Source organism: Ambystoma mexicanum, chromosome 10 (genome assembly GCF_040938575.1).
Source record: "Ambystoma mexicanum isolate Mex_15411 chromosome 10, UKY_AmexF1_1, whole genome shotgun sequence".
In the NCBI taxonomy this organism is placed as follows: domain Eukaryota; kingdom Metazoa; phylum Chordata; class Amphibia; order Caudata; family Ambystomatidae; genus Ambystoma; species Ambystoma mexicanum.
In genome coordinates this window covers 941,370,303-941,442,391 of record NC_090932.1, presented here as the reverse complement: position 1 = coordinate 941,442,391, position 72,089 = coordinate 941,370,303, and positions in this window count along the sequence as shown.

Here is a 72,089-nt window from a genome sequence, read left to right as displayed (position 1 = left end):
GGATTCTCAGACTTAGACGTGTTTTTCTCTGGTATTTAAAATGGCATTGTGAAAGTATTTAAAATTGCATTGTGAAATCTAGGCCTTCTTTGCCCACTTCAGGATTCTCAGACTTAGCTGTGTTTTCTCTGGTATTTAAAATTTGTATTTGAAAGTTGTACCGTTCTGTAGTTCTGCCTCCTAGCATAGCATCCATATAGCAAACTTGTCTACCATTATCTAAGCCCCTGTTGTCTTGTCTAATTAGCTACCTGTCTCCCTATGCCTTGTCTGCTTGCACCCCCCTCCCACAGCATTCCTTTTCTCTCCTCTCCCTATCTACTCTATGATGCTCTCTGTCTCTCCTATCTTTTCAAATTTCTTCTCTATTGACTATCCATGCTTTCCTCTCTAAATCTTGTAGGACAAAGTGTAAAAAGGACATCCTGGTCACCAGCCCAGGCCTCCCTATCACTGATACATATACCAGTGCCTCCTCCAGGCAAACCCTCATCAGCATCCTCTTTGTCGTTCCTTCGCCAGACCTGTGGCCTCTGTGCTCTTTCCTTTCTATTCTTCCCCCATTACTGGTGGCACCTGGTGGGAGGCCCTCCTGTCCTCCTTCCACTGCTCTAAGGTCATCATTAATGTTTACCTGAATGGGAGCATCTTGGTCCAAGGCCCTGAGGCCAACCTTCTCCTCTTTGATAGACGCTTCCCGCACCTCATCAAATTATTGTCTTCTCCTGCTGTCCCTTCTCTTCCTTCCTCAGCTTCCTTACGACCCCCTGCTGTCTCCTCCTTGGCTACCCTGCCCTCTCCTCCTTCCTCTTTTGCCCCCCATCGGGCTCCTTCTACACCACTGCAGGGTGTACCTCTGAATTGTACCCCCCCCAGAAGTCTTTCAAGGATGGCAACCTTCTCCATATTGTGACTCTAAACTCTCGCTCAGCTGTCAAACACTCCTCTGACATCTGCCACCTCCTGGTGGAAATTCACCTCGATGTTGTTGGTCTCACCAACATGGTTCACGGCCATCTCTGTCACGAGCTTTGACCCTCCCTCCCTGATGGCTTCAAGATCCTCTCTGCACCCAGATCCAAACGTTCTAGAGGGGGTCTAGCCCTGATTTTCATCTGAGTGGATTCCTGCCTCTGTCATTCCTACACAGGCCTACTCATCTTTCGAATACCTCATCTGTAGTCTCTCTATTGGCCATTCCCTTAGTATGGCTAGCATCTATCGACCACCTGGTCAGATCTCCCAAATCCTCACGGAGTGGGCGGACCTCTCCTCTTCCCTCTTGGCATCAACCACTGAACTCCTCCTTCTTGGAGACTTTAACATCCACCGGGATGCTTCCTGTCCTTCCTCTGGACTCTTTTGTGACATCTGCGATTCTCTCTCACTCTCTATTCTCCCCTCTGACCCAACTCACTCTGCAGGGCACACTCTGGATATTCTAATCTATTCAGACCTTCCCCTTTCTATCCCTCTCACCACTCCTCTCTCTTGGAGTGATCACTTTCTCCTTTCCTCCAAGCTCAACCTCCCACTCCGCAGGCCAAGCCAACTCCAGCACTGCCACCTATCTCCTCGGTTATCCAACCCATGAAGCGTGTGTCAGTTGAGGCATCCGCTGCCGCTTTCTTCCCCCTTCCTCCTCCCTTGGCTGACTCACACCCTGACATAGCCCTCTCCATGCTCCACTCTGCTATATCGGATACTCTCGATGTTCTTGCCCCTGTCATGAGGATCTACTTGAAGCCCAAAGCCAAGTGCAACTCTTGGTATGACTCTGACCTCGTCACGCTTAAACTCAAGTGCAGGGTGGCTGAGAGGAAATGGCATACTTCCGGTACATCCTCTGACAAACTGGCCTGCTCCAAAGACAATAACAGCTTTCTGTCCACACCAAGAAGAGAGCCCACATCCCAGCCCATGTCTCTGTGGCATCTATCAACTTGGTTGAACTCTTTAAAATATGCAAGGAGCTGGCCAATACTGCTGCCGCCTCTACCTCTACTGTCCCTTTCCCGGGAACTCTGCATGGCTCTGGCTTCTCATTTCATTCTGTCCTCTCTCTCTTCCTCTCCCCCTCTTCCCTGTACCACAGGCCCTTCTTCGGCCACCTCTCCTCCCTCTTTCTCTGCCTATCCCCTGTTCTCCCCAGACAAGGTTTCCAGACAAGTCCGATCTATGAAAGTCTCATCAAAACAGGTTCACACCTGTTCCTCCAAAACCATCAAGGACCACATTGACACACTGGCTCTGCTGACTTCTGCAACCACTACTTTTCCACTCAAGTCTTCCCTTCCTCCCTGAAGCACACCCTTGGGCACCCTCTTCATAAGAAACCCTGACATTTCCTGCCTGGCTAACTATCGCCCAATCTCCATCACTCCTTTCCTGGGAAAATCTGGCCATCTCCCAGCTTAATATTCACACTGAATCTGTTGGTTGTTTCCATGACCAGCAGTCTCGTTTCAGAGCTGCCAGAAGCATGGAAACTGCTCTCCTGAACATCCGTGAAGACCCGCTCTTCAACCTTGATTCCAACACCCACTGTGTCTTCATCTTACTTGATCTCTCTTCTGCCTTTGACATGGTCAACAATGCCATCCTGCTCAACCGTCTCTGTGATAACCTGGGTATCAATGACTTCTTTCTTCTCGGGTTGACCCTCACAGGTCCAACTTGGGTCCTTCCTCTCCTCTATCTCTATCTCTACCTGTGGTGTTCCCCAGGGGTCTAACCTCTCTCCCTGGCTGTTCAACCAATACCTGGCACTTCTTGCCCACTGCATTGCTGCTCTCTGCCCCAACTTTCAATGCTATGGGGATGACTCTCAACTCATTTTCAGGCTCCCTTCTCTGACTGTCTGACTGCTATACAGGAGTGGTGTACCGCCAACAATCTCTGTCTTAATGCCAGCAAGACTGGGATTCCCCTCATTGGCACACCTGCTCCCTCCTTTCCTGTCACTCTCTGGCAGGCCTCTTTTGGCCCTCTTCCTGCTCCCACCTGTGAGGCTAAAAACCTCGGGGTCAGCTTCGACTCCACACTCTCCTTCTCTCTTCACATCTCTGACATCTCTAAGAAGTCACACTACCAGCTGAAACTCATCAAAGGTGTTCTTCCTTTCCTCTCCTTCCCACAGAAGCTCACTGTCTCCAGAGCTCTGGTTCTCTCTAGGCTGGACTACTGTAACGGCCTCTTTCTAAATCTGCCTGCTTCTACTCTCCGCCCTCATCTGCAACTAATCCAAAAAAGGACCGCTAGACTTGTCCTTGGCCTCTCTCCAGGACTGAAATCACTGCACTGGCTCCCTGTGGCGGTGAGGATTATGTTCAAAACCCTCTGCATTGTCCATAAGGCCTTCTGGGGCCTAGGGCCTCAGTACCTTCAACTCTCTTTTCCTAAATATTGTCCCTTTTGAGCTCTTCGCTCATCCGCCTCCATCTCCTTCAGAGTCAGTTGCTTATCTAAGCAACAAGTTGGTGGTAGATCTCTTTCTTCTCCTAGGGCCTCCCTCTGGAACAGCCTCTCTTCCTCTCTCGGACTCTGAAACTTGAGGAGAACCATCTCTGGTTCTGGAAGCACCTCAATACCTTCATCTTTGCGTCTGCATTCTCTCCTCTGCTCCCTTGCTAATCTCCTGGTTAAAACTGAAACTGCACTGGCTTGACTGGTTACCCTCTGATCTCGGGCCCAGGTCCCCTCCCCGCCAGTTGCACACCTGCACTGACCCCCTGGCAGCCCTGCACTCAGGGACTATTTCTGTATCCCCACAGCCGCCTACCAGCACTTGACAACTGATGTCTGCTCGTACCGCCTCATCGTGCCTTGAAACACTTGTGTATAGGCGCGTTATAAATGCTATATCATATCATACCATATCATGCAAAATATTTTCACATTAACATGAATATTGGTTCAATGGTATTGATGTACATGGGGTTAACCTCTAACCTGATATTGAAACTGACAGAAATATTTGGGGACACTTGATTGGTTTTTCAGTTGTTTTTTTACTCTTGGTTCATTTTGAAGAGTTTTTTACTGATGAAGGACCACATGGGTTCGAAATGCATTGGTCAGGGGACATCTCCAAACTGTTCAGACATATTTAAATGATCAAACAATGCTATCTTCGTTGGGTATTTGTAGATGCAATCCAAAAACGAACAGACTACATAATGATGTATCCACTCTGTGGTCCTTAGGGTGTGCAGCCCTCACTGACAGCTATTCAGCCTTGTTCCTGTTCCACATCCTGAAGTCACCACTGCCATGCCACAGCCAGCACCCATCGATCCCCTCCCAGCACCGGCTTGCAGTCATCAGGGTTCTAGCATGCCCTCATCACCATCACGTGCAGTTCAGCCACCGGTCCATTGTGACAGGGCCCATGTTGTTACCACTGATGAGGATGAGGGGGAGGAGGAGGAGCATGACATGGCATATTCCTCACCATGCTCTAGCCCAGAGCTACCACACAGCACACCACCTCTGCCCATGACCAACATGTCGGCATTATGTGCGAGGTTGGATGCCATATATTGGCGGCAAGCATGCTTAGAGGCATTTGCAGGCCAGCAGATACAGGAAATGCAGGCCATATGTGACTGCGTACAGGAGTGTTGGCGTAGGATGTCCGGGTCATTTGGCTATGCCACTTATGCCATGACCTTAATGGGACAGAGAAGGCGGGAGCATACAGAGTCATCCTCATCCTTTGCCGAGTCACTGAACTAAGCCATCCAGCTCACTCTGCTGTTCATCCAGCCCCAGGGGTCAGAACCATCTACCTCTGTAACCCCGCAGTGGGCTCCCCACCCAGCACCCCAAAGCGCCACTCACAGCACCACCTCAATGCCAAGGAGCAGAAAAGGGACCCATGGCCAAGAGGGGCAGAAAGTAACTGTTGGAATATGGTGTGGGTTGTTGGGGAGGGTGTTTTGAGAGGGATGGTGGGGTGTGCAATTGGTGAGATTTGTTGGGGAGGATGTATTGATGGGGATGTTGAGGAGGGGTTTATGGAGTTCGGGGGATGGTGCCATGGGGTAGGTTGATTCACCTGTGTACATAAAACTTGGTTCCACTTGAATAATTACTAGGACATTTCTTATTGTATGGAAGTGTTTAATGATTGAAGTGACAATTTGCAAAGGTGCAATCAAAGTGCAATATTATGGTGTTCAGAAATAATAGTCAATGAGTTCCTGGTGAGCCAGGAATCCCTCCCTGGACTCTAACCAGTCAGTGTGTGCCAGTACAGCACCCACAGGCACTGAGTCTTCCTCATCGCGGAGTGGTGTGTCCTCATCTGGGGGCAGAGGAATGGTCTGCCTGATGCAGATGTTGTGCAACGTTGTCCTCATCTGGGGGCAGAGGAATGGTCTGCCTGATGCAGATGTTGTGCAACGTTGCACAGACAAGGACAATCTGAACTACCTAAATGGGCCTCTACTTGAGGGTCCCTCCAAAGCAGTGTAAGCAGCAGAAACAGACCTTCAACAGGTCAAAGGTGCACTCGATAAAGGCCCTAGTCCAGAAGTGTGCCCGGTTGAATGCGACGTCCTGTGGCGTCTTGGGATTCCTCAGTGGAGTCATAGCCAAAGAAGCTGGGGAAATCCAGAGTCACCTACAATGGAAAGGAACATAGGTATCAATCACAGTGATCTGTGGTTGTGTTGCCTGTAACAACAGCATGTTGATAGGCAGTCTATGTATGCATGCCACATGTTTGGTCACAGAACATGAATCCACATTCCAGTCCCTGCATGTGGAGTTGACTACTCAGGATGTGTGTTTTGTTTGTCATGATACATCTTGCACACAGCTCACAGCTTTCAGGTTGTGTGATTGCTTTCCGGTTTCAGGTTGTGTGATTGACAGAGCAGCATGCCATAGTTGGTGGTTAGGGCCAGTGCATTGCTCCCATGCATGTGCCCTGATAGGTGTATGGGTTACATGTTCAGGTTGTCTGTGACGATTCCAGGGTGCATTGACATCCATGGTTAGCCGAGTACATGCCATGACACCTGCCATTGCCATGTCCCTCAGTTGCAGTTAAGTGGCATGTCATTCAATGCATGTATATTTGAATTGCTCATTTCATGCAGCATCATAACTCATGTCCTAGTCATGTGTATTCTGGTCTGTCAGGTGCAGCCTGTGTGGGCAGATCCTGCATGTACAGGGCCTTGGCAAGGCATGCACTCATCATGTGTGGTGACCCCCTGCTCAAATTGCATGTCAATTGTTCTGCAAGGTTGGTGTGATGGAACTTGGACTCACCCAATATCCATGTCCATTGGCCTCTGTGCATCTCCATGTATACTGATAGTGTGCTGTTCCACAGCACCATGACATCATTGGTGGAACCTGGAAAGCGGGCACATCAGTGTGTGATAGTGAGGTCTGGATCATAAGTGACCTGCACATTGAAGGAGTGGTACTGCTTCCGATTGTGGTAGACCTGCTCTGATGCCTGGGGTGCCTTTAACTCCACATGGGTACAATCCAGGGCTGCTATGACAATGTGCATGTGTGCCAAGACATAAAATCATGCCTTTGTGGCATTCACTTGTGCCGGGTGGAGGGTAGGCTGATATGCCATGACACATGGCACAGGAGTGCTTCTAACACCTGACTGAGCATATTAAATAAATGTGGGCTGGGAGATGCCATGCTGTATGCCCACAGCATGCTGGAATGTGCCCATCACGAAGAAGTGCAGGACTGATACCAGCTTCATAAGCGGTGGTATGGCTGTCGTGATGTTGATCCTGCTTCCGCTGTCCTCCTGGATCAGGGCCAGCAGCTCATAAATTGTCTTCCTGTTGAGCAGGTACAGGGTGAGTATCTGGCTGTTTGTGAGGGTCCATGGCAAAGCTCTGACCCGGGATATGGGCTTGTGCACGGTGTCTCCTCCTCGCTATCCTACTCCTCCTCCTCCTGCTCCTCTCCTCTGATTCATGTTCCCTGTGTTGGTCCTCCAGCCCCTGCAGCTCAATGTTGAGCTGAAGCAGCTGCATATCCTTACGCACAGAGACCAGTGGCAGCATGGTGGTTTTCGGATATGTGTTTGGGGAAGGTGTGGCCCTTTTGTTGCCTTCATGTGTGCATTGGGTACACCTAGGTGTAATTGGTGTACCTGTGGCCTCATTTCCATCACGTGTTTGCATTAACCTCCTGCTTTAAGGTGGAGGTTTCTCTGATGTGGTATTCCCGGAAAAGGTAAGCAGTGTTACTACAATTTTCCCAACTGGTGATTAGCTGTTAATACCATTTTGCCGGTATTATCTGTGCCGCAAATACCATTACCGGGAATACCGTTGCCGGTAATACAGTCAGCGGATTTTCCACCAACTGTATTATCAGCAATTGTATTACCAGTGACTTGTGATTCGGCAGTGTGGTTAAAGTGGCAGTAATTCCAATTACTGCCACTCTTACTGTGTACCGCCTGACGCATAATGCCCGCCAATGAATCAAAATCAGGGTGGGTAAAATAAGAGTGACCTCAAATCACCTCAGTGCCCTTATTAAATCTTATATTTCCATCATACACTAGAAAAATAAACATTTCAAGTCAGGGTGAAGAGGATTTCCATTAAGCAAGTTCAAAGTTCAGACAAAACCACAAAAGAAACATGATCAATTGATTTACAATAAAAGATATGCAACACTAATTCATAGGACCAATCTGCAGCTCACAGAACATCCTTCTGGCTCAGAATACTTGTATGCCATGCCTGACCTAGGCAGAGTGAACAGCAAAAGCACCTAGATCAATGCACCACTGATGCCGTTACCCAACAAACTCATCTGGGTAGTGTTGGTGATTTGATGAGTTTATCCGATCTCCTACATGAAATTAACAGTTGGGATACAACACATCTCTAAGATCTGTGGTACACATTCACAACATTTAAGACACTTGAAAGCTGCATAGGTTACTGACCAGCAACTCTTCCTAGTCCTTTCGCTAATAGAGAAGGACAACCCGTCAGGGAAAAGATACTGACTTTTACAGTCCAAGACACAGACTTCCTCAACCACATTCAAGGAAATCAAACCAAAACGAGTGACAATTGTAGCTGAGAAAGCCAGTAATGGCAAATACTTGTTGAACCTCCAATCTTTCAACATGGACAGCACCACATAACAGCCTACATACCGGGGGTAGTTGACCGAAAGGGGTGACTTGCACAGCATCATGCTGTGTTGAGATAGCTGGCCTGTACACTTTTACAGTCCTTTAGAAATTTGACAAAGCCGATATTCAGCAACTCCACTTCAGGTGCCAAAAGGGAATCAAGATGCCTAGACAGAAACCAGCCCACCCACGATTTCCAAGTGGAAACATGCAACTTACATGTTTCTGGTGCCCATGAATACTCTTGTAGTCACAGCCACTGTCAACATGCCCTGGGTGGATTTGAGGTGCCCATATGTTTCCAATCCATTTGGGTCAATGAGCCGCCCAGCATCATTGTCTCGGAACAGCTGCATGGAATGAGCTCCCAGACCCACTGAGAACTATACTGAACTATACTGTGCCTGAATATTTTTAAAAGAGGAATTAAGACTCATCTTTTCAATAGAGGAGTTGATTTATTGTACTTCTCTATTTTTCTCCCCCATGATCCCTTTCTGAGGCGCCTGGACGTGCAGCGCGTTATCAATAATAAAGTAAAGTAAAGTAAAAGGTGAAGAAGCAGAAAATCTGCAGACAATTCCAACAGACTTGGAAACCAGGACTATGAATGCCAAAATGGTGTTAGAAGCCCTAGATCGGCTAGCAGATATGTCACCTGAAGAAGCAGTATAGAAATGAACTAAAAAGGACTACAAGTATTGTGTCTTGTACCTTTTTGGTAATGTATGCATGTGCAAATCTCTGCAAATCTCTCCCGCAAACCTGAAAAACAGCATCCATTGCCAGTGCATCAGGGTCTGGCTTCCAACTGAAGAAACAGGGAAGTTGGTCATTCAGTCTGAATGCAAAGACAATGATGCCCATTGGTCCAAAAAGTTGCCACAGGCCCTGAAAAAGCATTAAAAACAAATGCCAATGTCAGAGTCTCTGAAGTGCTCTGATGAAATGCAGTGATGTGTTGTAAGTTCCAGATAGGTACCCCTCCCACACCATAATGCACTGAGGTAGGCAAAATGCCCAAAACATTCTTACTTGATCTGTCAAGGATGTGAAACAGGTCTCCCACAACTTGCTGACTAGACCACAATCACATTGTCCAAATTGAGGAAGATGGTGCACTGAAACATGTTTATTTTTTATTTTTATGAAGGATCCGATATTAAAATACCCTTTAAGCATCTTTAAATAACTGATGTGCACCAGAGACTGCTTCCTGGACAATGGCTTTCCACATCTGCTGTCCCACCTTGGTTGGCTCGCAGTGGACTGTAAGAGAAGATAGGGGGAACCCCCAAAAAGCCCCGCTATTCAAGGCTTCCATATGCGTCAACCACCATCTTCTCTCTACTCTGGCTTCTTATGAGAGGTCAGTCCAATCTTTGTGGGAGTTTCCCTAAAGAAGGAGATTGATCTTCAAACTTTGCAACCTCTGCAATATAGGATAACTGTGAAGATTGCATGCATGAAAGAGAACAGAAGTCCTATAATCTGTGCCAGGTGTTAGATCAATAGGACTGACCTTGCCAAGACAAAATGTAACTCTCTTCATATTGACTATATTTTAACCTGTGTGAGATGAAGGGATGCTGAAAACCCAGTGGTCTAGAACAAAAGAACCACTATTTGTTGTGACCAAGTTAGTTTTGATTTTTCCAAATGTACAACACCTTAGTCCCTGAAGGAGACTTAGGACTGCCTGTAGGTGGGGTCTGGCTAGGGACTGCAAAGGAGTTATTATGTGAATATCATCCCGATAGCTCAGCATTCGAATACCGTGATTTTGCAGGGCGCTGCCAATGGAAGCCATGTCAAATGAACATTCTGTCTGCCCCACGCAAATTGGAGGAAATGTCGGTGAGGCAGAAAAAATGGAACTGACTAGTAAGCCGACTTAAGATTCAACAAAACCATTAAATTCTCTGGGCAGAGCCTAGCAAGAGCGGAATAGCTTCCATCTTGAAATTTCTGTAAGGAAAAAAACTTGTGTTCTCTTAAATTAACCAGACAGAAGCTCATGTCCTTTTTTTCTGACAATGATTTCATTGCTTAAGACACCTGAGGGTGACTAATGAGTGCATCATTTGGTGCCCTTCTTGAGTGCCCTTCTAGAGCGATACTTTCATCTCTTGGGAAATGATTATCAACTGTATTGTTGTAAACTGAATTTTTATGAGATACGTAACTTGATAGGGGCAACCCGTAAACTCTGTATGAAACCCCTGTATCATCTGTGATACACATGGATCTTGAGTTATCTTTTTAACCCATTTGGAAGAATGTGACAACAGTGTCCTACGAACTTTGGAATGAAAAACTATGGCATGGTACTTATCATTGCATTAAATGTCTGTGCTGATGATTGCCTTCATGGAACATGTCAGAATCAGAATATAGTGACATTGGAAATGATATCGAGAAAATGTATTAAAAAAAGGGGCAAAACATCGAGATTCCATCATCTGTAAGTCCCATAAGGAAGAACAGATTTTAAATATTGGGTGAAATGTCTTCATATTTTGACAGAAGAAAGAGAAAGCAAAGCCAATGGTACAAGTAACAATTGGAATACTAGTTATTGGGATGTTGTTCTTTTAACCTTTTTCCCATTGTGCTTAGTATTGCCTCCTTGACTATACGAGGAATGTGCATTAGTCTACTATACACCAATACAATTTTTAAAAACAATATTCTTTACATATTACAGCTGTGGGACTGCTTTCCCCTGGACTGATGGTACAATTAAATGAAGATGTTAAGAAAAATATCAAGGCCATTTTAAACTAAAATGAATTAAAGGTTGTCCAACACATATCTCCAGAAGCCTATCCTGTACTGGAAACCTTGTATTTCTTTGTCCTTGCATATCCAAAATACACCTCTACATAAGTGTCAACATTATTAATGCATTATTACCTATTCCAGATTTCTATTGGAGCTCACAGTGATCAAATCTATCTATAGAATCGAATGGTGTCTTGAAATAAATAAAATCCAAATAAAGTTTATATGTTTTGCTGCAACATATTTTGCTCAAATCAGAGATAGGCAACATCCCTGATTGTTTATGCATATTCAAGCTCCGAACCATGCCTGGTTTGGGGAAATAACAGAATGTTCAATTTCTAATATCATTGTTTCAATGAGAAAAATGGTGTGATAATTCCACAGAATTCCTCTTTCCCCTATTCTGAATATTGGAAGAATTACTGAGGAGATTCTGGAGATGTGGAATATGATAGGCCTAATGATTATGCAAAAAACATTCTATAAAACAGAGATCCAGGCATCCAATATCCGTCTGGAACAGAACCACAGATATCCAACAACTTTATTCTTTTTTTACTCAAAACTACAGCAAGGTTTTTGTTTTTTTTCAGAAAAAGGTGCCATTGAGACTTCTCCGTTCACTCTCAATGAGTGATGATTCCACCACAGCAATCACCCTTTGGGCCATGCAAGCGTCTCTGATAATGAAATGTTGGTGTCACGCTATAGAATTTATATTTGAAGTCAGTTTAGGGACAGATACAAAGTTTCACACATGCCCAACATCCGGCTCCACCATTGGCTACCTCACTCTCCATTAGCTCTTACCAGGCCTTACATTGGCGAGCTTTTTTATATACATTATAAGGACAGTGTACGTAACAACCTTGTCTTTCTACATTCTTTATCAAACCATTCCCTAAATTTAGCAATGAAAGTTCACCTTTTTTGTTGGTGGTAGATGTCTGTTAACCTGTTATCCTGTTTCATAAATGGCCAATTATTCTAGCAAACCTTTAAAATAGATTTCCTGAAGGGATAATATCACAGATAATGGCCCTATAACTCTTTGTATTACCCTTGGGAGGTATCATTACTGCCCGAAGGATTGTACTGAAAGCTCAGTCGATGGGACAGGGGCATAGATCTTGTGAGAGTACCATACTCGCCTGAGTCAGCTGCTCCCCCTCCCCCACTGGAGAGTGATATACACTATGATTTGACTGTGGTAATATCCAGGCAAGCAACTAAATGCAAGTGTCCTCCGAGGTCACTAAATCATGTGGGAGCCTCCAGAATATCCAAAGCAAAGTGGTAATGCAGAGGACAGATGAAATGACCTTGCAATAAGTCGAGAACTATTTCCTTAGAGTTTGTTGTCTCCCTCTCCCAGATAATGCAGGCAGAAGTCACCAAGCCAATTGTTGCCCTTTGAACTCAGAAGGTCCCCAAAAGCTCTTCAGAAAAAAATATGTTTTAAATTATATGAATATAATTATCTGGTAAGATTGGGGCTGGCTGGTTTGTGACCTAACTATCCTGACATATTAAGAAAATGACCATTATATTCACTATTAACCTTGACATGCTGAGAGAAATGGGTTTATATAATCAGTCTGAGAATATTGGGTTAAGTAATGATTGGTGGATGGCTGCATGTGTGTCAAAAGAGACTCATTTCCAGATACCTTAGATCTTCCATTTCCTGCTACCGTTCGTGTCAAATTTTCTGACTGTTCAATCAAGTAATTGTCCATCTTTTGAGGATGCATATAAAGCCTAGACCAAAAGTATCACCAGAGAAGACTGTTTTAATTAAAAGTTAAAAAGAGCTGACCACTTGATTTAATGCAGGATGTAGACTTGAAAAAGGACATTTGTTAAGAGCTCTGAAGGAACATACAGGTTTCAATGTGCAAGGCTAGAGCTCAATAAAAAAGATTACCTACGCAAACAAAAAAGGAAGCTGAGAAAATAATCTGGAAGATACTAAAGAAGCCAACTGATAAGACGGATCAGCATCTTATTTCGAAAATAGTTACAAAGGGTGCACATTAAGATAACAAAATATAATACAGTTCTTCCTGAAGGAGCATGGTATCTGCCTGTTTATTTATTTATTGTGCATTTGTAAGGCACTCATACAGCAAGTAAATTGTGTTTCAAAGCGCCCACAAGGCAACAGGGAGGAAACAAGGGAATTAAAATCAATTACTACAATGAAGGATAGAGTATTCAGAACATGCAAGTGCAGAGAGAAGAGAGGGATGTGGGAATGGGGGGAAGTTCTGGGTGTGCCAGGAGGGAAGTTCTAGGGAGCGAGCTGCTGTAAGTGCCAAAAGTAGGAAGTGGTCGGAGTGGTCAGCTGCCAATAAGTGCAGGCCTGAAGTGGCATAGGACAATGGGTGCCAAGGCAAGTACTGGAAGCGGGCATAGGCTGAAGGTGATTGGGTGTGAGAGGTCAGAGCCCAGAAGGACGCATAAGGGCCTTCATCACCAATCTCAGCAACTGTGGGATTAGCAGGGGAGGGAGGAAAGGAAGCAAGAGGTGAAAAGAAAAGTCTAGAAGAGATACTGAAATTTGAGAAGATGCAGCACTGAGAGAAAGGGGGAGGCTGTTCCATAGGAAGGAGCCACCTTAGGAGAGAGGTTATCCACCAGCTCTCTGTTTAGCAAAGCACTTGACACACAGAGTGCCAGTGGAGCGTAAAGATCTGGAGGGAGAAAATGTAGTGAGAGCAAGTTGTAGATAGCATGGTCCCTGGCCCAGAGAGACTTATGGATGATGCAGAGGGATTTCAATTTGGTCCTTGAAGCAACCGGAAGATAGTGGAGAGTTTTTAGGGCTGGAGAGATGCAGTCCCTGGGCTTGAGGCCAAGGATAAGTCTTGCTGCCCTATTATGGATTTCCTGGAGGTGTCATGGTGAAGAAGAGGGTTGATTAAGGAAAAGGCGATTTCAGTAATCTAGCCTGGAGAGAACCACAGCTCTGGAGACATTGAGCGTCTGGGGGAATGTGAGGAAAGGGAGAATTCCTTTGAGGATGTAGAGTTGAAAGTGGGACTTCTTGGCAAGGTCCTGAATGTGAGGGAGGAAGGAAAGAGAGGAGTCAAAGATGACTCCAAGGTTTCTGGCTTCAGATGAAGGAGAAGGGGGAGAGCCAATAAAGGATGACCACAGTGAGCGGAAAGAAAGAGGGAGCAGGGGTCCCAATAGGAAGGATCTCAGTCTTGCTGGCATTGAGGCAGAGATTATTGGATGTGTACCAGGACTGTATGGCAGATAGGCAGTTAGGAATGATGGAGGAAGTAAGGAGAGGGTCAGAGGGAAGTTTGAAAAAGAGTTGTGTGTCATCTGAGTAACACTGGAAGTTAGGGGAGAAGGTGGAATTTAGGTGTGCTAGTGGAGTAAGATAAGGGTTAAAGAGCCAGGGAGAGAGGTTCGAGACCTTGGGGACACTGCAGGTGGAGATAGAGATGGGGAAGGAGAAAGAGCCCAGAATAACCTGGGACGGACGGTCACTGAGGAAGGAGGTCAGCCAGTTCAATGCCCGCTCCAAGATACACAAGGTGTCATGGAGCCATTTTATGAGGATGGATTGGTTGGCCGTATGAAAAGCAGAGGAGAGATCAAGTAGGATGAGAACAGCTGAAGAGCTGGAGTCAAGAAATGTGAGCATTTCCTCAAAGTGGTGCTCAGAAGCACAGTTTCTGCGCCTCTGGGTGCTCGAAATCCTGATTGATGGTCATGGGGCAAGCAACAAATTGAGTGTGCTGGGTAAATTGGGGGAAGGCTGGCTTCTCCAGGAGTTTCCCAATGAAGGGGGCGATAGATATGGGGCAGTAGTTGGCTGGACAAGTCTGGTCTGTTGAAGGTTTTTTCAGGAGGGGACTCACAAGGGAGTGCTTGAGGGAGGAGGGGAAAGATCCAGTGGTTGAAGAAATCTGCAAGTGCAGTGGCCAAAGAGCCAATATTTTCGTTAATGGAGGAGAACTTCATGGAGCTTACAACTCTGGTAACCTCATCAGGTGTGATAGAGGAGAAGGAGGAGAGAAAGGTAGATGGAGGGTGGGAGGCCATAGGAGGCAGGGGGTGGGGGAAGCGGAGGTGGAGCTGGACGCAAGGGTGCCCAGGATGTCCTGAGTTTTTGTAGTGTAGTGTGTGGCCAATACATTTCAGAGGGCCTGGACAGAAGAGGTGAGAAGACTGCAGAAGGGTCGGCTAATTCCCTGCAGATTTTAAAGAGTTCAGCCATGTTATTGGATGCACCACAGACACAGGCCTGAATGTGGGCCCTTTTCTTGGTGGTGAAGGAAAGAACGTATTGCCTTTGGAGCAGGCAGCAGGCTAATTTGTGAGAGGGTGAGTCTGAGGTCTGCCACTTCCATTCTGCAGTTCTACATTTTTGTTTCAGGGCTGCAAGTTCAGAGTTGTACCAGGTGTTACCCTTAGAGGCAGGTTTCAGGCGGATCCTCATGACTAGGGCAAGAATATCCAGAGTGTTAGTAATGGCAAAATGGAGGTTACTGAGAGCAGAGTCTGAGGTAGAGTCAGGGGTGGAGACAGAGGGGGGAAGAAGGTGGATGCAAAGTCAGCAGCTGACACTCGTTTCATAAGTCGTATGTTCGTGAACGAGGTTGGCAGGACTGGGGGAGGTGCAGTTAGAGGGCCAAGAAGACCCAGGTGAGAGAAGAGGAGAGAGTGGTCTGACCAGGAGAGAGGTGTGATCAGTGGGGTGTAGAGTGAGAGATCAGTGTGGATGAAGGAATCAAGATTGCATCCAGCCAAGAGGGTCGGACCAGGATGGAGAATGGAGGAGAGTGAGGTGCACATGTCACGTAAGATAGTTGATGCTGTGATTGAGGAGTCCAAGTGGATGTTGACATTGCCCATGAGAAGGTGGTTGAGAGGAGAGAGGAGGAGAAATCAGCCCATTCACAGAGGAACAGGGTGGTAGAGCCAGGTGGCCTGTAGATGATGGGAATAGTAAGACAGGAGGTGGGAGAGATGACCAGCTTGCAAACCAGGCTCTCGAAGGAAGAGTGATGCTGGGTGAGTATGAGGGAGGAAGGCACCCACTCAGGGAAAATTAGAGCAACCCCACTGCCAGCACGGTTGGGGCGAGGCTTGGAAATTATATTATAGCCATCAGGGAGAAAGGAGTCAAATGCAGTCACTGAGCTGGCATTGTACCAGGTCTCGGTAAAGCATGGATATCAACGTCAATGTGCTCAAGAAGGAGGCAGATGTCGGTAAAGTGTTTGATGGCAGTACGAGCATAAAGCCTGGCTAGATGCAAGAGGTCTCCACCATTAAAGGTTTTCGTAGAAGGGGTACAGGGGCATGGTACACCAGTCAGAGGGGGGACATAGAGAGTGGAAGCTGGAGCAGCAGATGCGGGAAGGAAGTTAATGAGGGGGGGGCAGGTACCGGTCAAAGAGAAGGAGGTTGGTTTGAGGCCTCTCAACTGACATAGTGCCAGTGTGATAGACATTAATCATACACCTGCATGATGCGAAGCCTGTCAAGAGGAGTTCCAATTTGGTGCCACCATTAATGAGAGAGGATGTGAGAGGAGAGAAAGTGGAGATGAGATGAGGAGTCCAAAGATCAGGAGCGGGGACAGAAAAGAGGATGTCAGTGAATACCTGTCTGGAATTTGCTGTGACATCTGTGTCTGCAATGGGTAGGCCAGGGTTAGTGGTCAGGATGTCTTTTTTAAGCGTTTTTCTTCCAGACTGTGTGAGTGGGGGAGGATAGGAGATGGTATAGCAGTTAGAGAAGATAGGGGAGCTGCTGAGTGCCATAAAGGTGACAGAGGACAGTTGAAGGCAAAGGAGGGGTTGCACAGCACAGTCCTAGCACAAACTCGCCAGGCGGTCTAGTAGTTATACAAAGACACAAGGATACAAATTGCAATGCAAATAGGGTGCAAGGATGTTAAAAACACCAGTTATCGATGTTCAAGAAATATACACAAAATGCAATGCAAAGAGGGTGCAAGGATGTTAGAACTCACACCAGTTTTTTATCTTTGACAAATAGCCACACAATGCAATGCAAAGAGGGTGCACGAATGTTAAAATGCACACCAGGTTTCGATTTTGAAGAAATAGCCACAAAATGCAATACAAAGAGAATGCAAGAATGTAACAAACACAAGGTTTTGATGCTCAGGCAATAGACACAAAATGCAAAGCAAAGAGGGTGCAAGGATGTTACAACACACACCAGGTTTCGATTTTCAAGAAATAGCCACAAAATGCAATGCAAATAGGGTGCAAGGATGTTAAAAACACTAGGTTTTTAAGTTCAGGAAATAGACAAAAAATGCAATGCAAAGTGGGTGCAAGGATGTTAAAACACACACCAGGTTTCAATTTTCAAAAAATAGCCACAAAATGCAATGCAAAAGAGGGTGCACACACCAGGTTTTTCAAGAGATAGCCAAAACATATGATGAAAGTAAGGCAAGAAAGCCGCAAAAGATGCAGCAACACCTTGGTTCTCAAATGTTTAGTTATTGGGGAATGACATTGTTTAGCTATCACTCACAGGTGTTCAGAATGGTGTGGAGTTGTAGAGGCACAAGATTTTTGTTTTTTGGGGTACAGTCTTCTTGCCTGGAGAATGAACCATAGTTTGCTGCAGGGTGCAAGGGGGAGAGGGTCCCTCCAGGCCTGGACAGGCACAGACAGGGCCTTACTGAGGGGGCCTTGGTTGTGGGGGCCGGATTCCACCTGCTGGTGCCTGCTATTGGCTGAAGTACAAAAAGACTGCCCAATCAGAAGTAGTCAGCAGGCTCACCATGGATGGTTTCCTGCCCAGAAGGAGGCGGTGGCCATTTCCAGCTAATGAAATCAATGGCCTGTTTCCCAGTGAAAGGCAAAGCTCCTTCAAATGACTTTCCCCACACAAGTACAGAAAGGTGGAAACACCCAAATATCATTCTGGTAAAAAAAGCTGCGCAGAATGGTGCGTCCCCTTCACGTTGACCATACATTGCAAAAACAGCTTCACAAAAGCCCAGATGGGCTTACCTTCTCTGTGGTGATGAAACACTGCTTCTACAGCTTCCAAAGATGGTTCCTGGATGTAGTGTGCACTCAATGTTGTTGCCAGGCCGTCTGGGCTGGATTGAGGGAGACTATCTTGTTTAGAATGTGTATAGTTTAGGAGTACACACAGGGGAATGTCTATCTCCAACAATTTATCATTCTATTTATATGAAGCAAGAGTGTTTAACATTGACTTTTACAGAGGTAAGGCAATCTCCAGAGAAACAAAATAAATGCAAAGCCCCGGGCCCTGATAAGCAACCAATACCGCTGTTCAAGTTCAAAACATTAGTTTGGATTCCTTTTCTTATAATATGTTTTAATCTAATTGGCATTGAATAGGAGGCATGTCATAATGTCATGGAGGGTGGATGAGATTGCCTCCATTAATATAAAGGACAAGAGGGGTTAATTTGGAAACAACCACCCTATCCCCCTTCTTGATAGCACAGTAAAGATGTATGGGAAGATACTCCCAAAGTATCTTGAGATATTGGCAGAAGGGAGTGACATACCCATTTCCAACTTTAGGCAGGGGAAAGAAAATGTAAATCAGATCTTTCATTTGGGTTTATTGATTCAAAAGTTCTAAATGGACACACAGGAACCATTGCATGCAACAGTGTCTGCCACATTCAGTAATGGGAAATCCTGTTACTATTACAAGCCCCCATTCCTTTACTATGAGCTATACTTGATTTATATATATACAACTATGTAGTAGTTGAGGTGTGAACATGCTAGATCATTCACAATAGGGAAGAAAGTTCATCAGGTGTGCATATAGGTTCCCTTTCATTTCTCAGTGTTCATATTTAATTCAGCACACTAGTTACTTTAGATGCACACGCTCCAACATTGGGAGGTTGAGCAATGGAATTCGTATTTTTACTGATGATGCAGTACGTATATAAGCAAGGGACACAAACAATGGTTTTTCATCCTAGGGTAAGGCCAAAGACCAGCATTGAGAGAGAGCCTAAGAAGATAACCCAGGTCGATCATTTTGAATATCACATTATGAAATGCGATTTCAATCTAAAAAGAGAGGTGGGTGTTTCTTCTAACTTTTCTAAAAGGTTGTGAGGGCATGCTATGCTATGCTCCCCACAATGGAAGTATATTGAGCCCAGGTGAAGTGAAGTCATATATAGTATATATGGCAGAGCTGTGCGGGTCATGCACACATAAGCAGCTTAAAACGTGTGAAGTGCATGTTTTGAAAAATTGCTATTTGTGTCTCTGTGACACTTGTACTTAGGGTAGAGGGGTTTGATTACAAGGCCTGTCTCAAGCCAGTGGGCTATTACCTATGGTTATGGGTCAATCAAGAACCAGCTATCTGTAAGGACGTCCTGGTGACTGTTATTGCAAACGAGGTATGCCCCTCGAAGAAAGTGTTTTGCTACATGAGGCAGGTTCTGACTAACCTGGACCTTCAAGTCGTGGTGGACAATCTAGATAAGTTTGATAAGTCAAACTTGAAGACAGTCAAGGAAAGCTACAAAGAATGGGCATTATCACCAAAGAAACTCTTAGCTCATCAGCATTTGAGAGTTTTAGATTAGTGAAGGATAACTGGGGAGGGGGGAGTATCTTGATGAGCTCACACTGTATTACTGTATTACGAAAAGTTGCTGATCATGAAGGTTTGCTAAAGTATTTTACATCTAACCTTTTTAACTTGTTAGTGGATACAGTGCAATATGTGTCCACGGTCTAGCTTTCAAGGTTAAGCAGAATACATTTTATTTTATGTTCATGTTAACCTTATTTTGCAATATAAGAGTAAAATGGCTTAAGTTGATCCTAAGAGGAAGTCAAGCTCATACTTTTGGGGAAGTTGTATTATATGGCCAGCGTACACCCCAAAAGTGATGTTACCGAATAGAAAACAGAGAATGCCTTTTTTACCAAAACCGAAATAACGAAAACATATCAATGTTTTTATTAAAATGTATATGGGGTAGGGTAAATGGATAACAATGGGTTGGAAGGGGTTTGGGGAGCGGTTAGAAGCACAGGGAAAAAGGGGTTGGGAGGGCCAAATATATATTAAAAAAATAGATATTTTTTCGGTAAAAAGGTTCAGTAAAAAAGTATTCTCTGAAGTTTCATTCAGTAACAATACATAGATCCACTGAAAGGATATGGTTTCTGACCAGAGAACATTAAAATATCATACATGTATTAATCATCATTCATTGTGTATCATCATTCCAGATGTTTGAATGGTTTGTATGTTTAACAATGTAGGCGTTTTACAGCCTTGAACATTTGATGTTTCAAGAGACTTTTTTCAAAATACTTGTTGTTTAAGTGTTGAGAGTAGTTAATAGTTGGAATTTTAAAGTTTAGAGAGGTTGATTCTGAGTACCGATTCATTATATGTATTTTAATATCTGCTACTTCTGGTTATCTCTTTGATATGTATTTGCTTTAAAACGTACTTACAGAACAACACAAATTATTTCTTTCTTTGGTGAATATTTTCCATTAGTTCTTGAGCTTTTTGAGATGCTAATTTCATATATCTATATAATGATACATTTTATATCGTCTTTGTTTAAACCAAAATAAACTTGAACTTAGATTAATTAAAGTGGGTAGGAAACAGTAACATAGAAATCCAGACTTCTTCAAAGATAAATGTTAAATCTGTTAGCACCTGTGACTCACTCAATGTATCAAAGCCAGTATTATACAAATTCATAATGCTGATCACATCCCCTCAGTCCCCAAATAACTGGGGATTTATGATGTTGGAGCTGCCTACAGCTAACATGAATAAGGTAGCAGCAAGTTTCACTGATGCAGTATCAAAAACAACCTTTGGTGCATCCACACTTGTTTATGGAAAATAGAATATGATACCTAACATAACCTTTGAACTACGCAGAAGTTAGTGACTATGTCTTCTGGGAGCAGCAGACACAGTGCTGTCAGACGCAATCAATGCCACCTCAGCAAACGTTAAGTATCTTCCTATTCTATTCAAGGACAGGAGAGAACAATGCTCAGCATCCACCCACTGATGGACATTCATTGAGGTTTGATCAATGTCATCAAATGGAGAATCACAGAAGAACACTTGTCTCTCTAAGTGTTCTGGGGGAGACACCAGCTACCTGTAAACGGGTTAATTATAATCCATGCCTCCTCTGATCTACATTAATCACTATGAGATTCGGTTCTTTGAACAATAGCTGAAAATATACATGGTGTTGCACCTGATCGTAAAGATGGAACCCCAGAGGGAATTGGCAAAAACTTCCCAGTGTACATTAATACATTTCCAAAAAAGATGGCACTCCTTATATGCACATTACACTGCCGGGAGGCAATAGGGGATTCCTAATTTAACATACACAGCACTGTTCCATCTTCCCAGAAACACACAACCTTCTCTACCTCTCATAACACGTCCCTAAAGTCTTAACAGATGATTAATTTAGATTCCCAAACAAAATAGATTAAGTTAGCAATTTTATTGATCAACTGCTTCTTAGATTCAGTAGCACAATCTTGGGTGCCCCAACTTTGTAAACAAAGGGCCTCATTACGAGTTTGGAGGTAGCCATGGTGCTATTAGTGCCATGGCTGCCTCCAAAATCGTGTCTGGGTCCGTGGTCTGTGAATGAGGAATTACTGGGTCTTTCCAACCTTGGAGGACCCGGTAATTCCTCATTCAAAAAACGGGCCCATTAATAGCTCATTGGTCCCTCGCGGGACCCGGAAAGGACGTCTGGTTTTACCAGACGTCTGTTCCGGATCCCGCGAGGGAACCTTGTAATAGCGAGGAATGGGTTTACCGGCACCGGCACTATTACCGGTGCTGGTAAACCCATTCCGCAAGGGTCGTAATGAGGCCCAAGGTATAATTAGCTAGGGGGTCAGCCCACCCTGCTAATAACAACAGATGAAAATAATCTGGTTCCACCACCCTCATATCTGTGGCATGATATTGAGACTTAAATGCGGAGAACATAAATACTGGCCCCCCACAACAGTCCTATGATTGAGCTTACCTCTCCTATCTAGAAAATAGCTTGGTGCCAAAGTCAGACACTGGATAAGCCTGTGGATTAACAACGTTACTCCGGCTTGCTCTCCTCTTTTCCACAGGAGTATATATTGCAAAAGACATCTGGAATTTCTTAAATTTCTGAGAGGCAAACTGCATCTCAGGCTCAGAGTGATCCTCATCTGTAGGCAACACACTAAAAGGATGAAAGCATACCATAATAGTAAACTGGCCTGGGGTGGCTCCCTTTCCCCTTTATTTGGTTTTTCCCCCTTCTGAGGGTACAGTACTAGACCTAAAATAACATTTTGTCTGAATACCTGAGTTAGCATGTGCTCCAGATGTTTGGTTCCTTCCTGGCAGATCTGGGTTCATTAAAAAGGTAGATGTCAATGTCTTCCTTCCCTTTGATTTGCATATAATATGGTTTGTTTGGGGGACAACCATGGTGGTCTTTGAATGTTTACCATTGAGCTGAGCACTGTTCATCTTATGCTTGGTGATTAGGAGGAATAATTATATTTCTTCCTTACCCTGGCATAGTATCCTGTCATTATTTCGACAGAAATTCTGCCGAAGTACTTTACTTCGACAGAATTCTGCATAAAAAAACTCATCTAATTGCATGCAGGTGGAAGGGGGAAGTGGTTAAAACGAAAATGCGTGGGATGGGGTATGGGTAGGTGATTAGTGTAGGGAGAGGGGAGGTACTTTTTCCAGAAGAATCCAGGTGAAGTTACGTACTTCAGCAGAATTCCTGTTGAAAAAATAACATGGAACCCCCTGGCGCTAAAATGTGGTAGATTAAAATCCAGGTGCTGAGGCCTAAACACCATTAATAACGTACAGGTGCCCATAAGAGAGAATCTTACAATTTCTCTGCTTCCTCCAGCCACACAGCCTGAAAGCAGCATACTTGTCAAGCCTACACTGACAAAAGCTTCTAGACTAGTTTGAAATTGGTTGGAGGCAAGCATGACCAGCAAGTGGGTTAGGATATGTAGGGTGCATTGCTATGTTAAAGAAAGGAACCCTGCTCTATTCTGTCAAGTGAACACAGTTTTACCTACTCTGAAGGATCTTATGTGCAGGTTCTCCAAGATAAAATAAAAGTTTGAATTCACAGCTCTCCCAAAACACACAGACAGGCCCCCAGCCACCTCAGCATTTCTCCCACACTGAAGGAGACAGCCTGGTGTTAAAAAGACACTACACAGAACAAGGCTTGCAGAGAGATTTAGAATTCACTTGATTTTTAGTGATCTCAGAGAATTGTTTGGAGTCCAGTCCAAAATAGGCATCACACTCACCCCTCACTGATGCTCCCCTGAAGGTGTTCCAGGACAATATATAAGTTCAAAGGAAAGACCCTACCAAATCCACTTGATAAACCTCCAGCCACCTCACTGTTTCCCCCATGTTACAGGAAGAGGACCTTGGAGTTTGAGTCAGACCAGAGGGTACATGGACAGCAAGGAGGGCTAGGATTCAAAGGCATCCAATAATGTGAGAGGAAGGGATAGATTCAAGGCTGCAATGCGGGACCCAGTCATCCCACTAGGATGCCTGCCTGAAAGTGCTTAAGTGAAATTCTCCAAGATAAAATACAAGGTTTAAGGCAGGGCTCTCTCAAATCCATTTCACAGATAGATTCCCAGCCACCTCAGTGATTCTCCTACTAATATAATGTTCTACTATGTATTCACAGTGGTACTTATCATTTGTCTTGTTCAGTATACTGGCCATATTTCAATTCCTGTGCAGAGATTAGTCATGATTTCCAATTGCCTTCCCTGTCATTCATTATAGTTCTTCAAATACTGAACAAGTGGTCTCTCTTTTCTCTTCTTAGATTCTAGGCCCTAAGTAATTTGACAACAAATGCATCCCTTTGCTTTTGAGTGAAATATGCAAACCTGTATTGACACTGTTATGGACTTTCATTTCGTTTATTTCTTCAGGTATAAGATTTTTCAGTTTGTGATCAATAATAATTATGTTTTTTGTGTCTATTCCCTTTAGTCTATTTCTTCTTTTCACCCCCGAAAGAAAGAAAGAGTTGTTTAGTGCATTCTGGTGGAAATAGCATTCTATGTTGGCCTTCTCGGGTTTACTTCATTGGCAACTCTGACTCCCCAATGCACCACACTCACCCCAGTCCCACATCGTGGTCCAGTTGATTGTCTTCAGATCACATTTCAAGGCAATATTTGTATCAATCCTAGTTATCACCACTTCTAGCTTTTGGAAATGTAGTTCTGATCTCCCAGTTCTTCAGATCATTGTAGAGTATGTAACCTCAATGACTGTAGTGGCGTTCATCCCATAAAATGAATGAGGTCATGTATTAATTTTAAGGGGATCTACCATAGCCACTGTGGCCTATGTGACTCTTGCATTATTGGTTGTGTGGTTCACGGAGGGGCCATTGCTACAGTGCCTTTGTCTTTTGCTTCGCCTTATGTTGAGTTTGGGACTGTTACTGGAACTGATGAACCTGGGCACATGTTCAAATTCTTTATTGTGTTATCCCTAATGCAGAGAGCTCCAGCATGGCTTTGATTTTATATTCATGGGCTTCAAAACATAGCAGTCTTTGCCCACTTATCATCTTGTGCACATTTTTCTTTCTGTCCACCAGGTGGGTGCCTACCTTTTTTTCTGGGAGTCTATGAGTCAACTGCAAGCAGATCCAGGATGACTAATCTCTCAAGTCAAGTTGCATGTGTGTTTCTTACTCTTAGTATTGCACTATACATCCAGCTATGTTGCCCATGTGTGCATCCCTCCCTTCTGTAATGTTTTTATCTGCATTTGCTATAATCTATCAACGATAGCACATGAGGCAACAATTTCCTAACAATGAATTGCAAACAACAAAAGTCATTCACCACGAAATATCACTTGATATAGGAAAAATCGACAATCTTTTGCAAGTATCTGGTATAGTTACCTGCACAGCAAGGATATTACTACGAAATACATTCTATTCAAAAGAATATGTCATCTAATTTACTGATACCAAATATAAAAAAAACGGGGAAAACATACTGCACATGACACACAGCACTACAAGAAGAGAAGGGAAGAACAGAAGCAAACACATAATAAATAATATAGAAATGCAACATACTGCAACAAGATACCGAATCACTGTTACTCAAAGGGATCATTATTAATTCATGAGCCATGAGTGGGCATATGGTAACAGCTTAGGTAGACAATAAACATATGCCACTTGGATGCATATTTAGCCAAAGGTATAGGACAGTTGGCTAAACAGCATTCTAATATATGTATATGACATGCATTGTCCCAGCAGCCATTAATGGTGATGTTTTGAAATTGTTTCCAATTTGAAGTAATCATACTAATAGCAATAGCAATTTAAAGATCATATAATATAAACAGATTATTAATTTCATATCCATTAAAGGCCAAACTACCAAGCAGAATATTAGTAAGGGCTGAAGGAATGTTAACTTTCTCCACACATCACTCCAAAAAGTTTTTACATAATTAAAAAAAAAACATATGTTTGAAAGAGCCAAGGTTACCTTTACATGACCAGCAATTTCCATCATTGACATGCATGGATTGCAGTAATTTCACGGTCGGAATAAAAACTCGATGTGTGAAAAAGAGGAGGTTCTGAGTAATATTAGCAGACGTTGAAACTAGATTAATTTTCTTCCAAATTGAAGACCACACACAATCATCACATATTTGATCATAGTCATGCACCCACTGTGATTCAGTACACCATTTATTACCAGGAACTCTAATATGCATTATTATTTTTAAAAAAACTTAGCAGCGTTAAGCTGTGAGTCTGAATGTAAACATTGCAATCTAGAAATATCAGGTAATGGTCTGTTAGTAGTGCAGGAATACGATTTATCTAATTAACTAGACATTCACTAAGTTATGAAATGATTTAAAATCTGAGTGTACCAATGAGTAGGCACTTCTGAAGTTGCTAATGGATATTATATGGCCAAAGAAGAGTTTTTGAACAAACCTAATGCATTTATTTAGCCACTGTTTCCAAAGGATAGCTCTTCCATTTTTAGTAATGCACGCATTCCTGCACAAATATGTGTCTGAGGGTTTATTTACAGGCGGAAATAGATATGTGTTAATCTTGGTGGAAGTCACCATCACAGTACAGGACATTCTATAGGCCGTTTGACCAAAGATGTAAAATAAGACCCAAGTCTGGTTCTCAACTGATTTTACTCAAGACCTTCCTCTGTGGTCCGCAGTTGAAAATGAATTGGCCTATCCATTTAGTACCACCAGGTCATGTTTTACCAGGATGATTATAGGTTGCTTTTCAAGTTGAAAAAATATTTTTTATTTATTTATTTAAGTGCGTTATTGCTAAACCTAATGAGCCTTTTGAACTAACTCACATTGTACATAACAATACATAACATAGAAGTGTCTTCTAAAAATAACATAACAAATAATCTTTACTTTGTAGCCATCATTCTCAAACTAATCGGGATATATTGTAAATCAGTTCAAGTAAAACAATTCAATTAAATGCCTTATGCCTGCATTCTTATTTATAATTACAGTACCCTCACGGTTACTTCCCTTAACTTCCGTGACTCCATAGCCTTCAAACACCTGTCCTCTTCTGGTAATTGGCTTAATACCTTTTTTCCAGATATAATACCTCGCTGCTGTGATGACTAGTGACTCGGCAGAGTATATTGCTGCCCAAAACTGGTAAGTGCCAAAGCTTGATGAGAAGCTCAAACATTGGAGTAAAGTTCAGATAATTGTTGGCAGCCAGTCAAAATGTGTCTTGTGGTCTCTGCGCATACTCCACCAAGACGACACCGTCTTTCCGAACTGGGAGCAGCATTCCAGGCTTCACTGTATTCACACACTGGCAAGATGTTAAAGCGAAGACAGAGGATGAAACGGTGCATATCAGAGCTAAATGATTAGTGAGATAGCTACATGGGCGGTTAACCTCACAACTTTGCAATATATGTTCAGAGTATCTTTTTTCCTCCTAATCTTGATATATTGCGAGAGCGGTCCCAAACCCATGTCTTCTATTTTTCAATATGATGGGGAAATGGCCTGCCTCCTTCTCACTGGTATAGCCAAACATATATGATATGATTATGATATGATTGTTTATTTATATAGCGCCTATACACAAAGTGTTTCAAAGCGCTTCGAGGCAAGGGAGGGAACAAGGGAAAATACAATGACATTCTTACAGGCCATGAACAGTAAGGATGTGAAATTAACTATTGTACTCGGCCTGACGACATTTCAGATAGTGCAAGAGCTAAGACATAGATAAGGAAGGGAGGGGGAGAGTGGGAAGGAAATGGAAACAGACATGACGATATTTCTGGTAGAGCCGGAGAAAGACAAAAGGTGAGGGAGAGGGGTGCAGAAAGGGAGGAGTGAACAAAACAAGCGACTATCGTACTAGGCCTGACAACGTTTCAGATAGTGCTGGAGGGAGGGGGGGACAGTAAGGGGATGGGGGAGCGACAGACGAGGTTGCTATAATACTAGGCCCAGGGACCATTCTGATAGAGTAAGTGCAGAGAAGAAAGTAAGGGGAGGAGGGCAGGAGATAGGAAAAGGGAGAAAGGAAGAGGAGGATAGAACAGTGAGTAAGCAGTCAAAAAGAGTGGAGAAGCAAGAGGGGAGAGCGAATACAATTGCAGAGGTCAGTAGTAACACATAATGCTGCAAGCCAGGATACAAGATGAAGATGGGAATAGCATGATTCAGGGTCACCATGAGTACAAGATGCAAAGGAGGTCCAGCATGAGAGTTGAGAAGGGTAAAGGGTAACGCACCGTGAATCAATGAAGTCCATGATTTGATGAGTGTACTAATCATGGTTTACGGAAAAAGGCAGGTTTTTAGAGCTTCACGGTAGGCCATGTGTCTTGGTGTGTTGAATGTGAGGGGGAGAGAGTTCCACAGAGTTTGAGCCAAGGTTTAGTAGGCAGACCCTCCAATCTTGGTTGAATTGGAGACTGGGATCACTAGCAATCCACCCAACTCATAACCATGGGTGACTTGTATCTCAGCTTTAACTGCCCATCTGACATCAAGGCCACCTCCCAGTCCAAATGGCCGCCTTAGGGTGCATTCAATGTGCTACGGATCCCACACTCCTGCGGTCACAGCATACGAATGGCTCCTGGATCATAAGAGCAACATGACGGTTATATGCTATCTACCATGGTCAGATCACCCCACGTTCATTATGCCCCATCCACTACACAAGGTGTCCTACTGCACCCCCCCACCACCGGGCACTGCTATCCTAGTGTACTACTACAACACCATGCTAGGCAATGCAGCCAACACCCTGAAGATCACAATGCCAAAAAAGCCCAGACACCACAACTCGTGATTCATCCTAGACCTTAGATCCATACGAGCAACTGTTTGGCATAAAGGCCCCCGCACAGCATAACAAAGCCTGCCTTTCCATCATCTGCAACACACTGTTCCTAAATAATCCCTAGATCCCCCGCTCAGCCTCCTCCAACTCTTTGCATGTGAGCCGTTTTCCAAGCTGAGATTTTGGGGTAGATCCTCAGCAGGTGCTTTCCTCTGGAATAGCCTCCCAGCCTATCTCCTCCTTCAGCCAGAGTTCCTTCCGCAAACTCCTAAGACCTTACTCTTTCCCCTAGCCTCTATGTGTTCCCTGACTGTATGCAGTAGGTCTCCATACACCTGGTTTCCAGGTTTGACACCCTCACGCTCAACCACTAAACCCAACAATGATTGGTTATTCCCAGGTTCCCATGGTATTTTTGCCATTCATTTACACCTTGCTATTTCCAGTGAGCTATGAGAGAGATTTTGCCTAGTTCCAATCTCAGGGCTTTTATGGGGACTGCAGTAGGTACTACTAACATCAATTGAAGCACTTTCCCTTCCACTTTATGCAGCCATCTAGTATGGCACTCGGGGAGCACCTCTAATCCATACATTATTCAAGGAATTACACCCTTCTTAAATATTACCAAAGAACCCTCAATGGAATCACCTGCTCTTGTAGGCAGAAATCGTTTAATTGCCTGCCACTTCTTTAAGTTCTTGCAAAGAAGGGTTTCCTCATAAAATGAGATCATTGATCTGCTCTTTATTGGTATGCCTAAATAAGTGTACATTACAACCACGTCATGTACTTAATTTCCCATATGCCATGTGAAGTTCTTCTTTCGACCTTGCATATTATCTCTTCCCATAATTGTGTTTTTTTCATGTTTATTCTTAATTTATTTACACTTGTGTATGAGTGTAAAGCTTCAATAAATCGTTAAAGGCCTAACAGTGTCTGCTCAAGTAGTACTGTACATCGGTATATGAGAGCCAACTGATGCTCTAGCTGCAAGGTTTTGGTGGAAAATTACAACAGGCCTGCATGCAGCATTTTACTTATATACAGTTAAAGAGCAGGGGTGACAAGACACAGACCTGCTTTAGCCCTATATTGGTGGGTATGGGTTTAGATGCGTGGGATATTCACACTGTTAAACAAGTATCACTATAAAGTAACTTAATGAAGCACAAAAGGCGTATTTGCCATTTCTCATGTTGAAAAAACTTAAAACAAGAAGGCCACCATGAACAAAGGAGAAGGGAACTACCCATAGAACCTACAGTTTAAAATCTATACATAAATCTTTTAAAAAGTTCACTATTTCCTCAAATTCCATAAAAGATACCGCAATTTCATTAGAACATTAATTAAGACAAAGAGGTTTAATCAATAATCTTCCCTTTATTTAAAAATTGTACCACACTAATTAGGAGCGGTGTAGGACTACCTTTCAGTACATATTGACAAAAGTATTCACTATTTGAGGTTTCAGTTTCGTGAACAAAAATACAAAAAAATCCTCAATTTTCTTCTGCTACTCAACACAAGAAATCATCAAATGTTTTAATGTTTCAATTTGATTTCCACAAATCCACATATTACACTTTCCCATTGCCCTCTAATAAATAAAACTTCTGCAGTTAATATCAGATTAAATCATATTCTCATAAAAGTTTCTCTGAAACATCTGTCCAGACTCTGTGTCAAATAATTCACAAGTGAACCCCCTTCTTTTGCGTCAGTGCTTTTTTCTTTAAATTACTTCTAATTACTCCTTTCATCACATGTCCAGATCCAGTCCTGATCCAGGATGTTCCTTTTTACCTGAGTCGGGTTAGCCAATAAGGTTTCTACAGAGGCTTCATGTTTCTCTATGAGAAGTTGACAATTCTCTTTAAAAAGACAAAATGGCTCTCCTCACAGTTTGGCCATCTGCCTTCCCATAAGAGCGTACATCGTTTTGGGTTTGTCTGTGACTAACTTCCTGTACAATAGCAGGATCTTCAGGTGTACCAGGTATACCAGTGAGTAAAACCCCAGTTCAAATCGCAGCATAGTTATGGGCACACATGTTGGGAGGGACAATACTTTCCTCCAGATTAAACCCTCTAACTTTCCCAGCTCCAGTTTCTCATAAAAACAAGTAAGTTGCAAGCGGTTTAGCATTGAAGGAATACCTTTGGTTGTATAGAACTGCAGCAAGGACTGAACTGTGAAACAAGAGTATTTTTGAAATGTTAAAAATGTGCCCTGCAAATTGTCTACCTTTATCCCATAGTGCTTTCTTACCTATCTTATTTTCCATTGGCCTAATTAGCCCAAATCCTAGATAGTTCACTGAGGGAATGACAGTCAATACGGTCAAGTTCATTTTCCACTTGTACTTTTCTGGTTTGTGTATCCTCCCCCTATAGCACAAGACACTTCATTTGTTTGTATTAACCAGTAGTTATTTATGTTTACGTATTCTTCAAAACCACACAAAAGTCTTTGGAGGCCAATGTGTGTCTTGTCTATAAGGAGATATTCGTCTGCATAGGGCACCCATAAACAGTGTTCCCCATTTATCTTTGGTGATGCAAACTAAGTTTTTCTAGGAACTCACCTAAATCAGAAAGGTATAAATTAAAGAGTCAGGGGGCCAGGACACACCTCTGCCTCAATTCTCAAGCTGTTTTTATAGGTTTAGTCATATCTCCATTTGCACCATGCCTCACCTTTACCACAGTGTCACTATGTAGTGATACAAAAATGTCTAGAATGGAATACTCTGTTAGCTGCAGGGGTGGCCCCCGCAACACCCTGCTCATTATACTATACAGTCTAGTGAACTGGGGTTGCAGGGACAACCCTGCAGCTGACCGAATAATAAAAAATAAAAAAAGGACACTGCAGCGCTGGTTTCCGATCACGGAAGTGAAAGGGAACCAGCATTGCAGGGACAAAGTGTGTCACGCCGAACGGTAAGTAGGGGGTTGGGGGTGTGTTGGGGGTGTTGGCAGGGGTTGGGGTGTGGGCAGTGGTTATTGTTGGTATGGATTTGGGGTTGTTTTACCACGGATGTCCGCATGAGAAATGTACAAACATTTATGTATAAGGTGCATTTCTGATGCGGTCATTTCCGTCGTGGACATTTCAGCCGCGGTAAAACAACCCTAAATCATTCTGGGCACTATTAGAGGGCATCAGGTATGTTTGTTTTAGGCTTTGCTCATTAGCCAAATCTAGAGGGCAGGATTCAGTGGCAGTATTAGGCTCATTCTGGTTCTGAACTGCACACGCTCCCGCTTCTTCCTCAAAATCGGTAATCAATATCGGGGTGCAACTTGTTTTTTCCTTATCGGGGCTCCAGATGTCCATTTACATTAGGCAATTTGTTACATTCACCCATACCCTGCAAGGCTGTCAGTTCTTCAATATTTACTTTAATGGTTGCTAACATTATTGTATGTGCCCTTACCTCATCCCATATGTTATCGTAAAGGGCCACGAATTAACTCAACACCATATTGAGTGCGGACTATGTGGGTGAGGTTAGACAAATACATTCGTCCACCTCTTTTAATGGTATGATGGATGTTCTGAGCCACATTTTGGCTATCGTCCTCTAAGGAATTACTAAAATTACATCTATCATATTTTCTATTAAATTTCTGATATTTTTTTAACACCCACTGCTGTGTTCACAGTTTTGGAATCTGGAATCTTGACATAGTTATTAATTGCCTGCGCCTCAATCGGACGCTGTGCAGGGTGCGGTGAAGAACTATACCCCTTAAACCGTTTTGGGATCTTTGGGGCATCTGTACCCTGCTTTGGCCTAGCACCAGTGCTCCGGGCCTCCTCATCCACTAATTCCACCTAGCTCAGCGCAACGTTCTTACAGGGTCGCTCGTCCCCCAAATTATTCATTCATTCTTTTACACAAGGGACCCGAAACCATAATCTCATACTGACGACAATGTGGGTCTTCCATTAGCCGCACATCTTTGTTGCCCACAAGGTCAGCAACTGCACTCCCTTTGTTACTTCTCAGCCCCCTGCATTCAGACATGGTCAACAGTCAATACAGGATGATTCGACCACCGATAATAATAACGGGTTGAAAAGTCTTAAAGGCCTTGGAGCCTTTCGTGTGTGTTGATTTGGTTTTGTGAATGACAGTCATGGCTCAAAGGGCACTTACGCCACAGTCACTGTGCACACCAGTGACACCAGTGACCGCACAAGAAAAACCCTTCTTTAGTCCTTCTAGGAAGGGCATGAAGGGTGTGAGTGTCACTATAACCAAGCCATGGCACAAACGGCACTAGGGCCCACAGTCACCGTGGCCACCTATACACCAAATGCCCCTTCAGAAATGAGTTGCTTTTTGACTTGCAGCACTCAGCAGTTAAAATGTCAATCCACTTCAAAAGAGTTAAAAGTTCAAAGCACTTTAGCAGAGAGGTGATAGGTAGTGGGCGATCGAAGTTTGTTATGGTGCTGCCTGCTACTCCCGCGGCCCCCCATGGGCCACCACAGACCACTTGCTCCCACCTCCGTCTTTGCTTGGCTCTGGGGGAGGGTACAGGTAATCATCCTGCAACTCTTCACGCTGTCCAAGGTTAAACGGACAATTTTGGTAAATTTCAGGTACACCAATGAAAACGAAAGAGTGCCACATGTTCCACAGACCACTTGCTCCCATTCCCTTAAACTGGATAACCTAGCCCCTTTGATGAGTAGCAATTCCCCTGGAGATGCAGACTTTATTCATACATCTATAAAGAGATGACTCAAGAACTTGGCAAAAGGAAGACTGTTTTAATATCATGTATCTAAAACAGGGAGCATAACGGACATCAACGAATTTGCTCGATCCTCTTACTCAATGCATTGAAGAAAAAACTGAAATCTTATAAGCAATACTCATATTATGGGTTATTGATTCTGAGTGAATATCGAAGTATACGATCCATACTAGTCTAAAAACTTGTGACTATGTGATTGAATACTTAACATCAGGTGGGGCAACTAAGCCCTCCCCTAAAAATTACTACCATGAACATCACTAAATACACAACTTCCCATTGGTTTACACAACTATAGGACTGCTAAATACGCAATCCTCTACAGTTGGTTGCCACTATAACCTCTGTCAGTACTTTTCCACCTGCGTCTAGTAGCCTGCAGGCTGGCCATCCAGGTGCTGGTGAGTTCGCCATAACATTAGCTTCCCACCAATTAGCATATCAATCCATCATCTCCTCAGTGGTCTGCTGTCAATTAGGCCTTTGAAGCTCAGCCTTGAGCTTGCTCTTAGCACTGAGAAATTTAGCGAGTGAGAAGCATGGTCTGCCGTCATGCGTAGATGTGATCATTTCATTCGTCCAACTTCATGCTTCCATGTGACTAGAGACCATGGAATCGAGCCTTTTTGTGTATTTAATACTTCTTTTTAATAAACTTCGGATGTCTTCCTTGTTATGTTCATGCCTTCTGAACAGGATTTTTGTTCTTTCACACTATTTGTATCCAATGTCAGTTCACTCCAGTTTGATAGGACCCTGGCTTGTTTGGCTCATCCAGCTTCGTCTGCTGAGGTTCACTTTGTAATAGAATTTGCTTTTTAACTGCAACACACTAGAAATGAAGCCTTCTTGCTACTGTTCAGCACTTCTGTAATGCGTAGTGGAAACATCCATGTTTTACTTATCCATATGCATACATATATATATATTGGCACTTGCCATAATCTATTCACTATAAAGCTAGCCTAAAGATTACTTTCTCTGCTTGCATTTCTTTTGCATCTGTACATGTGTAAAATGACTTGATATCGTCATCTGTTTCTGTGGCATAAGTTTCTTCATCTTGATCCCAAGATGTCACTTATCCCTGATACTTTCTTGATGCCTTATAGAATATCTGCATTCTCTGGTCTCTGCATCTCTTCTCAGTACATCATCTCAGCTCTGTGTGATGTACACTGGAGATGCTTGGTGTCTTTACCATTCATCCTTGACGTTTATTGGCTCTGCTTCTTCAGGGATTTCATTCAAATGACCATCATATTTTCTTGTATGAAGGTATGGTTTCTCAATGGGAACCTTTCATCCATGAGTCTCTTTGCTGTCGGTATTTTCACTGGTACCACAAAGAGTCCATACTATGACCTTTGTTGGTTCAACTGTTCTGTGTACGCCACATACTCTGGTTTCCAGCATACAGGTAAAAGGGGCGGTATGGTTGAGGTAGGGGTACTTGGCTCCTCCTCTAGACTCTTCTCCCTTTCAATGGCAGCCATTACAGAGATGAGGATGCACCAAGAACATTGAGTGTTTCAGGCGCCAGTGAGGGACAAGGAAGGAGCAGGTAAGGGGGCGGGGGTAGTTGTGGGTGAAGGATGTGAAAATAGGGCATACGGGAACCAGGTGTGTGCGACCTTGGGGGCACACTTAACTGCATCCCAGCAAATAAGATGACAGCACCCTGTTTCCCAGGAGGTTCGCAACAGCTGCTTTACCGTGAGGCAAAGACCCCGTTTAGAGCTTCCTGAGTGGCAGGGAGGCTGTCTGAAACCCCACCGCACTAGGGTGCTAATTGAGCCTAACAGAATATGACAATCCTTTGCTAGGAAGACAAATTAGTAAATGGCCTTGCTGGGCTAATGATGCATAATGGGACCTAGCACTGCTATCCTAGCACGGAATAATGTTAATGGGCAGTGGTTTGGAGTACTACGTGGGTGCTGAATGGCGATGGTGTAAGTGCAGAGGGCAATATGGCAAAAAAAACTGGAAGTGTTGTGAGTACCTGCCTTTTGAAGGCAGCATCCACTTTGATAGAAAGGCCTGATATATGATGAGAGTAGCAGAAAAAAGCTTGCACATTCCCTTGCAATGCACACACATCATGACAGACTACTTGCTTTGACAATGATTGATCTGACACAATCTGTCATTTCAAATTCCAAAAACGTCATTACAATTTGTTGCACCCTGGAAAGTAAAATGCACCACATACATGTGTGAGTGTGTGTTCGAGATCTCTTGCTTCCTGTCTAATATGAAACATATGTGTTGGTTGTTTCCGCTAGCATTTCAGACTGGCCCTTTAACGACAGACATTTTACAGTCATTTTCACGCAAAAGAAGCATTCAGCAGTCGAATCTGCAACATATTTTAGGAAGTGTGAGCAGTAAACAGAGCAGCCAAAATGCAGCCTTATCAATATGGATGACATAACGCATTGTCTACATTTGTATTCAAACTGTGGAAAATCATAGCTTGCTACAGAGGTTTGGACTCCTGCCAGAGTTAAAATTCAAAAACGTGCACAGTGTAGATAACAGTGGAAAAAACTAACTTTTTGCTGAATATGCTAAAATGCAGTGCTTGGTTCCAAAATACTGTGAGAAAATAGCCACGGTGCGTTTATGAAAAATATCATTTATGGTTCACTTAAAAGGGTCTGTCCAACCCGCTACAATTTTCCTTTGATGTTCTTTCTACAAAACCCAGAAGCAATAAACGTGGTTTGGAATTCCCACTAGTTTAACCTACAGATGTTTGAATAATTACATCCAGGTAGCACACATTTTGAAAAATGCATAAATATGTGCAAATTGATCTTTTTGAATTCTTTTCAAGGTGCACAGGGTCAAATGCTTTATTTTTAAATTGCATTCACATTTGTAATTTAATATAAAGTGATCTAGAAAAGCTAGGGATGTCATTCACAGAACCCTTGACCTCTAAAGACATCACAGGAAGTGATGTCATTTGACCACCCCCTGAAGTGACATCACAAGAAGCAGTGGAACACAACCTTCAGCCCCTTGACAACACAGGAAGTGGCATCACATAGCATTGTTCCTAAGTACACTACGAAAAATATGGTTATGCTATCACTGTAATGTGATATACATTTCATGCAAGAAGGGATCACCATATGTATCAGTAATATCACTGTGTATAGGCCCATATCACCAAATTACTATGCGAGCAGACGTCCAAGACCAAATGATAATGATGTGTTATTATATAGTACTTAAAATTAAGCGCTTTATATAGAACAAATATATATATAATATCACACATCCTGTGTTGCTATTCATTTATCGACCTCAGAAGGATGAACGGCTGAGTTGGCCTTGCTCGTGATTTGAATCTACAACCTGCAGATCACACAGACATCACAGCAGCAAGCACTCAAACCACTGAGCTATCTTACCGGCTATAGTAAAATTAGGAATTGCATGTCTAAATGTTCTCAAAGTCAGAAAGTAAATTACACTTTGTAGTGGATACCATTAAACTGGTATCTGAGATTCAACAGCAGGCCAGTTAATCTGTAGGTCTGGTGCAAAGCTGGCCATATGTTAAGCCTGCGTGGATCTACTTTTTAGGCTTCAGGGGTTGGCAAAATACATATCATTGGGAGGGTTCATAAAACTGTATTAAAAAATGTAGATCATTACGGCGAATGCAGCACACTCACACGGCATCACGTACTCTGGGCACTCTTTACCTGACCAGCCATTAAGGTAGGCCCCCGCAAAGGGACCTTGAAGGTAATTACGGTACAGCAATTTGCGGTACCGTAATTACCGCCTTCCCCTTTCCCATTGAGCCCTATGGGGCTAAAATGGGAATGGGGAAGGGCCAATTGTAACTGGGGAATTACCACCCCACCAACCTTGGAATGGGGTGGTAATTCCCCATTTCACCATGGCGGAATCGGTAAGTTACCGGCGTTAACCATGGCGCTAATAGCGCCATTGGTTAACGCCAGGGTTGTAATGAGGGCCATAGTCCGAAATGGATGCTTATTCTACTCGAAATACCTTTTGGAAGTTTTTGTCTGCATTGTGAATTTGAGGTGTGCCTGAAATAAACCTTCAAAGGGTAGTAATTATTGTACAGAATTCCAGAAAGACAAATTATTTGTTATTCCTATTCTTTCTTTCTGATTTAGGGTCACTGCTCAAAGTGTTACACTTGTGGCACCCCCTGTTTTTTTTTGTTTTTTTAAGAGGTCTGAACAAGAAAGCCAGTCACTCCAGAAACAAAGAGCCACATGGTGCTGGTCACAGCCACAGAGCTTCCATTTGTATATAAAAAAAAGAAAGCTTTTCTTTTTTTTGTTTAATGTAGCAAGAGGGACCACATGGGTAGCAAGGGAGACCTCGGGAGTTACAGATGCAACCCCTAGCTGAGTGGCTGTTGCAGGGGTCTGTAATCTTTAACTCTCCAGTTGCTTTGGACTAAAATATCAATCAGTCCGTGACAGCATTGTCGATTGTGAATGATCATGGCAGCTGAAGTCCAAAACATCTGGAGAGAAAAGGTTGCAGGCCCCTGACCTAGTGAAAAGTAGATGGCAAAGCTGGTTGGTGAAGGGTGCAAACAATACCAATGAAAAGCTAGATATAACAAGTAAAACATGCATAATACGGCATTAAAAGACTTAACATAGCACAAGGTAGCCTCCACACCACCCTGCTTCCACCGGCTTCTAAAGACAGCACTCATTTTCATGTTCTCAATTTGACACTGTCAAACTGTGTGTCTCTCTGTCTCTCTCTTTTTCTCCCTCTTGCTTTCTGTCTGTCCCCACTCCCTCTTTCGCTTTCATTCTCTATGTTATGGTATGTTAAGTTCAATGGCATTTGTATTGCGCCTAATGGTATGCCTCAAAGTGCTGTGGGGTGAAGGCCTTTGGAGGACCGAAGTCCGAGGTATGAGAATTGAAAGGAGGATTTTAGAAAGTGTGTATGCATTGTAGCTAGCACAAAGGTAGATAGGAACGGCTAAGTCCCTGCTGGTGACCAATGGAGATCTGGCTTGTGGATAGATGCTGTGATAGACTATCAGGAGAGTAGGTGAGTCAGGCAGATGGATTATGAGCCCTGCTGCACCACAGTTTTTCATGTGACTGGACTGCATTCTAATGGCAGAGGTGATATGCGCTATGAACTCTGGTAGAGAATTATTGAAAATGTGTGCAGGTAGGTGGCAGTGCCCTGGGGGGGGGGGGGCAGATTCCATTTCACTCTCTATCACAAAAGAAAAATCATACACCATGTGCAGAATTAGGGAATGACTGATTAAGGAGGGGGCTGACTGGGAACTGCACTCATTACACTACATGGATTGCTTAGGGTTCTAGGAAGCATGAACATTTTGTCTCAGAGAGAGCATTGTATACAAAATTAAAGCCACTGGAGCTCATTTCTCCTTCCTCCATTTGTGGATTTCTCAGGCCTACACATGTGGACTGCTGGAACTTTTGCCCATCAAGTTAATGATCTACAAGCAAAGAACAGTGTTAGTCAGTTTGTTCATCAGGTGATCAGGGCAGCCACAGGATTTGCTGGCTGTCTCTCAAGGAGAAAGCAATAGCTCAAAGGTAATTTATGCTGTCCACCTACAACTTATATGGTATTGTCACAGCTTGAATACTCACATTTCAGATTGTTGTTGAAAGCATACAGGAGGTATTTCATGGGAGGACAATGGATTTAACGAATAAGGAAGTTAAAATGTGTAGTAAGGATTCCTAATAGTGCCTACTACTCTGGGTGCACCATCCGTTGAACAAACAGGGTTGCAATGGCTTCAGGAAAGGTGACAAGAACCATGCTGACTCTGGATCAATGGGCAGCGGAGTACAATGTGCAATCCAACAGCACTGCAATCTCACATTTGATACATCTCCTGCCACTTACTAAGTACTGATCTCACTAGAAAAATAATGAACCTTGGCTTTGGGTTCCCCAGTACTACACAGTGGAGTGCAGACCATGCATAACAAATGCAGTAGGGCACTTTACATATTAGCACACTAACCAACAAGTACACATACACATTTCTTTTAAGAAAAAAGAAAAAAAGTTTAAGCAGTTTGTTTGCAAAAAACTAATTCTTGAAGCTTTTTACAAGGATTAAATGGCCTGTAAAACCCTCCTATTTGACATAGGAAGCCAGAGCAGGCAGGGGAATAGAGTTTAAAAGCCGTAGCTTTTTTGATTTGTTATAATAAAATAATGTGGGTAATCCATCTCAAAAAATATGGTCGGCTAACCAGACTCGCCTTTAATTAAACTACATGCCAAAGCATAGTATACACCTGTACCCTGCTTCATTAGCATTCCAATCTGCAGCTCCTTCTCTACAGTGGAACTGAGCAGGTTCAGCGGTCATAGGTGCCCATTTTGACAGCTGATGGGACTGGAAAGTTACTGCAGTGTAGAGATTGCATTTATATCTACACCTATGCTCCCAAACCATCATAACTATGATAAAACATCACCTGATTTCTGGATAATCTGAAAAAGTAAGCTGTCCCTCGTTGGATATTTTGACCCTTTCTAATGTGCAAAATGGATACGCTGAGTCTTGTGCACGCCAACATCTGAAAAACTGTGTTTGGGTCACAACCAAGAAAAGACTGCAAACCATCCCAGCACTCAAGGGAAGACCTAATGCTGAATAAACTGTGTATGTGCTGCAGATGAAAATCTTATTTAAAGGACTCAGTTTAATGTGCTTTTTTCAGGAATAAAGTGCTAAATCGTCTATTTTGAAAGCATGTTTTTGTTTAAAGGTTTACGTCTTTAAGAAATGTCAAAGGATTGGTAATGTAAAAATCTACCTATAAACTGTGTTCATTTTATATGTTTAAATAAAAGATAGGTAAAACTTAAAATTAAGCCCAGCTTGGAGTTAATTAACTATTTAAAAAAACAATTCTGCTTGTCAGTCCACAGCCTGGGAAAGGTTGACACTTCACTGCTGGCTTGAAGGCCTAATTGCTGCTGGGAGGCCTTGCATACTCATAGCAAAAAACCTCATTAGACATTTGTCTTTTGCCCCAGGAGAAGACAATGGCAGGATGCTCTACACTCCAGGAGGAGGCTTCTTGGGAAGCAAGAAAAAAAAAAGTGACCTGTGATTTTGAGTTAATTTGCTTATTTTGCCACAGAACTTCAAGACATTTAACTTATTGGCAAGAATAAGTAAACAAGTGAAAAATACATACATACAAATTTCAATTTATGCTAGCCATTTGAAAACTTGGTTGGATTTATTACTGCGTAAGGAACAAAAGTTATGCAAAAAGACTAATTGCGCAGAGACTATTCATGCTGCAAATCTAATATTGTATACCCATGTTCTAGGGGTGATTGCACATATATGTACCGATTTAAGAATTGTTAGGCCAAACCTTTATGATTAAAATTGACAAAATTCCACAGAAAGCCAAAGTCAGGTCCCACCGATGTGGGAGTTGGATGTAAATGTAACCCGCAACATATGTAATGTATGTGTCTGATTTTAGTAGCGGGCATAATTATATAAATATGTATTTGTGGGAAAGTTATATTTTGATCCAAATAATTGTGAGAGGTTCCCAAGTCACATCATAAAATATGACAACCCTTTCTGCCATCCAACCAGCAAAAAGCAAGGCGGGAACTGTGCCTTTGACCAATCATAGACTGGTGGGTGTGGGTTGTAAGTCTGCCCCTACCATACACTGAGTGATGTCATTTGGTAGGATAAAAAAGGGAACCTCACAACACGCAACACACACTGATTCCTGACTCCATCCTGATTTCCCGTGGCGCTCTGTTCCTGACTTCTTCATCTTGTTCATGATTCCAGATTTCTCTGCAAAGCCAAGGCCTCAGCATTTGCTGAAATCTTTTTCAGGTATGCCCAAATCCTGAAACCATCCCAAAACTTAAGGGAAATAATTTTGATGCAGTCAGGCTTGCTACAATTCATGCTTGCCTGCTGAAACTCGCCATCCCACTGATCTACAGTGTCCAGCAACCAGAAGGGCCAATCCCATCCAATCCAGTCCAGTCCAGTCTGAGGTACCAGTCCAATTGACCAGAACTGCCCAGCTGATCCAATTCCGCCATATGCGCCCTGCTGCCTGTAGACCCGATCCGTGATGACCAGAGCCCTTGATGGTCCAATCTTAAATTACAGTGGACTGTAAGTATCAATAGGAATCATAGTAAACCATAGTATGTTTGCCTTACCTTGTCCTATCCCCATCTCTCAACCATCCCATCTTTAACTTAAGAACCTATAATATTGTCAGAACCATTCTTGCAACCCTATCTGTGATTCTTAGTGTCAGTGCTGATTATCTTCATATTGTTTTATTATACCATAAGCCATTAGTGATTTGGATTAAATAAATTAATTCCCATAAAGAAATCGGGATAGCCACCATGTGAAGAGATTCACAGGTGACATTCTTCTTTTTCTTAGCCATTAATCTAGTTTAAGTAAAATCAACCTGTCATTTTAAAACCGATTTTAACCAACCCATTTCTAGGGCCATCGTGACTGGTTAAGCCCCCTGCGTACCTTTATTCTTCAAGAAACATATACTATGAGTGATATTATTGCAATTCTTGCCTTTTCACATCCTGATAAAGTGCCCACAGTGCATACACACATGTGTTCTGCATTTAGTTCCTGTTATTTTTACATGGGTGATTTTTTATAGTGTTTCTAATACTTAATTTTATGATTTATTATTAATTAATGTAGAAATAGTTTTGTAGGAACTGGCCACCAGGGGGTGCATGGATGAGCTCTACCTCCGCATGAGCTCCCAGTCCTATGGTCCCAAAAGTGGTCTGAGCCCCCACTAAATGGCCTCCCACCTCGCAAAAAAATCTCAAAAAGTGGATATGAAGACAACCTCCCGCATTTGACAAGAAATCCTGAGAGAATTGATGCAGGACACTCAGACATACCGTCAATTCTCTAGACACCTATGACGAGCTTGGCCGAACACAACCCGTGCCCTGAAATCAAAAGTAACTTCGTGCTGGGTGTGCAGGTGGAGGCCACAAAGAAGAAATCTGCGGTGGAACGCAGCCAGAAGAAAAGATTTTAGGTGGAAAAGTTTCTCCCCCCTGGAAGACGTGCCACCCGCGGCCCGCAAGAGGAGCACCCCCCCTGGGTGCACACATGAGAAGGAGATGCGGTGGCCAGCCAGCTATGGAGCAGCTTTCCAACGGAGACTAAAGGTGAGCCGGCCAGCCTCCCTACCCCCTTCGGTCCTGTGCTCTGACAAGTCCCCTTCTCCCTCTGAAAATCCTCTGGGCACCATGAGTACAGACCACGGGGTGAGGTACCCTCGTCGGAGGAACTTTGCGTCAAAGCGCGGATATCTGAGTGGCACGGCGCACAATTGAATTTGTTCGGGGTTTTCATGGGTGATCATACTTTGCACTACTGTTATAGACGAAGGTGGTGCACAGAAGGATCATGCTTCATGGGGAAACGGTCCACGTAATGCAAATAATGGGCAGATTGCATCTCTCCAATGACCATGCGGAATCTGTGTCATGCTGAATCCCCCACGGATGACAATACCCGGGCCCTGCTAAATCCCGCCTAATGCACTAATGGAGGAGGGATACTCCAGGGAGAGACGAAAATCGAATCTCCCCTTTTGGGAGTAAGACCACGGTTACCGGCACTTAGGTTTCATGAAGCCCAGTGGGTAACAGATACAACCCTGCATATGCTATTGCTGTGTGCCTTTTATACAGCTCATACTCTGACCGATCAGCACCAGCTACGCAGCATCAGACCAGCCTGAGAACTCTTGGAGGGTGAACCCCTCCCTCACTGGCTCAGCCTATATGGTTGAAGAGTGTCCATACCTCTTTACATACTGTAATGCGCTCAGATCCAGTACATTGGGAAGAAAGAGAACCTGATCCGTGTCACTGATAAGAGCCGGGGGAAATGGTGAACTGGGGATAAGCCAACCCGAAGAAAAGAATCTAGTGCAAGGACACATACCAAAAGAGGCTGAACTCCTGGAATCATTCTGAGGACGCCTAGATTGAATGCCAGTGAAGCCAAGTCGTACCTGTTATCTTGGAATGCTGTGATTGATAAGGGATGTCATGGATGCATCCAAGGATCACCGCACGACCCAGTGAGGGCGGCACTGGCGGACAGCTTTGATTTGGGGAGGCATACCCTCCTCTAACACGTGGAAGCCCACTGCTCTTTTCATGGAGGGACAGAGCAGACAAAGGTTTCACGATCAATGATAGAAGCAGAGCACTGCATATCCAACAAAAGAATACAGCCACCTCAGGTCACAGCGGACACAACCTAGGCTCACAGCATAAGAGCTTACTAGAGGGTTGGGCCCCCGACTCTGGGACATGTGCCCTTCTCTCAGTACCATTGATACACTCATTAGGAGGTGAGAATCTTCCCCACTGCTGCAACAGGCCTATAGACCTGCGCCCATGGAATCCACTCAATAATCATCAGTAAAACCTAGGCGAAAGGAAATTGGAATACCCTTTCTCCCCTGCAGTGCATCCCTAACACATGTGCTTAACTTTGGCGGTGCCAATCCTTGTGGGCGGCTGAGAGGGTCGGGCCCCCTGTTTAGGGTCGTGTGCCCTCCTCTACAAATAGCACACTCCAGCACTAAAGCACCCTCGTAGTACATAGGGAGAACGAGAGAACTATACCAAGACAGGCTCTGCCCAGGGGAGGTGAGCGCAAGTTGGGAAACGCAAGCGGTGACAAACTCCATACAACATAACGCATCCCATCGATGCAGCATCAACCAAAAAGCACATGGACATAAAACAGAAGCTTGCTACATATCAATTTGTCCCACACCGCATCAACCCTAGCCACCCTCTAGATTCCAGAATGGCGACACCGGGAACAGAAGCGGCTGCAACCAAAGGTGACGTGGTGGCCCTGCTGAGCAAAATCAAAAGTATGAGGGCAGATATTGGTATGAAAGTTGAAAAAATAACATAAGGAATCGACAAGATGTAAGAAAGACTAGATGAGGTTGAACATAACCAAAGCTCTCTAGGTACACTCGGGTCTCAAATAGATCTAAGGATCTCGGAGACAGAGGCGAGGGAGAAAGAGTTCTGTCTAAAAATGGACGATTTAGAAAATTGGGAAAGACAGAACAACCTATGCAACTTCGGCATTCTGGACAAAGAGGGAGAAAATGAAACAGGACTTGAAGAAGACCATCCACATGATTGTGAAAGTCTTGTTTGAGGATTAGTCCATTGACAAACCCAAAATTGACTGCATACATAGAGCCGGAGCTACGGCAGAGGGCTCAAAGACAATACAAGCACGATTTCACAACTATGCTGATAAAGCTAGGTTCCTCGAGAAGGCCATCCGCACCCCCCAGATCCTCCTGGACACTGTGAGAGTGTCGATCTTCCAGGACCTGTCGTCACTAACTCTCGCCATGAGAAGGATGTGTATGCCACTCACCAAGTGACTCAAAAAGAAAGGGGTCCAGTATCGTTAGGGCTACCCATTCTTGCTCATGTTTGAGTGGTAAGGAACCATAATAAGGCTGTGAACAAAGAAGGAAATCCAAACTTGCACGACTGGCCTGTTGGGAAGCTTAGAAGATGAGGCAAATGAAGGCGAGAGACGAAACAATGACAGGCAGTGGCGTATCCAAGGCCCGAGGCGAGGGCGTATACACAGGTCCAGAAAATTTAGAAGGATGAATGCCTCACCTGGATCAGACCACTGAGGATACTGCGGGAGCATCATGGGACTACCTGGATTAACTATGCGTCTGACCAGGCACATTGCGGTATGTGATAGAGATCTATGAGATGGCACATCCGGAAGGCAGGGCGCTCAGATGAGCCCAGGAAATGAAAAGATTATCTCTTGGATGTTAATTGGCAGCAGGGCCGAGAGAAATGCGGACGCCCAGTTTACGGTTCAAGGTCAAGAGGTACTTGTGTATGGGCCTAAGTAACACTGAACTAATGGAGAAATGTAACGATTTAGGGGACCTGGGAAGGGAGGTAGGAGGGTATAACAAATGAGAGCTCAATGCTTAGTTGCCCCCTGTCTGCAATACTATTTTCCCTATCACTTGAGCCTCTTGCACAGGAACTCATATCTGATCATGTGGTCGAGGGAGTGCAAGTGCAGGGGAAATAATATAAGATAGCCTTATATGCTGATGAGTTACTACTACATGTCACGAACCCGCTAATATCCATACCCAGATCTATGCAATTGAAAGAACATTATGGACTTCTGACTGGTTTCAAAATTAACAAAAATAAATAAGTCAATCTTGTTCCACCTGAATGAACCCACACAGCAAAACAGAGAGAAATACTCAGTTTTAGGCCTCACTATTGGAGATACCACTTTGCGAAATCTAGGGATAAATCTTGTAAGACACCTAGATGCCTTATACAAAGCCAGCTTCCCCCCAGCTTGACAAATTCCAGCCTGATCTAACCAAGTGGCAGAAACTCACAATCTCATGGATTGGGAGAGTAAACACAGTCAAGATGGTGTGTCCCCCAAGTTTCTATACCCATTCCAGTTGTTCCCAATCAAAATGCCAAAATCCTTTTTTGGGGAAGTGAAGAAGGCTGTTTTGAGATTTATGTGGCAATGGAAAAAATCAAGAATAACATATGAAGTGTTGACACTGCCCAAGGAAAAGGTGTGGGTGGGTTTGCCAGACCTCCAAAAGTACTATCTAGCGACGCAACTAAGGATCTTAATACCACACTTGAGAAACCATACACATTTACAATGGGTAAGCCATGACAATCGTAGTTTCACCCCAGACACCCTGTCGGAGTGGATCTGGGCACCGAGGGTCAAACTGACTCACAGGACCCGACAGCACCCTATCCTGGGCACCATTTAGGAAATCTGGAAAGGGGTTGCAGACATGCGAGGCATCACAATGTGGCCATCCCCTTTGAGCCACATCTGGGCACCAGGGATTCGGGAAGAGATTCCAGATCATGGCAAGTTTCATTTGTGGTTTGAGGCGGGCTTTGAGAGGGTAGGACAACTTTGGAAGGGAGGTAACTTCATCACGATCAATGACCTGGAAAGCGCCCTAGGTATAGGAACTCTATTGGTTTTCCATTATCTTCAACTTAAGGGTACACTAATGAGGGAACCATCGAAAGAGAAAATACAAAGAGACCTCACCCCCTTTGAATCACTCCTCAACACTCTCACTGAAACTAAGGGGCTGATCTCAATCATGTACAGAACTCTGATAGACGCTGGGAAGGGGTCAACTACCAAACTCAAGAATAGATGGGAGACAGATATGAACCTGCAAATAGATTCGGACCCATGGTCCAAGATGTGTAAAGGAACCTCTATGGTATTGATTGCCTACCAGTATAAATTGCATGCTACCAAACTCCTTCATAGGTGGCAATAGGACCCCCATAGGTTGTCCAAGATGTTTCAAACAGTGAGTCCCCTATGTTGGCGACAATGTGGTGAAAGCACAAATTGCTGGCACATGTGGTGGGGGCCCCCCTGGGCAAGGGTGTACTGGGACGAAGTCCTCGGGTGAATCAGGGATATAGAAGGGATCCAGGGCAAGCACAGTCCTCTTCTTGTGTTATTTTGGTTGGAGAGAAGTGATGATGAATTTGTGAGGGCTATAGGGTTGATTGTCCCCCTACTCCTAGCGGCGCAAGCATGTATAGGGATAAAATGGAAAGCAGTCATAGCCTGAGTAAGAAGTAGTGGGTAAATGTCGCCACCAAAATTTGTTTGATGGAGTGGATTACTGCGGCTCTACATGGGAGATCCACACAATATGAGACATTATGGAAAGACTTCATTGACAAGCATGTTACCTGACCCTGAACCAAAATGTGAATTGGAATTCTAACATGGAGACATCATAACACGAACAATTGGGTGATGGGGAGTAAAATATGCTGAGATGGATGACTCACTTAGCACATATGAGAAAACGCCCCATAGAGCACCTTTGTTCACTGTTCATTAACCTATAATTTTGTAAGAGACCCACATGAGTGGCAGACCAAGAATAAAGACCTATTGGTGGACTAATTTTGTACATTACACTGTTCCTGGGAGGGTCGCGGGAGGGAGAGGGGGAAATTGGTTTTGAGGAGGGGTTCTAACATTCTAACGTTCATGGGAAGGAGGGTACGAAGGTTCTCCTTTTTCTGTTTGACAAACATGTAGTGAATGGTACCTGTACAATGTTTAACCTGTTCTGTTGAAAACTCAATAAAACCACAAAAAAAAAATAGTTCTGTAGAACCTTGATTTGACATTGTTTAATTTTAGAACCCTTGAACTATTGCTCTTTGGGTTGCTACAGTTTGACATTCACATGCCTTCTAAGAGTACAGCCTCCCCTCAGCCCACGTTACAGAAGGAGGTATATCTCTTGGCTGTGCCTGTTTTACCTGTATTATTGAGATGATCGTGGATTTTAGAAGTGTGGAGGCTGAGTAAGAGGTTTAGCCACTGCTCATGCTAATACTCCTGCAGAGCTGAATTAATTTCAACACAAGTACATCATTTTACAAAAACACAAAGCAATACAAATGTGCCTATAGAGAAGGAAATCTAACATGGAAGTGTGAAGCATCCACCCTACAGAAACAGTTTCACAGGTGATGAACTTCCAGAGTAGAGTAAAACACAGTAGTTGGGTGTCATCCCTGTATTGTTGTGTAGGGGACTCCTAACCCCACAACTACATCCCACATAAACTCAAAGTATGGAGTGATTAATATAGGCAACAGGATTGACAACTTGGACATGCTACATTCTAACCTGCCAGGTCAAAAATAATAACCTGCTCCTCTGGGAGAGTCCCCACAATGTTTACATGTGTTCCTGCTTGGTTAACTGAAGTTTTCCCCAGTGAGTCTTCAACTAATATAGCGTCAGGCACATGAATCTGGTATATTTCCCTGACCATTTGTCTTTTTTTGCATGTCACACGGATATGTGGTTGGTGAAGTGATTCTCCCCTCTGAGTGGATTATGTTGGCGGGAAACTATATTGTTTAAATCTAGTCGGGCAAAGTTTGCTCTTACCCAGGGGTGTCCTTATGCAGAAGTCCTCTGCAACATACATTGCTGAGCACAGGAGGTGAATGATGGGTCCTGCAAGAGTATGGCGACACAGATATATTGCCATAAATCAGTGGTCTTCAAACCTTTTTTGCCTGTGCCCCCTGAGCAAAATGTGGGCAGTCTGGGCACCCAAAAAAAATGCCAAATGGACAGTAAATCCAACTGGCCAACTATCGCATGCCATCACTTCACCCTACTCACAGTGTAGTCCCTGGGCTCCTCCACCTGCTCCAATCAGAGTTTCTGGGCACCCTTATCCCACTACTAGCCCAGTCGTTGGGCTGTCCCCGCCCCACCCCAGACCCTGGGCTCTCCCCACCCTGCTCCGACCAAAGTCCCTGGGCTCCCCCACCATACTCCAGCACAGTCCCATAGACAATACCGGTTGGTGGATTTTTTAAGTGAAGGGGCATAAATATTTTCCCCAGGTATGCCATACCGATCGCGCATAGCGCAGGAGCCAGAAGAAATAAAGAGTGTTTGGGGGAGTTCTCCCCCCAGGACGTTTTAAAATAACAGGTTAAAATGTTGTATATTAGAGCATACTTTAAACAATAAATTGGGTAAAAAGCCAAACAGTTTGCAATCTGTACTGGGGGGCACAGGAGGCAGGCATGATGTTGTTTACTGGACATCTATCATATATGTCCAGTAAAAAGATACCATCCTGTCCCCTGGGTCCCACAGCGCCTAACACACTCACACAATGAACATAATTATGTGTGTATGCAAGGCTCTGGGGGTAACAGGGGGCAGGCATGATATTTTCTAATGGACATCAATGATAGATGTCCAGTAAAAAACTACCATTCCTGTGCCCTGGGCTCCACTGCCCATCAGAAGGAGAGCTGATTTTGGCAGGTGGGTAGGGGGTTGTGCAACAACCTTTGACATGGTTTCCCTTTGACAGTGCAGCTAAGCCAGGAACACTCCCTCAACAAGAGAAAGCGGCTGTGGGAGATCTCAACGTTTCACTGGGCTGGAACCTCTGCTTCTCCATAATGGGTGAGGGGGCCACTTAGTCGACACCCCCTCGCTCATTATGGAAATGCCGCCCCTGCCAAGGGCTACTCCATGTGCACATTTTCTTTTCCTCTGTTTAAAAAATAAAATAATTATTATTTGACCTGGTGCAGATCCAGTCAGATACCCAAATTATGTATTTTAATGTAAATTGTTGTTATATAGTATGACTTCCCCATGTTTGGAGGCTTCTGGGTCCATGGGTCTGGAAGAAAGGGGAGGGTTAAGTTAATGGAGGGAGAATGAAAGGCAATTACACAATCTGAAGGGCTTATGAATGCTTATGAGTGCAGATTGGAGGAAACCGTGTTCCGTATTTAGCAAGGCCTGTAAAGAGAGAGGTTGGGTATAGTAGTTGTGGGATTATTATGATTTGGAATGGTATAAATGGTGCAAAGTTATGCAGAGTAATTCTGATGGAGGTAGTGTGAGCTGGGGGCAGGAAGATACATGCAGTATGTATTGCAATATGCATGTGTGTCTTGAAAGGTGGAAGAAAAACTGGTTAATGGGTAAAATATGCTACAAGGATCCTGGACAGAGGGTCCTGGCTGTCCTTGGTTTATTACTGAGATAATGGGGGGTGATAGGTAGGGTGTGTTCCTGTGCCCTGGGCCCAGCTTGTGCCTTTTCTTGACGAAAGGTTATGATGTCCTGCATCCACTCTAAGGTACCTACAGGTGAGAACAATCTAATAAGGTATAGATGTATGTGCTGCTTCTTTTATTATGCCCAGTTGAGCAGCATCATTTTAGGGATTTCATAAATCTCATATGATCATCCAAAGTGCAGAGTTACCAATGTATGGAGTTCCATGGGCTAGTTGCTCGGACTTTGAAGGAGGCTCTTCCATATTGTTTTCTGTGGAAGTGTAGGACTTTTACAATAGCCACACTGCTGAGTCCAAGAAGGCAAGTATGGGATGAATATCTTCTGGATGGTTTCTGGGCTCTTCCCAGTATGCACAGTCGGTGATGTAAAGTTAATCATATGCTTGTGTGGGAGCCTAAGAGGGATCCGGATGGCTAAGTGATGTGTTCTAACCTTTACAGTCTCAGGCAAAATCAAGATGCTGCATTATGTACTCATTGTGGCCATTTCACCAGGAGGTCTAATTGAAGGCAGTTGGTGTAGTCAAGTCTTGAGAGTGCGAAGGTGATTAATATCAGGGTTCTGTGTTGGAACACTGAGTAATACATGATGTGATGAACGGAACCTTGGTGAAAGAAGCTCCTTCATACTACTGCTTTAACATTTGGTCCCGGGGTGATAACATTTGGTGCAGGGGTGAGAGATTCATATTTGAGTACTTGTTTGAATTCAATGACAAGGGTAGAAAAGGGTGCAGGCCTTGATTCGAGTTTTAGTTGGCTTTAGTTTCAATTTGTGTGTCATTGTCTACAAGATCATTTTGGAGGGTTTTGCAAGAGAGAGATCATTTAGTGTTAAAGAGTAGAGAACACAGTGGTACCCTTATGATATGCTAACATTCATACTCAGTGGCCACTTCAAAGGAGGCATGTCTGTTATCTCTATCTTCTGGTAAGGAAAATACACCACCAAGTGTTGTATGCTTTTTTCCATTCCTATACCCTGGTGAGTTATAGGCACTCCCCATATTTTATTTGAGGGGGCCAGCTCACCGGGATCTGGGGTTGTCCAGCCACTATAGAATGTGCCTACGAGATGGGACAGATTGGGATTTTATGGGCTTGTCACCCGCTCTGAGATGCTGTACTATATTTCTCAAACAGGGAATGTTGGAATTGTTTACATCAAGATGGGATGGCAACACCCAGTAACCCTTGTCCCTGAACTTGACAGTTCATGGAATAAAGTTGATGAACGCTTAATTGAAAAACTGTAGCAAGAAGGGGGAAACAATACAGGCTGACCACAGACTGCATGTTCAGGCCAAAATAATGCACCCATTTACTCAGGGAGCAAAGGCAGCCATAAGACACTGCAGAGCTTTGGGCTCACAGATATGTCATTCCAATATAGTACGAATGCACAGAAAAAACTGTTAAAGAACCAGTGATTGAGAGCAATGAATCCAATTTTCAACCTACCCTATGCAAAATGTTTAATAATAATGTTATTAAGAGCCCACGTAGACCCCAATTGAGAAGGGCCTAATCAAGGGAATCGATACAAGCGACCCAAGGGAATGACAAATTCCAGGTTGGCTTACATAAAGGCCCACCACAGCAGGTGTACAAGAAAGGTTGGAGTCATCCAGAGAAGTATGCAAGTTGGCTATCCACTGCTCACTGGAAGTACATGGACAGTGCTACCTGGGATGAGCTAGCTTGCCTGCTGAGGACTATCCATCAAAAGCTCTACATGATGCAAAGCAGAGAAAAAGACATGGATCAGATTTTGGAATGAGGATGAACTTTTAGCTATGCCCTTGAATAATGGAAGTGATAGGAGGGCCTGCAGGCTGGGTCCTTCCTTGAGAAACCTGAACACAAGAGGGAGAGACTTGTGGCAGAAGAGTAAACTGTCCAAGAAGAACCCTGATGCAGGAGTAGAAATATTCATTGCATACAGAGGAGAGAAACTTGTGTTGTAGAGGGAAAAAGTAGCAGCATTTCAAGCCTAAAATCAGGGTACAAGTGAGTAGCCTGAACTTGGAGGAATCCGAGTGCAGAGAAACAAAGATACCATGGAGATGTCTAGAGAAGTGAAAAGACTGTGGAAAGATATAACGAGGGTAAGAGAATGTGGAGATGCCTAGAGAAGTAAAGAAACTGCAAAAAGGCCAAACTAAGCCAAATGATCATGGAGAGCTTTGAAGATGCCAATAGACTCAGATTGGTCTAAATCAGCCAAAATACCATGGAAAGGTCTAGAGAAGAAGGTTCTAGAGAATAACAAAAAAACTTGGAGAGGTCTTGAGCAGCCAAGAGACTGTGGAGAGGACTGGAGAAGCCAAGAGACTCTAGAAAGCTCTAGAGAAGTCAAGAGACAGTGAAGAGATCTAGACAAGCCAAGGGACTATGGGTAGGTCTATGGAAGCCAGAAGACTATGAGGGAAACCAGAATACAGTGGAGAGGTTAGATAATGTAAGGGGGTCTAAGAAGCCAGGAGACAGTGAAGAAGAAGTCTAGCAGAGAGAGCCAACAGATAGAGGTCCAGTGATGCCCAAAGATGCTAAAGAGATTATATCCATGGGTATTGCTGTACTTGATTGCCTAGGAAATCAAGTATATCATTTGTTTGTAGTCTAGGGCTGAATATTTAAAGAATAGGTTTGTGAAACTTTTCTTTCTGTTTACCAACACTTGGAACATTCCTATTGCGAAGAGTAAGACTGAAGGGCTTGTTAAGAGTAGGTTTGAACCTCTATGTCGCTCAAGGCCTTAGAAAATGTTCTTGAACAGACCAACTAGCCCCCAAAGGGACAGAGACTGGTTAAGATTATACTAAAATAATTTATGCTCATTTGAATTGGCATCCCAAGGTGCTGGGGAGAAGCTGGAGAATCACACTTCCAATTGTTCCATTCTTGATACTGTTTTCCAGATGTATTCCTTCTTATTTTTAGAATCATCTCCTGATACCTGAGGGAGAATTTTCAACCTTAACCTTGACACCAATCTCAATGTAATAAATACTCTTAATGCATGAACAGCCATTGTTGGTGTTCATATCTCAGTTTCCTCACAAACCACAAGCCTTTATGGGAGGATTTCATAGTGATGTCTAATGCAGACAAAATGTCCAGTAGGATTAGGACACTTGATGTTCTGGTTTCTGCAAAGTTCATTATTGTGTCCCCGATATACAAGGGTTTGATTATATTCCACTAACTGGTTTGAATCCATGTTGTCCCTTGTATATGATGTGCTTGCTCTCTATATAATAACACGGCTTTCGGTAGATCAATATCTCCAAGTATTTAGCTCTATACAGGTTTGTGCAATTCACTGTGAGTTTTTTTTTAAAATCATATGCTGTTTTAAAGTCCTGTAGAACAATTTGTTGTTCCGGGTTTTTGTTTTATGACTTTCTAGATGGTAAATGGTCGTGGGTCCACTGGGGACACTATGTTCATCAAACCATTTCTGGGTTATGAATTTGTTTTTGATCAAATGAATTGTGGTTTCTCTTATAGGATATAAACTATGATATCATTAATGTATTTTCAAAGTAACACCAGTTAGGAATGTGACCACTGTCTACATATCCATACATTTAAGCTAGGCAAACATCTTTCCCATGTTATGTTGATTTATACTGCACACTGCTGCAATTTGCATTGTCTCCATGCACTCATGTAACTTTGTGGATAGGGTTGGTTAGTGAGGTAGAGAGGGATAGGAAAGAGCTTGTGCAAATCTGTTGATGCATGCAAAACCAGGAGAAACTGGCGTCTGTGCATGTGAGCTTTCTCAGTGTGCTTTTTTTGTGCACCGGTTTTGTTGTGTCCAGAAGGGTGGTGTCCAGTGGCTGAGTTATTTGCAGATATTTGGTTTGTAGCATGATTAGAGAGGGGTGTGTGGTTTATATGTCTAGTGGGTTGTTTCACTAGCCCTCTGGATGTGTGCAGTGTGTGAGAGTTGCGGGGTGGGGGTGGAAAAGAGAAGGGGGTTGGTTAGTTGGCTTTTGGTGATCTCCAGGTGTTGAGTAGTTTTATTGTTGATTTGTTATTCTGTATTGTGCCATGTTTGTTTTGGACCAGGAGTATGGTTTTTTAGGGGTGCACGCCTTTGTTTATCTCAATGAGTAGTAAGGTTTTTGGTCATTTCCTTAATGTTAGGTGGTCTTCTGTTGTTCTTATTTCCTTCTGTATCAAATTTTACAGTTTGGCTATCGGATAGGAGAAGGCGGTTCCTCCAAATTTCCTTTTCCCGTAGTGTATTGTTTCTATTTTGACGTTGTTGCTCGATCTTAAGTCTCTTGCTGGTTGGTAATGGGTGATTTTAGCTTGGATGTATTTGGCTCCTTGTCCATTCAGTGATTTATAGGCAATGCAAAGGGCTTTGAATATCATGCATTTCTTTCCTGACAGCTAGTGTTGACTTCTCAGTCCCGGTGTAATGTGGTCTCCTCTATTTAGTCTCAAGAGTGGTCTTGCTGTTCTATATTGCATCCGTTGTAGTTTTATTGTGAGTCATTCTGGCATTCCAAGATAGAGACTATTTGCATAGTCTATTCTTGATAATACCAAAGAGATGTTTGCAAGGTTTTGGTGTGGGAAAATGAGGCAAGGGAGGATCCTTCTTATTAATCGCAGAAGGTAGAAACACTTTTTTGATATTGCGTTGACTTGTGGTTTCAAAGAGAATTCCCAGATTTTTTATGACTGTTGATGTCTCTGGGTTGGGTTCCCATTTCAGGTATGCCTGTATTGTATTGTCTTCCAATGGGGAGATCATTATTTCTGTTTTGGTTGGACGTAGCTTGAGGTTGTTCTTTGTCATCCAGGTATTTGTGTTGTTGAGGCATTTGTTGAGGGTGTTGTCAGGGTCTCGGTCGGAATGATGATGAGTTGTTAAACTTTAGATTTGTTAGACACCACTCTGTTACACAGTACAAAATAAAGAGATGGTGAGGAATATGTGTGATGGAGTTTTGAAATGATCCAACCTTCCCTCTAGGTATATTAGTAATCTGGTGGGATGCACACAGATCACAGCAATTGAATTTTTTTTGGACCCCATATACTGCTCATAAAACTTTATTGTTATTTCCACATTTATATAGATGGATATTATTATTATGAGAGATGATGTCACTAAGCAGGTTGATCCCCGTTTCTCTGGCTTTCCTTATTCTGGATTTATGTAGTAGTTTATTGAGCATCATTTTCTTGCCCTTGCAGTTGCTCAGCATTTTAAAAATAGGGGAAAGCAGTAACAGGGGCAATACTGAATCTTACATATTAAGAATAAACTAGATGTGCCAGGCATATGATATGTGTCAAAAGTAGGCTCTTCGCCTTCAGTGTCCAGAAGATTCCCAGAGGGATGAAAAGGGGCTGGATGGACAGGAAGTGGCCCAAAGCAAGGATGGGGGAAAGAGGGAGAGAAACAGAGTGCAGAGCAACGGAGGGCTGAGAGGGAGCACATACGGAACACTAGCGCATAAACCCAAAGGTGCAAAGCAGAGATGCAGGGATGCAATGTGCCGACCGCCTGGACTCTATGGTAGTTAAGCTTCCCGGCGGCCGCCGTTACGTGAAACACTAGACCGGTGCTCACGCTGAGGGAAACGTGGTGGAACATTTAATGGTGGCCAAGCTGCCAAAGATTCCAGAGGCGCCAGCAATTGCAGGGCTTGACAATATGCGAATAAACCTCTCTCTCTCTCTCTCTCTCTCTCTCTCTCTCTCTCTCTCTCTCTCTCTCTCTCTATATATATATATATATATATATATATATATATATATATATATATATATATATATATATATATATATATATATTCAGTGAAAAAACTTTGTTAAAGGGACATTATGGTTAAGTTGCACTACTAAAAACCTATGAAATTCAGTGAAAAAATGCTGTTAAATGGACGTTATGGTTTTAAGTAAAACCGGAAAACCCTAGAAATTCGCCAGTTATGGTAAGCTAAGCAACCATAACTCGCGCCACCACCATGCACTGCTAAGACTAATACCCATGACATCAAAGATGACATCACAAATGTCATTCATGACATTACTGATAACATTACATATCTTATTCCCCCTTCTTTTTTGTTCACTAGGCCAGGTGTTTTTTTCAGTAACCGTCAGGAAGTAAAAATGCATAAGATACTATGTTTCTATACCTTACTCTTCTTTTATGTACTTACACTACTTTCCATAGAATTCACTCACATTATACAACACACACATATAAGGCAATAAGCAGCTTTGAGATACAGCAATCATGTCTGTGCATGAACTTAAATTGGCAGGTTATGAACACTTTCTGGTAGTTCTGCTGTTTTTTGCTTACCTTACTTTCCTTGTATATACTCATATTTCTATGCATTGTGGTCTTTTTATATTTTCTGTGTACTACTACAATTATGCAGTAAATAAGGCAAGGTTAGGTACTTAGTATATGTGTCACAGTGCACAAAATGCTAAATAAAAGGATTCATCATTTTACTATCCAACATAATGAGGTATTGAATATTGCAGCTCTATGGCACATGCTGCAGAGAATGCCTGCATTTCTATACAAGTTCATTCATGTACTGGAAAGAAGTCAATAACACAATGATGTTTATGAAAATGCATCACCTAATGAACTATTTGGCAAAGATAGTTCTTCCAAAGATTTTATTACTTTTTTATGTCAACATTATAAAAACAATCATTGTAGCGACTGTGCATAAAAACTAGTTATGGTTGCTTAGCTTACCATAACTGGTGAATTTCTAGGGTGGTTTTACTTAAAACCATAATGTCCCTTTAACAAAGTTTTTTCACTGAATTTCATAGGTTTTTAGTAGCGCAACTTAACCATAAAGTCCCTTTACAAAGTTTTTTAACTGAATTTCATAGGGTTTTTATAGAACAACTTAACCATAACATCCTCTTAAAAAAGATGTTTTCACTGAATATAGATATAGATATAGATATCATGAATTTGATAGGTTTTTAGTAGGATTCCCTTAGTTTATATACATAGAACATACTGAACCCTCTGTCCTACGCTAGTGGTTCTGATAACCGCAGACCGTGCACATTTCCACGGAGGGACACGGTCAACATCAACACTATCCAAAAACTCAGGGGGTATCTTACATTGTTCCCTCATGCAATAAAAACACTGCACATGTTCAAATAAATTACATTAAAAAATAAATAAGAAGTGCAAACTGTATATGTAAGACACCAACAGTCCAATAACATAGCATATGAGACAAAATGGAACATACCAAAATAAAATAACATATGCCTCCAGCAGAATTACCTCACACAAACTGCACAGCAAATATCAACAGCACGCCTACAAAGCAGTAACAGCAAAACTAAAAAACAAACTGGTAAGTACACTAGATTCATTCCTATATTTATAAACTTTCTGTAGTTAATACACTGAAAAATAATTTTCTTTTTTTTACACAGAAATTTGTAATAATTTGGAATGGCATTTTTCCTCAGGACGAAATGAGTGAAAACAGTGATACTAATGTTAGACACTACACTACACTTTTCTAAATATGCCAATTAATACACATTATTAATAAACATTATTTTATGTGTACTTAACACATTTGTTTTTTAACAGAACATACAGCCAATATGAATAATACTGAAACAGACACTTTGGACAATCATCTGCAGCGTTTTGAGCAAAAAATTGATCAATGAATGACCAATTTCATTATTTTGACAAACTTTTTAGAGAACCATATCATGGAAGAAATTAAATATCACTGTCCCACATGTACCTGTACCCCTGCTCCATGTCTCAGCCAACCATCCCCAAAAAATTCCTAACACGAAAAACGTTATGATGAGACTTCAATCCCTTCCTCTCCTACATCCAACATATACATACTCCCAAGACCCCTGTATTTGTATCAATTTCTGTTCCCCTCTCTTTCATAATTTGTATATGTTTATACAATAATAAAATATTATGTATGCTGTTACTATATTCCTCTGTGTTTTTTTTTTTAAAGAACGTTAGGGTGTCTGTGATGTCCGCAATTAACCAAAATGGGGGTGTCCTAAGGACACTATCACTGTTTGTAATAAAAAAAGAAGGTGACACGAACATTGTCCGTAGAAAACACGCACGCATGCATACAACCGACCCCGTGCATTTGGTGTCCTATGGACACCCATCCCATTCGCAAACGTGTCTGCGACATCATCATGTGACCGCACCTACGCTAAGCGCGGGTCCTTGTTCGCGAACACAGTACGGACCCCTGAATCCCAGACCATGTACCTAGCAATCTGAATACTTTTTAAAAACTTTTTGAACCTTTTTGGTGTTCGGAGTGTTCGCGGACAGCACAGGTGTCCGTGAAGCGCTCCCCAGCACCTCTATAAAAGGCCACACCCCAGAGCTGCTTCTCATTCTGTTTTTGGAGTTCCAGAACAGACACTGCTGATTTTTATATTCTGCAAATTGCTGCCTTTGCTGTGCCTCCTGACACCATTGAAGATGGAAACCATGGCTGCTACTGCCCCTGCTGGTGCTACTTCTGCCTCAGCACCACCCCAAACCCCTCCACCACCACCACCTCCCCAAGGGCCTGGAGAGGGGAACAGGTATGAGGATGCAGAGGAGGATGAAGAGGATGACGAGGATGAGGTAGTGGAAGTCCCTACTACTAGCACTCGCCATAAATCTTGGGTGTGGAGGTTACTTACCACTCTTGATGGAGTACGGAAAGCTTGTGCAAACAAGGTGCGCTGCACTCAGTACCAGTTGGTGCTAAGTCGTGGCAAACCAGGTTTGTACAGCTATGGTACTACCTCAATGAAGTGACACCTAAGGTCGTTCCACGGTGGAGCTATTCATAAGGTTGTACCCTGCGATAAACGTAGTAGGTTGAGTTCCTCTGCAGCATCCTCCATTTCTGCTCCTGCCACCAGAAGAGGCACTCCTGTGGGGCAGCGCATCTCTCCAGCTTCCTCGCAGGCCATACGTGATGCTGTAGACCCTTACCTTTTGAGGGTCACAGTAATGTGCATGTACTGCAAGCAGTACTCTGCAGGGGGAGACCCTTTGAAGTGCTTTCGAGGCTGCGGTCTGGGAGCATGAGAAGGGCTGCCCACTACTTGATGAAGGCCCACCCTACATCTTCCTCTCTCCACCTGCCCTTTCTTATCCCCTTGATTGGTGCCCTTTCCTTACCCTCCCTTCCCTTCCTTTTCTTATGTGTCATGTCTGAAAAAACAAAATAAATTCAAAACAACAAAAACCAAAAAAAAGGCTCTTTTCAGAGCCACCTTTCACAGTTCAAAAATAGAAGTGCCAATGAAATGTTGCAGGGCATTTTCAGAAGTCCGTGGACATTTAACATTTTTGCCCTCTTCTCCGGGAGCAAGTGGTGGCTGGGAAAAGAGCCCTTTTGTGGGGTTTTTTGTGTTTCAAAAACTTCAAATCGTCAACACCTACTGGAAAAAAGATTGCTATAATTCCAAAAAGGGTCGTAATGCATAATGCATTTTGTATATTTTGCAGAAAAATCTGATTGCCAGCATAAATAAGATGTACTCCATCTGTGCAAAAAATGTGTGTACTACGAAACATAATATTTTCTTTGTGAAAAGAGGACATTCCAACATCTCTCCAACAGGCACAATCAGCCTTGTTGACATTGCGCCTCGCTTTCCTCATTTGTGGACCAAATGAAGAAGAACGCAGCCACATTTGTCTCGGCGCAATATGAGAAAAAATTACTCGGGAGTTTGGAAACATATCCATGACTTTCCCAAGTCCTCTTTCAAGAGATTCCTGAGACATGTCCTAAGCTGTTCCCTCCACAATGAATAATAATAATGTCTGGATGATGCTGTGTCACCAAAGTAACTCAAAGAGATACCAAATATAGCCACTTCATTCCACGCACTCCATGCCAGTGCACTTCCACATGAGGGAATCCAAGATGTGCAGCCACTCCACAGCGATCTGCATGCAGCTTCAACCAAGGTATCCATGAGTCTCCCAAAATCCACACCATCTGCCTTCTGAAAGACACAGCCATAGCTATCTGCTCTCCTCTCAGAAAACAGACTTTCTGGCAAAGTCTCTCCTTACACATCACACCCAGTAAACCTTATTGACCACTCCCTCGCCCTGCACAGTCTCATTTGAATGCCTCAGCCTCAAAATCCCTATATGTAATACATGCTGTGCGTGGACAGCCGCAGTGTCCGTGGACAAATCGTAAAATCTGAGAGTGGGGAATGAAAATTTAAATAGTGTGTACAACTTCCCCTTTGGGGTTGGCTCTGAAAACAGCCTTTTTTTTGTTAAAGATGCTTCAGAAACACCTTTTATTTTATACTCTTTTATTTTTTTCAATTATTTACCTCCAAATATCTTCACATTAGCTTCTCCAAAGCAATCCTTATATTCCAAAAGAGCATGGCATTTCCCATGAAAGATAAAAACATGCTATCTGCTTTAAAGTAAACAACATTACCTTATTCAATGTTGTCATTATTGCAAAAGAACATCCCAGCTCTAATCATAAAAGCCAATATGCCTTGGTTAACTAAACACCTAGCACCATTTTGCTGAGAACAACACACATAACTATTGTACCATACTGCCCTAGGTAACAAAGCAGAAAAAAATAACCTTGGCATTTGGAAGGACTTTCATGACTACTTGAACCAAGTTTTGCAGATCTTGCAAAAAAGTAGGGGCACTGGCATAGCCCAAATGCACAGCACCACAGTGCAGGACAACTACATCTGGACTATTGAACCTAGCCATATCCTGACAACCTTTCAGCACTCCCTGTAAATTAAAACCTGACATAGTGCACCAGACCTCCCCCACTCCTTTTATATCAAAATTGTTAGCCACATTCCTAGATTTAGCATACTTCTCCAAACCATTCACAAATATATCTCCGACCAACAACACCCTGACTTGCTCCACCTTTGCCATCTTCACTACACACAGCCTCTCTAAATTGAAAGCAGAACCTCAACAACTGATTGGCTAATCCCCAAAATACACTCCTATTTCATGCTCAGAAGCCCTGGAATGGGGCATGCCCTGTCCAAGAACAGCCGCAGTGTCCGTGGAGTGCGTAACACTGGGGCAGCCCTTCTTCCCATTCCACTTCACTCACTGCACCATTCTCTCATTGGATACTGTTAAGCAGTCACGCAACCATCCACCAATCACATCCAAGAACTCTATATCTAACTCCATCATCACAGTTCAGCACTTTAGATGTACTGTTGATCACTCTGAGTACAATTCTGCTGTGATTGCAAAGCACCTAGAGCAACAACTACTATAAAACTCTCCAAGTTTTCTGCTTGCAGATTCATGCACATCCACATGCACGAACACAAACTACAGGTATGCATATTTTCTGCACAGTACACGTACAGCTCTTATATAAATGCGTGTAAACAGGGTAACTACCACTTACCCTGTGTAACCTGTAAAAAAAAAGCTTACTGTCATTTCTCCCATCTGCTATGATCAAGTGTAACTTGCAAAGCTGTCTGCTCTCCAAATGTTTATTTACTCATATTACTAACTGTAATGTGCAAACTGTTATTCTCTTCATTCAGTCTGTCATTTGTGTAACCACTGGCACCTATTTATCCACATTTCAACCATAATAGCATTTCATGCATTATAGTGCATAGGATGTACATACAATTTCCTTTCTATACATTCTGGATATTTTACATTCAATCTATCATTTGAACTACCTTTAGAAATTATTATAATAGTAATGAGACACAATACACACAGCTGTCTAACAAAGTGTCATTTCATGTTAAAAGATGGGAGAAATAACAGTATCATTGTGGGAGAAGGCTTTGTAGAGTGTTATAAAGTGACACGCAACCAGGATGAGTACATGCATCTTTATTCGTGCACACAGATAGCCAATATAATTTGAAAGGCTCCCAGCTGAAACAACACCTCTGCCTCTAGAACTGTTCTTCCAATCTAGACAGCTCTCCCATTCTAGCTGGTTGTCCATTCCGTTCTAGAATTTACACAGCATTCAACTATACACAGCTGCAGTCATGCCTATCACATCATGTACAACTATGTACAAACAATGTAGTAAACCAACACATATAACATCGCCCCCCCTTTCTTCCGTCAGCAAGACTCTCCCATCTCCAAGCACCACAGGACCACCCAGTAGTTTGCTAATCACCTGCAGTGTCGTAAATTTGCTTTGTCCCTTTGGCTTTTTTCCAGGTTTTCTTATTTGATCCTTCTCCCCTACAACTATCCTGGAGAGTAATAAGCTGCTGAACCCATCAAATCCGTCTGCTGTATTTCCCACATCTTCACAAATACATACATTGCATGCTTTTCACCACAGTTCCTGCCACTTACCCTGTATAAATAGCAAGAAAAGGATACTGTTATTTCACCTATCTCCTAACATCCAATAACACTGCTTTAAAAAGCTAAGTGTGCTATGTGTGCTTACTATTGTAATCATTTCTAAGGCAAGTTCAACTGACAGATTCTAAGTAAAATACACAGAATTAGCATAGACAAAGGAAACTGCATCTATATGCTATGCAGTTATCAGAAAGCACTACTGATGTAAAAACAAACAAATTCATGTCTACATTAACAACAGTGCTATTAACACACATATCTACTAACTTCTTTCTTTCACAATTGCAGTGAAGACCACTCTCCTGAAAACCAGCAGCGTCTGAAGTACGAACCAGAGCTCAGAAGAAACCTATTCTTTCCAACCATAAAAGTGCAATGCTGCCATAATGTTCAAACTGTTACTCAAAAAACTGTAGAATTCCAGTATTGTAGAACAAACAATTGTATTAACCCTGCAGCAATAGATTCAGTATTACTGATTGCCCCTCAGCAGGTGCACACATTGTATTGTGATCTGAACACCAGTAAAGTAACACACAAATACGAGAATAGCCTTCCCAACCTGAAGTAAGGACCCATTGCACAATCACACAGTTCTACATACATGTCTACCATCATACTCAGACACTCATGCACAAAGCACACATACATTGCACAATGTCCCAACCCACACTTTCTTTTTTTCTCCAACAAACCCCAAAGAATGACAAAATCAAAATAAAAGTCTCCAAAATAAGCATCCTCCTCTAGCAGAATTTATATAAAAAGTTCAAACAAAACAGCTAATACAGTCATTAAGCGAAACAAAAGCAGCTTCCAGTGAAGAAACTTTGCCTCCGCTTTCAAAATGGAAAATTAAACAGAAAGTTATTAAAAAGACTGCAGCTACCACTAGTGCTAACACTGCACCTATAGATCTCGATGTAGCCAGAAGCAAGCATACCAAAAAAAACATTTTACACAAAATGTTCTGCCACAGAGTCCGACAGAACCTTATAAAAACAGGAGAGAAATCAAGCACAATCCTTAAAACCTTCCGTAGAAAATTAATCCTAGAAGCTCTCATAGACAGTACAATCTGTCTCAAAAGGAAATTATTTGTTTTTGTTTTAAACAGAATGAAACCACTAACAAAACTAGCATTTACAGAAATACTCCAAATCAGACAGCACCAAGTCATGTATTTATTTAAAATAGTTGCCCTTGATGATGACACATTTTTGGGCTATGTCAGAAGCCTTTATCAAATCAGGGGCTTGTTATACTATGTTAGTCAATCCAGGTTTTTTTAAAGAATACAAAATGCATTGTTGCACATTGATTGTTTTAAACCATAAAAAAGCAGAAGAGAGAAGGAGTGAAATGTTGATTCACATTCATGTAAGATGGTTTTTAAACATTTTTAATACATTTTCTACAAGCAGAGACAGTCAAGGGTTGGGGAAGGGAAGGATTGATGAGGTTGAGAAAACAAAATGAGAAAAGGACAATAAAAAAAGCATAATTGGTTTGTGTAATTTAAGTGCGAGCAAATGCACTTGTTAACTCCATGTGCACATTCAAGTTTGATGAGATTATTTTACCTTCAAATGTGTGTCCCCATTAGACTGTTGAATTGATGCTCGCCCAATAACTGGATTCAACCCCTGTGCAGTAAATTAAACATAATTGTATATTTTGTATGTTTACTGTCATACAGTAATATTTTTGTACACGTACTGTTTAATGTATTGTTGTCATTTGTCTATATTGCGGTATAACTAATAGCCTTTCCTGTAAACAGATGTTATCAAGAGAAATGAGCAATACATTTGTATTCTGTGTTCGCCGTCAGCATTCACAGAGTGTGTTTCACTGAGAAACATGGCACTCGTGCCTCATATAATCATGCGCTCTGCTAATTCTATGTCAGTGTCTTTTAGATTCAAAGGAGCATGCTAACAACAAGGGACTATAGTTTGCAGACGGTCTCTTACTGTGACTTTTCCTCCGATACCAGTATCTAGGTACGTCGGCTGCTAAGTGGGGCGCCAAATGTATTTAATGTTGTTGTTAAGTTACCATGGGAACAAACTTGCCAGAGTCCCTTTTTAGTTTTTACTCACGCTTCAATTTTGATATTTGCCAGCTTTTGGGGACTCAATCGTCGTGTTCCTGTAATAACAAGGCTATGGTTCCCCAATCTTATTCAAATATATATTTGCAAGTGTTTTAGTCTAATCACCAGTTGTATACGTAATAAATTGCTAGTGAAATGCAAATAGTTCGGCAGACACCTGATTCTAATTGTGCATACCTGGAGGCCTCCCTAGACGCAGGAGCTCAAGTAGATGCTATTGAAAAGAATACCCAATACCATTTGCGAGTATTGAGAGAGGTCGCCCCATTAATCTCCAAAGATAATTGAGCCAAGTTGGTAGTGCTGTTATCTTGCCACGCCTGGACTACTGCAATGCCCTACTGGGGGGTGCCAGTAGAGAAGAGGTCCTCAGACTGCAGAAAATCCAGAATACATCTGTGCACATAATTTATGGCATGAAAAGGTATGAACGTACCTCTCTTGCCAGAAAGGAACTACACTGGCTATCCATATCTGCTAGGATCTTCCTCAAAATGCTGACCCTGTGTCATAAATGCATCTATGGGACAGCCCCGATCTACCTAAAGGATAAGATTACTACATACCAGCCCACAAAAATCTTCGCTCCACCTTCTCCCAGCTTCTACAGGTGCCAAGGACTAAGAGAGCTCGTGGAAATGGATGATCTTTTCCAGTGCTTGCATCCAAGGCATGGAACAATCTACCGTTGGCGCTCAGAGAAGAAAGCAATCTCTTGGTTTTCTGAAAACTTCTGAAAACGGTCCTCTTCATCTAATCTCCGGCTCATCCGCACTGACCTTTTTCTGCTTGTGAAGGAGCGCTTAGATGCCTGAGGGCTTTGGCGCTATAGAAATGTTATAACATAACATAACATTTGGTCGTGATTTTGTTGAAACATAAATTTAGAATTATTTTACTCTGATCACTGGTTGTGTTCATAATACATTGATGATATCCTGCAAATATTTGGCATACACCTGACTATATTTGGCGTTTGAGCCATAGGTTAGCTCAAATTGTTATGTTAATTAATTTACATGCTTGTTGTACAATATATTAGTACATGAAGTGTTTTGTTTGAAAATCATTGTGCGTGAGTACAAAAACATTCAAAGCATAATATATCCATTCTGACAAGTGCTGTATTTAGATTACATTGAAAAGCAGGCATATTGGGATTTAACATACATTCCATAGTTTATCCATTTCTGCATTATAAAGTATGTTACATAGCACAGATTGTTCAGTTACATGTTGTTCTTTCATTGTTCAGGTTTAGACAAGATGATAGTAAAAGTTAATCATACTTGCAAATAGGCATGTTGTACCAAATGTTATACATCATCGATTATTTGTGTAACTGTACATACATTATTACACATGTAAAGAGTAGTAAATTGCTTTAAAAAAGACAGCATCTTATTGTCCGAATTGAGGCCCAAAACTGTAGTATTAAGTTTACAAATTATTCTGGCCTCTGCCTGGCGTAGTGTTTTTTCTCTTATTTCCTCTTCCTTTGCCCATTGAGATTCTTTGAAGTCCTATTAATCTAATATCAGCTTTATTCGCCATTTGAGGTTTTTTATGCTAATGACAAGCCAAAGGTAATCTCAGATCTTGGCTTCCAATCTTTACCAGGTGTTCCCGAATGCAAGTTCTTAGTTCTCTGATGGTACTACCGATGTATACCAGATTGCATACACAGATAATACCATACACCACGTGCTTTGTTTTGTAGTTAATTGCATGTTGAATCTAAATCTCATTGTTGTATTGGTCTTTTAACAGGTTAGTTTTGTCCCAGGCATACTTGCACATGATGCAATTCCTGCCTTTTCTAACTCCATCATTGGGAGGTTGTAACCAATGTGTGTTCTTTGTGTTTACTAAGTCTGGTAACAGTGAGGGGCTTAGTTTGTTTCTTAAAGTTTCTGCCCGTTTGAAAATAATTCTTGGTTTGGGATAAATAGGATTCTTTATATTTTCATTCAATTTCAAAAGATACCAATGTTTGGACAGGATTTTGTTGAGAGTCTTGTGATTGCTGCTGAATTTGGTAACAAATCCAACCTTTGGTTGTTCTGCCGTTTTGTTGCTTGGTACCAGGGTCTGTTCTTGTGTGAGTTTATTGCTTTTATTAATTGCTCGTTAGAGACAGTCTTCAGAGTAACCTCTTGCCTGAAATCTTGTTTTCAAAAGTAGGCATTCTTTTTCAAAGGGTTCTTTGGTTTGGCAATTTCTGTTCGCTTGCATACATTCTCTAGATGATATGTTGAGAATGGTAGCTCTTTGGTGACAACTCTTGGCATGCAATGTAGAGTTAGCTTCCTTTGGTTTCCTAAAAGTGCACGTCATGAGTTTGTTGTTATCTACATAGTTTGTTAGATATAAAATGTTTATTGAATGATCATTGCATGTCCCGGTAAATTGCATAGTTTAGTTTAGTTCATACCCAACTGATTGTTGTTAATACGGTTTGTAAACTCATTCAATTCTAAGTCAGTTCCTCTCCAAATTATCAAAACATCATCAATGTATTGCATCAATTTAAACAGTTGTTTGCGATGTGCTTTGTCCTGACATATGACAGTGTCCTCAAAGTAAACCATGAAAATGTTTGCTAATGCTGTGGCAAATTTTGTGCCCATGGCTACACCTTTTGTTTGCTAATAATAGCAATTGTTAAAGTTAAAGATGTTGCATTCAAATGTCCGTCTGATCATTTCTTTGATCATTTGCACTTGCTGGTATATTGATGATGAGTCTCCTTTGAATGTGTGGTCCATGGTTTTTATCGCCCACTGATGTTGGATGGAGGTATATAATGCCTTCACATCTAGGCTTGCCAATTTGTAGTTTTCCTTCCATTGAATGGTTTTTAATTTCAAGATCACAACAGTGGTGTCCTTTAAATATGATTTTAGTTTACTCGCTCTTGGTCTGAGAATGTTATCTAAGTATTGCAAGATGTTTTCCATTGCCCACCCAATACCAGTCAGGATGGGCCGGCCTTCTGGTATTGTATCATACTCTTTATGCACTTTAGGATAAAAGTACAAGTTTGGCAGTACTGGTTCCTTAATGAAAAGAAAGCTTTCTGTCTTCTTCTGTCAATAGACCTTTCCTATACCAATTTGATATTTCTTGCTCCAATTGTTGTATGATTGCCTTTCTTGGGTTAGCAGAGAGAACCTTGTAACATCAAGGGGTTTCTAAGTGTCTTTTGGCCATTTCCAAATAGTCAGATCTTTCCATTATGACGATGTTACCCCCTTTGTCTGCTTCCTTGATCACTATGGATAGGTCCGTAGCTAGGTGTTGTAGGGCTTTATGTTCTTCCAAAGTCAAATTGTGTATTTGTCCTTTTTGATGTTTCTTGCCGGTAAGTTTATGAAAGTCTTAATTTGCTGCCTTGTAAAAGGTATCAATGATATTATCTGATGGTAGCTATGGCACAAATTTGGATGTAGGTTTCAGTTCTTTGTTCGGCAACATGTCTGATTGTATATTCAGTTCTTGAAGTACTTGTGGTATGTCAAAATCATCTGATTCTCCAATTGGTCTGATAAGATGTATATCTTCTATCTCTTGGATCATAAAGCCACTTTGTTCAACCTGTGTAGGAGTTTGGTAGTAGGTTGGTGCTTTGGTTGCAAAAAAGTTTTAAGTTTAAGCTTGCGCACAAATTTAAACAGGTCAATATGGATATCAGTGTTGTTAAACCAAGTTGTTGGAGTAAATGAAAGCCCCTTGTTGAGTAGTCTATGTTCATCTTCCATCAGTACTATTTTAGACAGGTTTATAACAAGATTTCTTCCTATTTGTTCCTGTTGTGTTCTTTCACACTTGCTCTGGTAAATCTTATGTTTATATAGTCTTGTGGTCCTTGATTTGTTGGGTCTTGTCCCCCCTCCTTCCTCTCCTCCTTGTGTAAGTTGCGTGGGTGCCATGTTCGTTGGTAATTGAAAAGGGACCTGCTTGGGTATTTGATTTCTGTTACCTTTTTTATACCATTTAATTTGATTAATGTATCCTAAATTGTTTTTTTCATTCGTTAGTTCAACAGTGTTGTTTTTATCTGTAACGGTTGTTTCTCCTTCAGAGTCTGCATCTGAGCTTGCTGAGGATGTATTTGGTGTACTGGTTTTAGATCCCATCTTTGTAAATTGGTTGCATCTGGCTTGGAAGGTATAAACTCTGTCTTCGATATAGTCTCTTTCGTCTCTGTAATGTTTCCTTATTTTTCTTAGTTTAATCTCATACTGATATTTTTTTAGAATTTCATGCATTGTATTGTAATTCTTTTCTTTTGTTGCCTCTAGAGATTTCTTTTCTGTTATTTCCTTCGTAATGCTGTCTATGTGTTCAATTATTCTCTTGTGTTGTAGCATGCTCAATCAAGAGTTCTATCATCTTCTTTGAACTGCAGTTGAGGTTCTTTTCCCACAGGTCCGCTACATTCTTATCTTTGTCTATGCTGAAATTTGGAAATAATATCCGAAGTTCTCTTGAGATAAGTTTGCTTTTAACATAATTCTCTAATCATACTATTTCCCTGTATTTATCGATTTCCTTTTTGAAAAATCTCTCTAATTTGAAAAATAATTATCGTAGATTCTCTTGCTTGGGAGTTGGATTGAAAAATGCATGCCTTGTTATTACAGGAACACAACAATTGAGTCCCCAAAAGATGGTGCATGACAAAATTGAAGCATGAATAAAAATTAAAAAGGGACTCTGGCACGTTTGTTCCCATGGTAACTTAACAACAACATTAAACAACAACATTAAATACTGAACTCAGGCGCCATTCAGCATCCCACTTAGCAGCCGACGCACGTAGATACTGGTATCAGAGGCAAAGTCATGGTAAGAGATCATCTTAAAACTATAGTCCCTTGTTGTTAGTGTACTCCTTTCAATCTAAAAAGCGCTGACATAGAATTAGCAGAGTGCATTATTATATGAGGCACGAGTGGCATGTTTCTCAATGAAACCCACTCTGTGAATGCTGACGGCGAAGAGAGAATACAAATGTATTGCTCATTTCTCTTGCTAACATCTATTTACAAGAAAGGCTATTAGTTATACCGCAATATAGACAAATTACATAACAATACATTAAACAGTACTTGTACAAAAATATTACTGAATGGCATTAAAAATGCAAAATATGCAATTTTGTTTAATTTACCGCTCAAAGATTGAACCCAGTTATTGGGCGAGCATCAATTCAACAGTCTAATGGGGACACACATTTGAAGGTAAAATAATCTCTTCAAACTTGAATGAACACATGGAGTTAACAAGTGCATTTGCTCATGAATCCTTCCCTTCACCAACACTTGACTGTCTGTGGTTGTAAAAAATGTTTTGAAACCCATCTTACATGAATGTGAATCAACCTTTCACTCCTTTCCTTTTCTGTTTTTTTATGGTTTAAAACTACTAATGTGCAACAATGCATTTTGTAATGTTGACTTTTGTGCATTCTTTAAAACAATGTTAAATTTGAACTTGCAACCATGGGTTGACTAACATAGTGTAACAAGTCCCTGATTTGATAAAGGCTTCTGACATAGCCGAAACACACGTCCTCACCAAGGGCAACTGTTTCAAATAAATACATGACTTAGTGCTGTCTGATATCTGAGTATTTCTGTAAATACTAATTTTGATAGTGGTTTAATTGGCTTTTTAACCACAACTCAGTAAGACGCTGAAGTGGGAGAATGGGAGAAAAGACTCCCCCCAATCTCCTGCGCCCCTGGCCCAGAGGATCGCGGCCCAGACACCCGCCACGAGATGAATTTGTCTATCTACCAGACGAACAAATACCCTGGTACAAGAACATACGGATGTGCCCACCAGCCTGCCCGCCAGCCTGCCCTACTCAAGCCTACACCTGCGGCATGGATGAACTCGACTAAGCCCCTCCACAATAAGGACCTACATCGTTAGAGATACCATGACGACCTAGCCAACTGTCAGAACACGCGTGCAACCATGCACACTGGACACTCCCACACCAATCCACACGAAGAATATACTCAGTGCTATGACGTAGGTGACGGACACACCCACTGACGCACATCTTTATTATTTTTCACATAGGTTCTCCAAAATGCAGAAACGCAAGACGCACAAAGTACTCGTTTACATGCTTGTTGACGCTTCTCCCGACCCTTGCATCATGATGAAAATACAACGAAGACATAACACTGCCTATGAAGCCATGTGACACCGCAACATAAGTGCCGTGCATTACACATCGCCACCTATGAACCAGGCCCAAGTAGGCCGCAAGCAAGAGCCGCCATGAACACTGAGCGAGCAAGAGTACAATTGCTGACCCTGCAGAACAAGCCAAGCGAGAGCTGGCAGCCAAGGGAGCGATGTTGCAACTTGTATGCTACCAGCCGATGCCAAGGTCACACCTGAAAGCAAAACCATGCACGCAGAGGCAAATACAACTTTAAATGTGCAGAATTCTGCCTCAGCCACGGTCTCTCCTCACGTGACCAAGCCAAACCTGACAAGGAGCCAGACCCACGAGGGAGAAGTCGCCTGGATCTCACGTCTGGGACACAGGCTGCAACAACGAAATGACTCAATGGACACCTACAGCGATGGGAATGGTCTGCTCTCAGGCCTATGAGCAAATCCACGCATTGTCTGCACGAACACATAGTTACATATTGTTGCAAATGACAGGTACACCGCGAGCTGGGAACAACGATGGTCCCAGGCTTGGGGGATCGCAAGTGGACCAATCAGAACATGGGGCACTCATCACTGACGCCACTAACATTAGCCAATTATTAGGGGTCTTCGTGTAACAATTTTCAAGTATCTAATAGAAGGGACAACCCAAGTATACCACCTGACTGACCCTTAACCACTAACAATCTTCTCTATACGTATGCTATACTAACCCTACCACTCAAGGAACCAATCCAGAGTGGCGATAGGTTTTTTGCTAACTAACCCAGGTGACGCAAGAGGCGCGTCATACTGAGGCAAAAAGGGGCCTGCGAGCCCCACAAATTTTGAGAGTCTGGACGGACGCGTACGATCCTAGACCCATCCCTGCCGTTGTTCAATAAACAGCAGAATCACCTTGCTTCTTGTGTTTGTCTCATACTCATTTTTGGGAAACACGGGAGGAGTTGGGGCCTCCCAGCCCGGAGGTCCGCGGAAGGCCCAGCCTACCCCAGGAGAAACTCCCCGACAAGTTGGAGGCACTGCTGAGATCTGGTTACGATCTACCTTTTATTTTTCCGAGTACTCTCGTTCCGAGGAGGCCCGGCGGCGCGGCCCCCTCTGCCGCTGCCCCCTTTTTGAGGACTACAGGACCATCGCGGAACTGCGAGAAGACCGGACAGCGCAATCCGGATATTGGCCCTCGGGAGCCGGTTGAGAAGTATCCCGCCCGCGGTTGGCGAGTGTCCAGACGTGGTCCAGACGAGGGGAGGTGGCGAGCCGCTTGGAGGGGTGCACTTAGTCGAGCGGCCCCGCATCAAGAGAACTTGGTGAGTATGTCACACCCAACAAGCAATGTGAAATTGTGAGGGAGGGGGGAGGAATGGAATAAGGGA